This window comes from Lissotriton helveticus, chromosome 11 (genome assembly GCF_964261635.1).
Source record: "Lissotriton helveticus chromosome 11, aLisHel1.1, whole genome shotgun sequence".
Classification (NCBI taxonomy): domain Eukaryota; kingdom Metazoa; phylum Chordata; class Amphibia; order Caudata; family Salamandridae; genus Lissotriton; species Lissotriton helveticus.
Window position 1 is genome coordinate 1,009,561,560 of NC_136072.1, and position 72,089 is coordinate 1,009,633,648.

The following is a 72,089-nucleotide window of genomic DNA, read 5'->3' on the forward strand; positions in this document are numbered from 1 at the left end:
GTCCATTGCCGCCACCTCCGAACCAACACCCCCCTCTAACAACCTCTGCACCTGGAACCCAATCACCACTGAAGACACCATCCACCTGATGAACTCCATCCACTCAGGATCACCAACCGACCCATGTCCCCACCACATCTTCAACAAAGCTGACTCCATCATCGCACCCCATCTCCGAGACGTCATCAACTGCTCCCTCAACTCCGCTATCTTCCCGGAAAGCTGTAAGCATGCCGAACTCAGCGTCCTTCTGAAGAAACCCACAGCAGACCCCACTGAACTTAAGAACTACCGCCCCATATCGCTCCTCCCATTCCCAGCCAAAGTTATTGAGAAAGCCGTCAACATCCAACTCGCCGCCTTCCTCGAAGCCAACAAATCCTTCGACCCCTCACAGTCCGGCTTACGAGCCAAACACAGCACCGAAACCGCCCTCATCGCAGCAACAGACGACATTCGAACTCTACTGGACAATGGAGAAACAGCTGCCCTCATCCTACTTGACCTCTCCGCAGCCTTCGACACAGTCTGTCATAGCACCCTCATACAACGCCTCAGCAACGTCGGAATACAAGGAAAAGCATTGGACTGGATCATCTCGTTCCTCGCCGGAAGAACCCAGAGAGTCCACCTCCCCCCTTTTAGATCAGAGGCCACTGAAGTCATCTGCGGCGTTCCACAAGGATCCTCACTCAGCCCCACCCTCTTCAACGTATACATGAGTCCCCTAGCATCCATCGCGCGCCAACACAACCTCAACATTATCTCCTACGCAGACGACACCCAGCTGATCCTCTCCCTCACCAAAGACCCAAAGACCGCCAAAACCAACCTACACGAAGGGATGAAAGAAGTAGCCGAGTGGATGAAGAACAGCCGTCTAAAACTGAACTCGGACAAAACGGAAGTCCTCATCTTAGGATCATCCCCCTCCACCTGGGACGACTCATGGTGGCCACCAGCACTAGGAACCGCACCCATACCTACGGACCACGCACAGAACCTGGGCTTCATCCTGGACTCCTCCCTCTCGATGACCAAACAAGTCAACGCCGTCTCATCCTCATGCTTCAACATTCTACGCATGCTCAAACAAATCTTCCGATGGATCCCCACCGAAACAAGAAAGACGGTCACCCACGCACTGGTCTACGGAAACACCCTCTACGCCGGAACCACAGCCAAACTTCAGAAAAAACTCCAACGCATCCAAAACGCTTCAGCTAGACTCATACTGGACTTCCCCCGTCAAGCTCACATTTCCGGTCACCTGAAAGACCTCCACTGGCTTCCCGTCAACAAAAGAATAACGTTCCGTCTCCTCACCCACGCACACAAAGCCCTCTACGACATAGGACCCGATTGCCTCAACACGCGACTGTCCTTCTACACCCCCACTCGCCAACTACGATCATCCAATCAAGCCCTCGCCGCAATTCCAAGCATCCATAGATCCACCATGGGGGGAAGAACCTTCTCCTACTTAGCGGCCAAAACCTGGAATTCTCTCCCCACCTACCTCCGCCTTGTACAGAACCACCTCTCCTTCAGAAAGCAACTCAAAACTTGGATATTCGATAAGTAATATACCCCCCCTCCCCGAAGCGCCTTGAGACCCTCTGGGTGAGTAGTGCGCTATACAAATCTCTGAACTTGAACTTGAACTTGAACTACACACAAAGCTATAATAATGGCATGAGAGGCTAGTATTATTCATTGTCAATGTATACTGGCTTAATAAACACAGTTTTTGTGCTCATCTAAAAATTAAAAAGACAGCACCACCATGATGCCGAGTACCGGTAACCACCAGCACACATTAAGCAATGCTTGCGAATGGATGGAACACTCCATTGCAGGCTGGGCATGTCCTCCGAAGAATCATACATCACTGCTCCCACAAACTACAGATCTCCCCTATTCATCGGGCAACGTTTCCATTTCTTCTGGTCTCTCAACTGCTGGTGGGCATGTGCTACTTGCATCAGATGATCAGATCCACAACAGGACTGGTGTTACAACCATTCAAATATACACACATTTGTACCTTGAGTTTCAGGGGCTATGTTTTGCTTCATTCATGAATGTTCCCTGATTCTAAACAAAATGAGGGCAGCAGCCTACATATAAATCTATGTCTAATTGATTTCAATGCTATTTTATTTCTCCACTAAGCTTGTACTTCTAAAGGTGATAGTTACTGTTCTGAGGTTCTTGATCCTGACCTCACTGTCTGCCTGTTGCCAGACCCCTGGATTACTACTACTTCTGCTGTAAAACCTGTTAAGCTAAATGCCACTCTAATATCTAGGGCTGGCCCTTCTCGGAGCAAAACGTTCATATCACTGCTTCTCCCTCCATGCCTTTCAATGGATCGCCCAACTGAGAATAAATTCTGAGTATTCTCTGCTGATCTTGTGGGATTATTTCTTCTGCATCATGCCCAGAAACAGATTGCCCTGTGGATATTGACCTCTGGGTGTTTTTAGATCTGCTTCTGGGTTTTCCCTTCTCAGATTACTCAGAACTTTGAAATCTAGCTTTATTTTATGGATTATCTTCTCTGCTCATAAAAAGCTTGACTCTGGACTTCCTCTAATACACACACTAGATTTTAGCAGGCAGCTTGTTCCATTCTTAACATACTAATATCTTGCTAATGGTATTCATACATTTATATAATGATTGGAGTCACCCGCTATCTTTCCTTGAGCTGCAGTGCCGTTCTGGTCTTTGACATTGTCCTCCACTCCCATTGCCTTTGTAGTTCTGCATCCTCTTCTCTGGTTTTGTCGGTGGGATCTCCTTCAGTGGAAACCTATAGTTTCCTCCACGTTTGTGGAGCCCAGGGGCATTTTTCCACATAAGTAGGTTGTTAGAAATGGGGGTCCCAGGTTGGCAGAGGTAGGTACCTTTGTCCAAGTGGGGACCCTTCTTCCTAGTTAGAGTAAGGGGTATACACTTGTAAAATTACCCCTGTTCACCCCCTTGGTAGCTTGGGACGAGCAGACAGGTTTATCTCAGAGGCAGTGTGTAAAGAAATTGTGCATGCTTCCAGTAACATAGTGAAAACACTATGAATGAACACCACACCAGTTTAGAAAATTAAGTACAACTTTATCTAAACCAACAAGACCAGAAACAACAAAAATCCAACATACAATATTATTAAAAACAAGTTACTGTGCAAAACAACCTTTAAATTGCAGGAATAACGTGAAAACACAGTTCCTCCGACTCTGTAGCTCCTTTTGAGGCTACAGCAATACTGAACATGACAAAGTCTTAAAATTCCAGCCAACCACGTTGTTACGGGTTTGCTAAAGCGTCGACAGTCTAAGAGACAGTACCTTTCTTGTTGTGGCCAACGTGCTGATGCAAGTCGGTCGGGGCAACCGTTGCGGTTGCCATGCGAGATGGAAGCGTTACAGCATGCGGTGTCCTCACGGATTGGTGCAGGCAGCGGCTTGTTAATGGAGTCAGTGAGACCAAGGCAGCTTTGCAGGGTGAGACGGTGCTTGATGCTGTGCTGGCAGGTCACGGTGCAGCGACAGAGCCGGCTGATGTTTGAGTCAGGCAGCGACAGAGTTGGTGACATCTTGTAATGAATTGGGTTCTGGCACAATTTGGAACTAATACTACTCACCAAGCAATAACATATCATTTCCCAAGCCACTACATACCACAGCCCTCCTCAGGACTCATAAATACACCACACATAGACATATAAAATACCAACCTGAGAAAGGAATAATACAAATAACCACACACATACAACTTCATTGTTAGATCTCCTGAGGCGGAAGCCGGGAGCGCGTTCTAATAACTTTTTAAAATTTGAGAGTCACTTATTGTGTGTTGTATTACTTAGCCCTCTTCCCCTCCTGGCACTTTATTCTGGGCACTAGTCTGATCCTGGTCAGGTCGCGCAGCGGATTTCAGCGCTGCCGCGGTAAAATCACTTCTAACTATTGCCGCCATTCCGGCGTTTATTGAGGCCACGCCCCCTTCCTGAGGCCACGCCCACCGCCGAGCACATACATAAGACGCTCAGTACAAGCGCCGGTTGATTCATTGTTAGATCTCCTGAGGCGGAACCCGGGAGCGCGTTCTAATAACTTTTTAAAATTTGAGAGTCACTTATTGTGTGTTGTATTACTTACCCCTCTTCCCCTCCTGGCACTTTATTCTGGGCACTAGTCTGATCCTGGTCAGGCCGCGCAGCGGATTTCAGCGCTGCCGCGGTAGAATCACTTCTAACTATTGCCGCCATTCCGGCGTTTCTTGAGGCCACGCCCCCTTCCTGAGGCCAAGTCCACCGCCGAGCACATACATAAGACGCTGAGTACAAGCGCCGGTTGATTCATTGTTAGATCTCCTGAGGCGGAAGCCGGGAGCGCGTTCTAATAACTTTTTAAAATTTGAGAGTCACTTATTGTGTGTTGTATTACTTACCCCTCTTCCCCTCCTGGCACTTTATTCTGGGCACTAGTCTGATCCTGGTCAGGCCGCGCAGCGGATTTCAGCGCTGCCGCGGTAGAATCACTTCTAACTATTGCCGCCATTCCGGCGTTTATTGTGGCCACGCGCCCTTCCTGAGGCCACGCCCACCGCCGAGCACATACATAAGACGCTGAGTACAAGCGCCAGTTGATTCATTGTTAGATCCCCTGAGGCGGAAGCCGGGGGCGCGTTCTAATAACTTTTTAAAATTTGAGAGTCACTTATTGTGTGTTGTATTACTTACCCCTCTTCCCCTCCTGGCACTTTATTCTGGGCACTAGTCTGATCCTGGTCAGGCCGCGCAGCGGATTTCAGCGCTGCCGCGGTAGAATCACTTCTAACTATTGTAGCCTTTTTCCTCCGCTCTTCTCCCAGGCCACGCCCCCCACCTCCCTCGTCCGTACCTATAAATCATGTGCTTTTTCCGGAAGCGCAGCGGGAGCGCATAAGGCAAGCCCATCTGCGCCCGTCCGCGCCAAGGTAGCGCCGTGCGCCAGCTACACTGCCTGTTTCGGTCTATCCGATCCTGAACAGCTACCTTCTGGACCCCCTTACTCAAGAGAGACGCTTCTTCTTATTGGTAAGCACTTTGCGGATAGAGGAACATTTACTTTGTCACACACGGCACTTCCACGAGCCGACTTTCTGAGTAATGATCTTTTAAAATGTGGGCTTCTGAATGTGAGGTACCTACCTAGGCACAGCACAGAGATCCAGCTCCTGATTGAAACTCATGAATTAGATATCATTTTCATGACGGAAACATGGACTCGTTCTGACTGTGCGGTGGATCCCGGATTTGCTTGTCCTCCTGGGTTTAAATTTCTTCACACTCCTAGACCGAGTGGAAGAGGCGGGGGGGTAGGTGTCATTTTCAGAGCGGCCTGCAGTATTAAGGTTTTTGTTTTAGACAACACTGCGGGCATAGAGCTTCTCGGATTATCAATTAATGCCCACTCTGGTACTACGGTTACTGGGGTAGTGTGCTATCGCCCGCCAGGGGCGTTCAGCCTTCAACAGCAACAAGCTTTTCTGACTACCCTCACCGACAGTGCCTTCTCTCATCACAAGTTGATTATCCTTGGGGACTTTAATCTCTGGCGCAACGGCGCCCTTGACTCAGGTCTCGGCAACTTATTTCAAACTTGTGAAAGTCTCGGCCTTCACCAGCTGGTGACTGGGGCAACCCACAAAGCTGGACACCTCTTAGATCTGTTATTTGCCGCTCCTTATTTGGTGATTATGAGGGAAACCTTACCTATGGAGTGGAGAGACCACTCACTGGTTAAATTTTTTATACACATGAACGGTGGTCTCCACAAGGTCCCTGCAAGGACTAGGGATTTTAAGTGCAGAGATTGGAGGGCTCTCGCACGTCTGCACTCCCTTGGTAGGGTTTTCCACACTGATCAGCTTTTCCATGAGGAAAAGCAAATAGAAGATAATTATATCTCTCTCTGCAGTGGCATCACAACTATCCTTGAGGCACATGTTCCGCAAAAAATACGTAGCTATAAAGGTAAGGACTCTGCCCCCTGGTTTAATGACAATCTAAGAAACCTAAAACTGGGATGTAAACAAGCGGAGAGAAGATGGAGACGGGACTACAACGAAACCTCTAAGGAGGTGTGGAAAAACAAGGTCATGATTTATAAGAATCAGATTAACAAAACTAAGGCAGAACACTACTCTTCTGTGATCTGCAATTCCACCAACAATTCTAGGAGCATTTTCAACATACTTAATAGTGTTACTAATCCTGAGTGCTCCAGAAATTCTATCGTCCCGTCCCAAGATCTGTGCGACAATCTTGCTGTATTTTTTAAAGATAAAATTGACCTTATCCTTAAAGACTTGAATACGCCAGATGGTGTCCCGTCCTCTGATACAAGATCTGGGCTTCCCGCGGCATGGGCGATTGGCCCAGTCATGGCCACTAAAGATGTGCTACGTGAGTTCCCACCCCTTACCTACGAGGCCTTCACGAAGCTAGCCAGAGGGATCTCATCTGGGTCTCCTTTGGATCCTGTACCACCTAAAATCTGGAAGGAATTCGAGGAAGAATTATTCCCCTCACTCTACCTTATATGTAACCAGTCTCTTATGACTGGTCCTGTCCCAGCTCAATGGAAACGGGCGTTAGTCTCTCCTTTGCTAAAAAAGCCCTCCCTGGACCCAGATTGCTCAAAAATTATAGGCCCATTTCCCTGTTACCCTTCCCGGCCAAGATCGTCAAGCGTTTGGTTAGTAACACTCTTTCTAACCATCTGGAATGTCATCAACTACTGGATGGGGATCAATTCGGTTTCCGGCTTGCCCATGGAACCGAAACAGCTCTAATCACCGCTATGGACGAGCTTCAAAGGCGGGCAGACAGAAGGCAGGCAGCGTTTTTGATCCTGCTTGATATGTCTGCCGCCTTTGATACAGTGAACCATGAGATTTCGCTGAGGCGGCTGTTTGAGGCAGGAGTGAGAGGAACAGCGCTCCAGTGGTTCCAATCATTCCTGCAGGATAGGCAGCAGGCAGTGTCTTGGCCACCTTTTCAGTCAGCCTTTTCTCTAATATCACACGGGGTTCCCCAGGGCTCGGCAATTAGCCCGATTCTTTTTAATCTGTATCTCAGACCTCTGACCTCTCTCATTAAAAGCTTTAACATCAGAATTGTCAACTATGCTGACGACACGCAGATGATCCTCTCCCTAGAAGGGGAGGAATCAACATCTGTGGAGGTGCTCCACAACTGCCTGCGTGCCACGTCTCGGTGGCTAAAGGACAACTCCCTCCAGTTTAATGCAGGGAAGACGGAGGTGCTCTTTAGCGCCGGAACCAAGATTTCCCGGCCATTCCCTAACAACTTTTGGCCCCCGGAAACTGGGTCCATAGTACGGCCGGTGGAATCAGTCCGCAATCTTGGGGTCATGATGGACCAAAGGCTCAGTATGGACACGCACGTTGCAAAAGACGTCTGCCTGCTGCTTTGCCATCCTTCGATCTCTGAGGAAAGTCCTGCCTCTCCTACCTATCCATGCCCGTGCCCAAGTGGTAAGGTGTACCATCCTCAGCAGGTTGGACTATTGTAATGCCCTTCTGCTCGGTTCCCCTGGGTTCCTGTTGGACAGGCTCCAAAGGGTCCAATCCGCGGCGGCCAAGTTGGCCTTAGGGCTCCCGAGAAGATCTCACGGGCCGTCTGCTCTGGGCAAACTTCACTGGCTGCCGGTTAGACAGAGGATACAATTCAAGGCCCTCTGCATAGTCTTTAGGGCTCTCCATGGATCTGGCCCAGCCCCCTTGCAATCGAAGTTTGCCTGGTATTCACCAACCAGACGACTTCGATCCTCAGATGCTAAGCTGGTAGTTGTACCCAGATTCAGGAAAGTCCGAGCTGGAGGCAGATCCTTTGAGGTGGCTGCTGCTAAACTTTGGAATACTCTCCCGGTGGAGATTAGACACATCACTGAACTCCTCCCTTTTAGAAAAATGATTAAAACCTGGCTATTTCCCAAGGTAACGGCCTGAAAGCTCGCACTCCCTGTTGTTCATTTCCGCCTCCTCAGACCTTATCAGCGTCAGGATGCCTGCAACGGTGACAGTAGCGCTTTATAAGTTTGTTAAATAATAAATAATAATAAATAAAAGTACTGAAAATCCAGAGCCATAGTCTGGGGGATATATACAACAATGCAACAAGCGAGCAAATCAACACCTTCCGGTGACAGCAACGTGCACTTAGCACGAAAACAACGCAATCCTGCGAGCAAATCAACCTTGTCGGGCGATGTCTCTCTCTCTAGACACCTTCCCCACACCCTGGTGTGGGGTCAACCTTGTCGGGCGAGAATCTCTTCTTGGGATTCCCTACTGCACCCTGGTGCAGTTATTCAACCTTGTTGATTACATTTTATATCTCCCGGCCTGGTGATGTTACAACCTCCCTCTTCAACAATTACCTGCAAGAAGGGCAACTTACCATCCTTCTATGCGACAGCACTTGGTACAAGAAAGGTTCTAACCTCCCATTCCAAAGAATATAGACAAATTATGATCTGGGGTCTTTTATTTACACAATGATAGAATGACAAGGAAAGAAATAACTAAATATTATCACAATCACCTAAAACATTCACACACATAAAAGCTGAAAAGTAAAGATGGTTAGACATAAACAGTTATAATAAAAACATTCTTAGAAGACCTCACCATGGGCCAGATGTAGGTAGCCAAATACCGGTCGGTAACGGCCGAATTCGGCCGTTACCGACCGGTATTTGGCTTTTGAGATGTAGGTGGGTCAGAATTTACAGAATCGGTATATTTACCGATTCGGTAAATTTACCACTTCGGTATTTTACCGAATCGGTAAATATACCGATTCTGTAAATCCATATGTAGGTGTGACTCTTCAGAGTCCCAAAGGCCCTACAAATTCGGTATTTTAACACCCAATCCAATTGGGTGTTAAAATACCGAATTCAGGTGTGCATGCACATGTGTGCATGCACACCTAGCCATGTGACAGACAGACATGCCCTTAGGGCATGTCTGTGTGCCACATGGCGCACATGCCTATTTTTGGGGTGCCAGAGGGTGTCAACGTGACACCCCCTGCACCCTTGCTAAAATCGGTATTTACCGATTCTATAATTACAGAATCGGTATTGCCCATTGATTCCTATGGGCTTCACAGCCCATAGGAATCATTAGGAAATACCGATTCGGTATTTCCAGATTCGGTAAATACCGAATCTTAACGATTCGGTATTTCCACATCTGGAAATACCTACATCTCCCCCCTTCATATTTACCACTTCTTAAATACCGAATCGGTAAAATTCGGTATTTAAGAAGTGGTAAATCAATCCTACCTACATCTGGCCCCATGTTTCTATACATCTGGCTTTCAAGGGGGCCCATCTCTCCGGTTCGATCAGGATTCTCTGTTATCACCAGACCATCAACACCAACAGATCAACATCTCTAGCATCTGATGTTACCCATAATAATAATAATAATAAAACAGCTTATAAAGCGCCTGGTAACACCTTCATGGCGTGTCCCCGCGCTAGTGAGGAAAAAAGTAACCAACAATAACAGAGACTGCCCACCCTTCCGTGAACCCTACATCCTATACAGATGAGGTTTTAACAATGCTCTAAATTTGACTTCAGCGCCTTCTAGTCTCATCTCCAAAGGGAGATTGTTCCAGCTCCGTGCCGCAATGACACTAAAAGAGCGCCCCCCCATTCTTGCTTTCTTCACTCGAGGAACCACCAGCAAGCCCGTTCCTCCCGAGCGAAGAGCTCTCGAGGGTTCATATTTATGCACCAAGTTTTGCAGGTAAGAAGGAGCCCTATTCCATACAATGCGATGGCAGATCAGGAGGCATTTATAAAGCACTCTCTTCCTGACCGGCAGCCAGTGCAGAGTATCCAGGGCCAGACTGGAGGCTGCTCTCCTAGGCCGCCGCAGAACTAACCGTGCGGCAGAATTTTGCAGAACTTGCAGCCGCCCCAAACTTTTCTCGGTGGCCCCCAGGAATAGAGCATTCCCGTAATCCATCCGGGAGGTCACCAGGGCCTGAGTCATGGTCCGTCTGGCTGGCAAGGGCAGGAGGTCAAGCGTTTTATTTAAGGTCTTCAAGACTCCAAAACACTTCCCAACTAACCGGCGGATATGCCCTTCATAAGAAAGGGTAGGATTAACCCATACCCCCAAGTTATTAGCCTCCTCACAGGGTAACGGTGTTAAAAAGGTAAGGGCCGAATCCGACCAAGAACGCTTCAGCATTTACCCGGCATTAGCCGCCTCTCATACCATTCGAGATTACCAAACAAAGAGGCAGGCGCTGGAGACAGTAGGCAGGAAACAGGAGTTTATTCCGACGGAGCAGAACACGTCAAATCAGACAACAGGGTATCTTCTCGAGGTGCTCTAACCGCATCTCTGAGGCCTGGCCTCTTATACACAGGTTTATGGCTTTATTACATACACTGCACCCGTAATGTTTCTTTGAAGGACAGAAAAGACATCCTAGGAATCCCCGGTCCAGGCCTGTTCCCACACACATCTACAGTAGAGTTCCCACCCCGATCTCAGCATGTGGTGGTTATCGCGCAGCTGGGTATTCCGCTGGGAACGGGGATGTGTGTGATCAGTCGGATCTTCGGGGTGCGAAAGCGTTGATTAATCCCCGCTCCTTTGATGGGGTGAGTTCCTACTGTAGGGGGCAATAAACTACATCTGCGGGGCCTGGCGATGGCCTGGGAACAGCTTGGACAATCGGGCAGGGAGGAAGAGGATATCAAAGGCTTGTTCCCATGAAGGGATGAAAGGGTTATAGGGTTTCGGCTCGAAATATTGCGCTGAGGCAGGATCGCGCTTATGGTTCGTTTATGGTTCAAGGAGGAGAGATCGGGGGTTGCCGGAGCGCGGGGGGATGCTTGGGGAGACAAGAGAGTGAGGGGGAGAGACGCGCAGGCTATTGGCAATGGGCAGAGAGGCCATGACAATCAAAATGGCTGCTGCTTACGCGCACGTATGGATCTAAAAAGGACAAGATGGGGGGGCGTGGCTACGAGCCGACAGCGATGGCTGCGTAGTGAGAGAGCTCTCACACCGAGGCAGCTCCTTTGCCATTGATCCGACACAAAATCCGCCTCCAGTGTGCCACAGGCGAAAGATTCGGCGTGAGGCACTTTAGCGACGCCGGCCGGCGCTTCCCCGGTCAAAATTGGACTTCGATTACCGGTGTGACGGGGGTGCTTCGGTGACGGCCCTGCCGAGTGAGAAGAGCACCGGCCTGCCGTGGCGCTGCCCGCCGCCCGGAAGTGGCCGCGAGACGGGAGGCTATACCGGAAGGAGGTGCTGGAAGTGCCGATCCTTTACAGGAGTGTCTGCAGCTCCCACATCAGTGCTGTGCCATTGCGAACGAGGGTTCCATGACGGAGTAGCCCTCCAGCACGTTCGGACTGCCCTGGGGCGTGGAGGCTCCACATGCACGCTGTGACCGGCTCGGCGGCAGGTACGAGGCCAGGACGGGAGAGCGAGAGCGAAGTGCGCCATTGCCTGTGTGAGCGGTGGGGCTGATAATCGGCGATAACTGAGCGCTTGACCGCCCTTACATAACAGACTGCCGGGCGGCGGACAGTGCGTCCTGTGAAGGAGGGTGCGATAACCTGGCAGTGCGGGGGAGAGTGAGGTGCCCCTGACCCCCAGGGCTGAGAGTGGCGGTAGTTCCTGGCGCTGAGCCGGAGTCCCGGACTTTTGGGCGCGAAAGCTGCACCCCCCTGGCCCGCGACGCACGACTTGGTGAATCTTTGAGGCCTCCGCGCCTGCAGTTGCCTGGCTCTGATTCTGGCCACGAAAGGAAGGAGGCTGTGGGGACGTCAGCCGCCTGGAGCGACACAGGAGCCTGAGTTGCGAGGTCCTTCAAGGGCCCTCGCGCGCCGGAGGAATCTGACCGCTGCCCCCTGCCCAACAGCACTATCGCGCAGCATACCCGGAGGAGTGGGAGCGCCTTCACATTCAGCGCCATTTTCAGTCACGAGGCTTCTCTACAACGGCCCCCCTCGTGCTCACGACCTGTAGTCATGGCTAACAGGGGTCACAGGAGCGCAGCTGCACAGGCGAAGCTGGAAAAATATGCCTTTGAAAAAAGTGCCGCACCTCTCTCCGAGAGTCGTCCCTCGGGGGGCAAGAGTCCGGTAGGTGAGGGGACCAAGAAAGTGACTTTAGAGGACCTGATGAGGATGCTTACGAGCGTGCAGGCGACAGTGGGAGCAATCTCGACTGATGTTGGGCTGCTGAGGGCGGATTTCCACAAAATGACGGAGCGGGTGGCCCAGGTGGAGGTGGTCACTAAATCGCTGGTGGAGGACACCTCTGAACTACAGTTGGCCACTGAACGGTTGGAGGCGATTGCCAAAAAGCTACAAGACCGCCTGGACGATCAAGAAGGGAGGTCGCGACGGAACAACGTCCGCATCCTGGGCATTCCGGAATCCGAAGGCAAACGCTCGATGGATTTATATGTGGAGGAGCTCATCACGACAAAGCTGCAGCCGAAGGGTCTCTCCCGATTCTTCTCAGTCGAAAGGGCGCATAGAGTCCCGGGGGGGACGCCGAAGCCTGGGGCGGCGCCGCGGCCGGTGCTGGCTAGACTCTTTAACTTCAGGGATCGGGATGCCATACTCCAGTCGGCCAGGAATTCCGCCCCAATCAAAGTGCTGAACTCCACTATAGCGTTCTTCCCTGATTACACGGCTGAGGTGGCCCGAAGACGTAAGACTTTTATCGACGTCAAGAAAAGCCTGCGGGACAAGGACATACCATACTCGATGTTATTTCCGGCACGACTGAGGGTCGTGGACAATCACAGGGCATGGTTCTTCGACACACCAGAAGCGGCGAGGGAATGGCTGGACGGATGGAGGCGAGTGGAGGCACCCAGGCGAGATGGCAGATTTCAACGCGACAGAGGCCCCCCGCAACAATCGGGCCAGGAACCATCTCAGGGCCATAGCCAAGACCTGTTTGCAGAGCCGGGTCTGGAGGAGAGAGAGTATTCCGAGGAGTGAGGACCGACGATCGTTTGTCACGCATTGCCTGTGGACACTTGGGCCCTGTGCAGGGCCGGGAGGCTGAGGTAGCTCGGAGCTGCCGTCGGGTTGGAGAGCTTCACACCCCCGACAAGCAAGTACTATGGGTTGTGATGGGACAAAGCGCTCTGCTAAGTTGGGGGAGGCGGGCGGTTTCAGACCCGTACAGCAGGGAGGCAGGGAGGGGGGTGGGGGGGTTTGGATGGTTGTTTTAGCTCTAGGTTGTTTGTTTACCTGTTGTATTGTTTGGCACAGCACAAGCTACACGGCACCGAATGCGGGCGACTTGTTCATAGGTGACGTTGTTTCCTTAGATTCATTCCTCCTGGACTCATATCACACCTTGATCGATGGCGACGCTCTCACAGGCTACACCTGAGTTCCCCATGACACGCCCCTCCCGCTCTCTAACACTGACGGCACTCACATGGAATGTCCGAGGATTGGGTGACAGAGTAAAACGAGGCCTAGTGCTACAATATTTGAAACGCTGTAAACCGGCGGTAGTTATGCTGCAGGAGACCCATTTAGTGGGCACGGCCTCTAGAGCGATGGACAGGTGGGGGTACAAATTCGTCGCTCATGCGGACTTTACGTCCGGTTCTAGGGGGACTGGAATCCTTATAAGAAAAAATTTCCCATTGATATGCACACACACTAGGGTGGACACTCAGGGCCGCTTCGCAGCGGTAACAGTACAGTGGGAAGGCCAGCTCTTTAATTTCGTGTCTGTGTACATCCCGCCTAACCTACACACTGAGGCTCACACTGCACTGGCCTCCTTTCTCCTGGCATTACCGACGGCGACGCTGGTTTTAGGGGGAGATTTCAATGACGTGATGGACCATGCCCTTGATAGACACCCACAGGCTGCGACGGTACGGGGAGGCGGGCGACTCTCCGGTCTGGTAGACGCCTTAGGACTGACGGACTGCTGGCGATACAAACACCCCCACGACAGACACTACACATACTACTCAGCTACCCATAACTGCCTCTCGCGAATTGACCATGTGTTCATGTCCGGTGAAGGGCTTTGCGGAGTCGAAGAGGTGACCATCTGCCCCAGAGGTGTCTCCGACCACTCCCCTCTCCTGCTCACGTACACGAATCGCCGCGCGCACAGGTGCCGTACGTTTCCGATCCATGCGAGCTATCTGCACCATGCCCCTTTGAAAAAATCGCTCACCGCGACTGCCGAGCACTATTTTCAGGAGAATGTGGGTTCAGTGGCCTCCCAGAGTACTCTATGGGAAGCGTTTAAAACGGTGCTGCGGGGGCAGGCGATCACATCGGTAGCAACCCACAGGAGGACGCAACAGCAAGAACTCAGCGCACTGGAGGAGGCCCTTACAGAGGCCATCTCTAGACAGGAATCCAATCCATCACTGGGGGCCGCCCAGGCGGTTCGGCTGTGCCGCATAGAATGGATGGCGTACCAGAGGGAATCGGTTAGGACATCACTCCAGGCCACCCGCCATAGAGTGTATGAACTGGGCGATAAAGCAGGAAAGATGCTGGCCTGGCTCGATAAAAAGGAAAGGGCGGGCAGGGTTATTGCTCAACTGACGCTGCCTGACGGACGGGCGACCTCTGACCCCGAGGTCATTGTTGGCCTGCTGGCGGACCATTACGAGGCTATCTACGCCCCTCAGGCAGGGTTCTCGACGGAGGAGGCATATGACTACATCGCGGATCTGACGATCCCCTGTCTCTCGCCAGAGGCGGCACTCTTGTTAGAGGCCGAGGTTACCGTGCAGGAGGTACGGGACGCGACCGAGGCGTTGGCGTCTGGGAAGGCCCTGGGACCCAACGGCATCCCGGTGGAATTGTACAAACAAACGTCCCAGACGACAGCCCCCCATCTTCTTGACATGCTCACGGACAGCCTAGAAATGGGCATGCTGCCGAGTGACCAGCGCCTGGCCGCCATCATCCCGATCCACAAACCTGGTAAAACGGCAGAGGAATGCACTTCCTACCGCCCCATCTCCCTGCTCAACGCGGAGCCGAAGATCCTAGCCAAGTTACTGGCGTTGCGGTTGACCCCCCATCTTGTCACTCTAATACACCCAGACCAATCCGGCTTCATGCAGACTCGCAATACCTCACATAATTTGCGGCGTTTGCAGGCGGTTTTGGCTCGCAGGGAAAGTATACGGGAACCTGCGGTACTGCTCTCACTGGACGCCACTATGGCGTTCGACACGGTGGAGTGGCCTTACCTCTTCGCAGTGCTCCGACGCATGGGCTTTGGGCCCCGCTTTTGTGCGTGGGTCCGACTGTTGTACACTGGCCCCCTGGCGCAGGTGGTGGCGAATGGCCATATCTCTAGGACCTTCCCGCTTGGCCGTGGAACGAGACAGGGTTGCCCATTGTCTCCTCTACTGTTCACATTAATCCTCGAGCCGTTGGCAATTTGGGTTAGATGGGAACCATCAATTAAGGGTATCCGGTGGTCGCCAACGTGGGAAGATCGGATATCGCTGTACGCCGATGATGTCCTGCTCTACCTCACGGCCCCGCGGAAGTCGGTCCCGGAGCTGCTCAATGTCTGCGAGAAGTTCGGGAGGGTATCTGGCTATAGAATTAACTGGTCGAAGTCAGTTCTTTTCGTTCTTGTTGGCCACCCCCCCCCCCTTCCGAGGGGCTGTCCGTTGGCATACACTGCTGCCCCCTTTAAATATCTGGGGATTTACGTTACTCCTAGTCCGGACGTATTCCATGCTTTGAACCTGAGACCCCCACTGGAGCGGTTTGTTCGTGATGTCAAGGTATGGCGCTCCCTTCCACTCACTCTTCTGGGCAAAGCTGCCCTGTTTAAAATGATGGCTCTGCCTCGTTTTTTGTACCTCCTGGAGAATACGCCGTTTCCGGTGCCCCCGGCCTACTTTAAGGCCATCTCGGCGGCAATTTCTAATCTGCTCTGGGACGGGAAACCGGCCCGCATTGCGCAGAACAAGCTGGTGCGGGACTGGTACGATGGGGGGATAGCACTCCCTAGTATTGAACTGTATTACTGGGCTGCCCACCTTAAACAGATCAACTTCTGGTTGCATGCCCCACACACGGACCCCGCCTACATGGCGGATAGGCAGAATGTCGAACCCAGAGGTCTGCTGAGAAACCTGTATGGTCGCTCCGTCCCGTCTGAGCTACAGGGCCCGACACGCCATACGATCCAACTCTGGTATAAGGCACACAGACACCTGCACTGCGCACACACTGTTACACTGATGACTCCCCTATGGGACTCACATAGGTTGGGTTACATGGGCAATACCAAAGGGTTTAAGGCATGGGACGACATTGGAATTTCAGTGGTGGGGGACCTCTGGAAAAATCACAGAATCGTTGATTTTGGGTTTTTACAGTCCAAATATGGTATGGGAGAGTCCGAACGGTACAGATTCATGCAGATACGCCACGCGCTAGGGGCAGCCATTCCAGCAGGTGCGACTTTGCAGGAGTCTACCCCCCTTGAGGACCGTCTGCTGACTGAACACATGCCACAAAAAGCCACCTCATACACATACCGGAAGCTGGTTAACAATCTCCCTGACATGTTGTCCAAGTTGCGCTCCAGTTGGGTGGCGGACATAGGTGACCTTGACGACTCGGAGTGGCAGGAAGCTCTCTCGTCCCCGTGCGAGTCGGCGATTCCCTCCAGGCTTAAGCTGGTGCAACTGAAAGTCCTGCACCGTACATACTATACCAGGACGGTTCTGTATACAATAGGAAAGGCTGATCGGGAGTACTGCCTCCGTGGCTGCGGAGAAAGGGGGACGTTCTACCACACCATCTGGGACTGCGGGAGGCTGGCAGGGTATTGGACAGCGGTGCTCCGCACTATCTCCCAGACTATGACTGTTTCCCTGCGGCCAGACCCGCGCTGCTGCCTGCTAAACGTATGGGAGGCCACGGACTTGACCCATCGACAGCGGGACTGGGTGGTGTTGGGCCTGATGGTTGCGAAGCGCAATGTGGCTAAACTGTGGGGGTCGCCTGTAGTGCCCCGACTGAGAGATTGGTGCAATGATATGGATGACGCAATGGTGGCGGAGAAGGCGGTGTTTGTCCGGAGGGGTTGCCCCAAGAAATGGGGTCAGATCTGGGGGGCATGGAACGTATACAGAGGAAACATCTGTGAACCACCGGGAGAGGAGTTGGATGAGGGGTTGTCAGATTAAGATTTAGCATGTGGCTGGGAAAAGTGTGCTGCTGAGATCTGCAGCCTTGGTGGATGCCTGACTAGAGCAGGGGAGGGTGGAGCCGGGAGAGGCCATGAACTACGTCACTACTGTTATGATGATCTGATGATGGATACAAGTCTGTTTGCCCGCTGGGAACGCTCTGTGGTTTTATTCGACGACTGTGCTCTTGTTGTTTGGTGCTGTTTGGTTCCAAGGTTAAAAAGCAGACCTTTATGTCTACCGACAAAATTGGCGAAGTAATGATGCGCGCTAGATATGATTGCCGCCGGGCCTCAGGGATGCCGGCTAAACGGCTGTGTAAACTTCCACATTCAAACTTGGTTGCTGAATTGATCGAGACCGGCCCCAGAGGTTGTAGGCATTCACCAATGTCTTGAATTAAGTGTGCAATAAAGGTCTTAAAAAAAAAAAAAAAAAAAAAAAAAAAAAAAGGACAAGATGGCGCCGATAATGTTTACGCCACAATTCAGATTTTAACAGTCCTCCCTTTTCAACATATCTAGCCAGCTTGTCAATTTATGTCTATCCCCATTATATTACGTATTTCGATATCATACAAGGCTTTCATACGTTCAGCTTCGAAGTTCGGAGTCTTTGGGCAAATACAGTTAGCAAACAGTGAGCACAGAGGCGGCAAGCATTGAATACCCAGGCAGAGTCCACCTATTACGACGATTGGTATCAGTACGACCATAAACAACCTCCATCCCCAGTCCTTTACAGCACTCCAGAACCAACTCCCCAGTGACCATCCGTCTTGTTCCTGATGAACTTCTGAGGAGAGTCTGTGGAGGTGTTCAATGGCTTTGTAGACTGAGGGCGAGTTGTCTGGTATGTAGGTACAACAGCTGGACCCGATGATACGGCATGCTCCTCCACGGTCCGCCAGAACCACATCTAGAACAAGGCAGTTTTAAAGAGCCACCAGACGGACCGCCTGAAGCTCGGCTGTATTGTTTGTGAGGATACCAGCTGTAATGTTCATCGTTGTTTCAACTGCCTGGTACAAATGCCGAATGGCACGACTGTTCGCCATCGGACCCCAAAGTGGAACAAGTCCCTTTATTGCATCCAAGAATTGTGCTCCAGTGGAGTCGGCCTGCTGAATGTCCTTTGCTCGTTTTTGTCGGTGATGGTTTGCCGGAGCCACATAGGTCGGAGGAAGGATGAAGGCAATGTAGCAGGTACCTCCCCAGCCCTTCGGGAGCCAGGTGTAGGCTTTTGTACCACAGACGAAGTACATGTTTGGAGAGGTGACAAAAGAGGATGGGTCGGTTGAGTCCAGAGTTCTGGTGATGCGGCAAGCGCTGTGGCCCACCAGTTGTGTCCCATGGCCTGTGATGCATACAAGGCCCGAGACATTGACGACAGATAGGGTCACAGTCAGGGTGGCAGCCGTTGGTTTCCGGAGGTAGGAGAAGGTGGGTCTGGCTGGATTGTTGAATACTTGCATCTCCACCCTTTCTTTGGCGGGGATGTCCATGTGAACAGAAGCATTGGAGGATAGAGGGCAGAAGGGAGCAGCAGTTCTTCCGGTTTTGTTCAGCCAGACCCCATGATAAAAGTGCGACATAGTTCTGCTGGAAGTGGCATTGTCTCTGTAGCTCTCTTGCAAGAGGATCAGCCAAGCAAGGCAGGAACCATGAACAGAGAAAGGTGAAGGGATGAAGGGGATGGAATGTCCGGTGGCATGTGGTATCAACCCACAGATCCAGCAATTCGTGGCATTGGCAGCAAGGTTGTGTTGGTGCAGCAACTGTACGAAGGAGTTGTTCCAGAACTCCTTACGCCTTTCTTGGATTTGAGGCGAAAGAGAGACCAGGTAGTGTTCTTTCATGGTGGTAGGCTGTGCAGTCGTTAGGAATGTCTTATGAGCCGGTGAGTTCTCTTCCACGATCCAGAAGGTAGTCATGAGGAGGAGGCAAAAGAGAAGAGCGATAAGAAGAGCAATAGTCTTTGAGCTGTGCAACCTGTCAGTTTTCGGGTTTCTGTAGTGGGTCTTCGGATGTCCGGTTGCTTCCATCATCTTCGTATCGGGCGCTTCCATCATCTTCAAGGTGCTCGGTAGTGGGCAGAACCACAGACTTCGTTGGGCTTCTCTTCTGGCAGCCTTAGTAGTGTTAGGCCACCAGTCTGAGAATTGTAACTTAGTCAGTGGCCTGCTTAGCCGAAGCTCCCTTCTTTCGTCGCAGGTTATACCCTTCTCTGGATGGCACAGTGGGATCAGGGAATTTCGCCAATTCGAGTGTCTCTGTCTCAGGGTAGCAGCTCAGGGAAGGTCGGTCTTTGTTCAGGAGCTCTTCTTGGGTGGTCACGTCTTCGGTCGACGTCAGGGTCGGAGAGATTTTCTTGCAATGATGTGCATGCAGCCAATTTCGCTTCCCCTCCACTCGAAGAGCTATTCGGGTGGTGATCAAGACTTGCCAGGGGCCCGTCCAGCGGGGTTCCAGACTCTTCTCCCGCTGGAAGTTCCGAATTAGGACGAAATCTCCAGGCTGGATGGTATGTCCGGGGCCCCTGGAAGCATCGGGGATGGCCTGCAGCACCTGATGATGAATAACAGACATCGTTTTAGTTAGGTTATACAGATAGTCAGACATTAGGACGTCCGGGACGTCGTGAATAGATGTCGGTTTGGGTGCAGACCAGATACTAATGGGCCGGCCGAAAACAACCTCGTAAGGGGTCAAGTGGTGTTTGGTGGGGGTGGAACGCATTGACAGCAATGCCAGGGGAAGAGCGTCTGGCCATTTTAGTCCTGTGGTAGCCACTATTTTCGCCAGTTTTAGTTTTAATGTGGCATTGTGCCGCTCGACCAGACCAGCAGATTGGGGGTGAAAAACTGCGTGGAATTTCTGTCGTACCCCCAGTCCTTTCAGAATAAGCTGGATAACCTCGGCTACGAAATGGGGGCCATTGTCACTCCATAAAATACGGCAAAGGCCGTAGCGAGGGAAGAACTCTTTCAGTAGTACTTTTGCAGTGGCAATGGCGGTGTTGTCACTCGTTGGGTATGCTTCCACCCATTTGCTAAAAGCGCATACAACAACAAGTACATACTTCAGTCCTTGACATCTCTCTAACTGAATATAGTCCATCTGTAGGACTTCAAATGGGTGGTTGGGGACCCCAAACCCTCCCCGGGGTACGGCAGTTCCTTTCCCGGGGTTGTGTTGCAGACAGATTAGACATTGTTGGACCAGACGTTTGGCTGAGTCTGTAATTTTGTCGTTATGCCAAACTCTGGAGACAAGTTCAGCCATAGAGGCTGCTCCTATGTGTGCAGGGGAGTGAGCCATGGTCAGTATAGGGATCAAGTATGAATTGGGTAGCAGCCATTTGTTCGTGTCTTTTGTCCGCCAGCAGCCTTCATCGTCCTTCAGTCCCACCCGTGCCCATTCAGTCAATTCGTGTGGTGCACTGGCTATCTGGATGTCCCTGATGGTCTCCCTAACGTCCTTCCATTTTTCTGTTTGTGACCTGGTCACGTATATGCGTGTTGTCATCCTATTCTCTACTGTCGTCCGGGCGGTGATGTCCGCCAGTGCATTCCCCTGTCCGACGATATCCGTCACCCTTTTGTGTGCCTGACATTTGATCACAGCAATTCGTTTGGGAAGGAGAACTGCTTCAATCAGAGCGGAGACTAGATCTCCATGTAGGATGGGGGTGCCGTGTGAGGTCAGTAATCCCCTTTCCTTCCACAGGAGCCCAAAATGATGCACCACCCCGAAGGCATACTGGCTGTCCGTGTAAATGTTTGCTGTCGTCCCTGCTGCTAGGATACAAGCTCGTGTGAGGGCAATCAGTTCTGCTGCCTGTGCAGATTTCTGGGTGATGCGGGCGGTCTCAACTACAGTTCGGGCTGTGGTGACTGCATACGCAGCTGAGGTGGTGCCATCGGTGAGTTTGATGCAAGAGCCATCCACCCATAGCTCTCCGTCAGGATCTGGGAAAGCTGTGTCTCGAAGGTCCACTCTACTTCTAGTCTGTTCGTCCGTGAGGGTCACACAGTCATGTATAGGGGGCACATCGGGATCATTCTCAGGCAGAGGCAACAAGGTGGCTGGGTTCAGTGTGGTGCATCGTTTCAACGTGATGTGAGGTGCGAGCAGTGTCAGTTCGTACCCAGTCAATCGTGCGCTGGTCAGGTGTTGTGTCTTAGTCTGGTTCAGGAGGGTGTCAACAGCATGGGGCACCAGCACAGTGAGGGAATTCGAGAGTACAATCCCCTCACTTTGTCGGATAGAGACAGCAGTTGCAGCTTCTGCTCGAAGGCAGGCAGGCAAAGCTCTCGCTACAGGGTCGAGAGTGGCAGAGAAATAGGCACATGGTCGTTGTTTGGGGCCGATGGTTTGGGTCAGGACAGACAAAGCGCATCCCTCCCTTTCGTGGGTGTAGAGAGAGAAGGGTTTTGTATAATCAGGGGTTCCTAGGACTGGTGCTGAACAAAGGGCGTCTCGTAGTTCCTTGAAGGAGGATTGGCATTCAGGGGTCCAAGGGAGCGGGAAGGGGACATCTTTAGCCAGTAGGGAAAGTAGTGGCTTCACAATGAGGCTGAAATTTGGCAACCATTGTCGACAGAAGGAGGTGAGGCCTACCAAAGAGCGTACCTGCTTCGGGGTTCTAGGGATAGGGGTCTCTAGAATAGCCTGAATTCGATCGGGTGTGAGTTTTCTCCCATCTTTGGACAAGAGGTGGCCTAGGTAAGTGACTTGAGGTTGGCAGAATTGCAACTTCTTCTTGGAGACCTTGTGGCCGTTTTCCGCGAGGAAGTGCAGGAGTTGGATGGTGGCTGTGACTGCAAGTGGAGTGGTGTTGGCCGCCAAAAGGATATCATCGACGTACGGTATCAACACCACTCCATCCGGTAACTGGACTGCATCCAGCTGTCTCTTGAGGGCCTGGCTGTAGATGTTTGGACTTTCAGTGTAGCCCTGGGGTGCTCTACAAAATCTATATGAGCGGGATTTTAAAGTGAAGCCAAAAAGGTAGCGGCTGTCTGAGTGGATGGGGATGGAGAAAAATGCGTTCTTGAGATTGATTACCGTGAAGGTGGTGGCAGTGGAAGGAATCAGGGTCAGAATGGTGGTGATGTCTGAGACTACAGGGTACTGAGGTACGACTACTTTGTTGACTTCTCGTAGGTCGATGATGAAGCGGTACGCTTTTTCATCTCCCTCACCCTGCTTCTTCACAATGGGTAGGATAGGGCTGTTGCAAACATTGCTAACTACTTCTTCTACCACTCCTGCGTCTACCAGGGACTGGATGATTTTTACCAATGCCTTCTCGCCTTCGGGCGATATCCGATACTGTGGGAGTTTTGGGAGCACTGCGTCCTGTCGAGCAGTTATGTGTACAGGGTCTATCATCATGCGTCCTACGTCCGAGTCAGTCTTTGCCCATAGGTACAGAGGTAGGGTGTCGAGTAAGGACAAGTCAGCGTCAGTGATGGAAAACATGCGTTGCGTGTGACAAGATCTGAGCAGCGTTGGGTTGTCGTACAGAATGACTCGAACTCCGTCTTGTGAACACCTAATAGTAGCTCGAAAATGTTTCAACAAGTCAAGTCCCATAATGGCGTCGGGGGTGGTGGAGGAGAGCAAAAATGTCGTGTCAGTGGTGTTATTGTCCAAGTTAAAAGAGATCGGTGTGGACAAGGGATTAGTGGAGGGCGTTCCATCAAAACCTATTGATGTCACATGTGAGCCAGACAAGGGTGCCCTGGGAATCAATCGTTTAGACAACGCACTACGTGTTGCACCAGTATCTACCAGAAATGGAGACTTCGTACCTAGGACCTTAGCAGTGACATAAGGACCTTGCTGGTCAACATAGAGCTCGACTGGATCCCTTCCTTGCCCTTGGCAGTCCTATGCAAAGTCGTGGGCATTGTCGTAGTCAGACTGTTGGCACTGATTCTGTCGGGGACGGTCAAACGTGTTCGGTCTGCCAGGTCTGTCATTGTTGGTGTCGTTTGTGTGCTCTCGTCCCTGTCCTCTATTTCTCGGCCCGCCCGCTACGACTCTCGTGTCTTTATTTCTGAGTGCTTCTTGCAGAGCTGGACATTGAGACTTCCAATGGCCAAATCCTTTGCAAAACGCACACTGGTTCTCATAGAGGTCTGTTCGTGGAGCGCCGGGTGCGGGTGTGCGGTCTCTAGGGGGTGGATTTCTAGGAGCATTCGACTGGTAGTTCCCTCTATACTGTTCCCTTCCTATAGTCACCCCTTGCAACTGAGCAATCATCACCCTCTCTTTTAAGTCCTTTTTCTTTTTCTCAGTCGCTTGATCGTTCTCGTTCTTTTGTCGCTCATAGTATTGAGCCATCTGAAGGATAGCTGCGGGCTTGGAGGCCGCCCAACTACTCTCGCTAGTCTGTAGTTTCTGCGAGACTTCTGGTGTCAGGCCTTTCACATAGTTATGGACAAACAAGTGATGTCCGGTTGCAGTGGTCATGTCCTGGCCGCTCCAATCGGAGAACACCGTTTCAAACCGGGAGAAGTATTCTGATACGTCTTCCTGGGGTTTCTGGCGACAGGCCGTTACTATCGACCAGTCCACCTTCCTTTCTGGGACTAGGGTTTTTAATTTCTGCACGATCTTATCAGGTAGGTCTAGAATGGCTTTCAAAGGTTTCTGTCCCGGCTCTCGCTGTTTGTCTACATCACCGAGTTGTATCCAGGTATGTCCGAACAGCTCAAGGTGGTCGACTTTCCGGATTTGCTTCCACACATCAGCTGGCAGACATAACCCGAAAAACAAATCGATATCCGCTAGGGTCATAATCGTCTAACCCAAAGCGTTGGCTAATTCTGTATAGAAAGGAGTGGGGTTCTTTCGCAGATCGGGCAAGGACTTTCGGAAAGTCAGGATGTCTTGCCGATCCCATGGTTGGTAAACCCAGTTGTAAACTACCCTCCCTCTCGCATCTTGGTGGTTAATATCGTCGTGTGTTCCCTGTCCTCGTGGGGGGACCCAATAGGGAGCGGCCTCCTTTATGGGCATCATAGTGTCAATTTTTTCTACTCTGGCTTCAGTCGCTGCAGGAGTCGTGGTGTTAGTCTCTGGTTTCAGTTCCGTGAGGTGGCGGAAAACTTCAAGCGTACGCGTGAAGAGGTTCGTCACATCACACTCGTCCCCATCTCCGATATCAACTTTCCTATACAGAGTCGTTAGGTTTTCAGGGCCTTTTCCTTGGTATCGGTCCTCGTAGGCATTAAGGGTGTGGTAACAAAGGCGTACGACAAAGTGTCGTCTGTGGCTATTGGCATATGTATTGTACATATCCGTTATATAATCCTCACTTTCCTTTCGCACCACCAGTCCTTTACAATCTTATCGATCCCAGTTCGTTCATCCTTACTTAATCTATGCGATCTCGCAGGGTCTTTCCTCCCCGCCTCGGGATCATCTGAAGTCGCTGCTCGCGCTGCGCTGAGTGCGAGGGGTTCGGTCGGCGCAGAGGCCATGAGGACCGAGGCTCCAGCACTACTCTCGCCTGTCGTTGGGGGTTGCGGGTGCTGCGCTAAGGATTGGGAAGGGGCATATGGAGGTGGCATGTAGATGATCGGGGGACCTAGTAGTAAATCATCGTTCGTTCGCTGTTTCGAAGGTAGCTCGGGGTAAAGTGGAGAGGGTGTCCTGACGGGGCACTGGCCCGACGATTCGGAATCTTGTTTTAGCTTGCTTTCCTCTCTTTCTTTTATTTCTTCCTTCAATTTGTTAGCGGCTAGGTGAGCTGCTTTGTGTAGTTCCTTTTCTAACCTGACCTCATTTCTCTTTTTCCGCTGTTCTGTTTCTTTGCGCCACATGCCGAAGCTATCGAGCATAGTGGGTGTTGTCTTATTGTTATAAAGGGCTGTTCCCAGTGCGTTTATTTTATCGTTATCAAAGGATCCTATCAGTGGCCACTGATTTTCCCGATCCTTTCTCGTGTATTTATGCCACAGCTTACTATAAGCCACGGGGACTAGTCCATATTTAGTAAACATGTCCTTATTAGGGGTGCCCTCCAGTGGAGCCGGATGGTTCACCTCTAATAAGCGGTCCGGGCTGAACCAACTACCAACAAACGGGGCGAAGATAGGCATGACGGGTTACAAAGGGGACAAAAGTCTGCACTACCTATCCTTCACTATCCGCAAAGACTAAACAGAGTATTGCGACCCTGTGCTTATTTGTGAATAGAGAATGACCCAAAGAGAACCAATTCCGAACGATCAATGTTCGGATAAACAATCAATCAAATGAGGGATAAAAATAGGCACAACGGATTACAATGGGGGCAAAAGCCTGCGTTACCTATCCTTCACTATCTGCAAAGACTAAACAGAGTATTGCGACTCTGTGCTTGTTTGCAAATAGAGAATGATCCAAAGAAAACCAATTCCAAACGATCAATGTTCGGATAAACAATCAATCAAATGAGGGATAAAAATAGGCATGACGGATTACAATGGGGGCAAAAGCCTGCGTTACCTATCCTTCACTATCTGCAAAGACTAAACAGAGTATTGCGACTCTGTGCTTGTTTGCAAATAGAGAATGATCCAAAGAGAACCAATTCCAAAACAGTAAATGCTTGGATAACAATCAATCAAATGGAGAGGGAAGCAGGCACGACGGATTACAATGGGGGCAAAGGCCTGCGTTACCTACCCTTCACTATCTGCAAAGAGAGAATACTCCTATTCTTCCCTGTTTGCAGACAGGGAATCTCTCAGAAGCAATCAAATGAGTAGTACTAGTATTTTCAAACAATCAAACAATCAATTCGCAATTCGTCGTGTTACACGACCTTACCCGGACCGCATGGACGTTTTCTCGTCTTCCGCTTCCAGCGCCCGATCGTCCTCTATTCTCCGTAATTGCTGTGGCACTCCTGATGGGTCCCAGTCAGGACCGTAGATCACTCGAGAGAGGTCTGCTCAGAACCGGTGAAGTTCGGATGATCGGCTGCCAGACGAGGGTCTATCGGGCAGGAGCTCTTCCCGATCGTTGCAGTTGTTCACGCTGTCGTCGGGACCTCTCCCACTGGATCCACGCGTCGCTGATGGGCCCCACGTTTGGGACGCCAATTGTTAAAAAGGTAAGGGCCAAATTCGACCAAGAACCCTTCAGTATTTGCCCGGCGTTAGCCGCCTCTCATACCATTCGAGATTACCAAACAAAGAGGCAGGCGCTGGAGACAGAAGGCAGGAAACAGGAGTTTATTCCGACGGAGCAGAACACGTCAAATCAGACAACAGGGTATCTTCTCGAGGTGCTCTAACCGCATCTCTGAGGCTGGCCTCTTATACACAGGTTTATGGCTTTATTACATACACTGCACCCGTAATGTTTCTTTGAAGGACAGAAAAGACATCCTAGGAATCCCCGGTCCAGGCCCGTTCTCACACACATCTACAGTAGAGTTCCCACCCCGATCTCAGCATGTGGTGGTTATCGCGCAGCTGGGCATTCCGCTGGGAACGGGGATGTGTGTGATCAGTCGGATCTTCGGGGTGCGAAAGCGCTGATTAATCCCCGCTCCTTTGATGGGGTGAGTTCCTACTGTAGGGGGCAATAAACTACATCTGCTGGGCCTGGCGATGGCCTGGGAACAGCTTGGACAATCGGGCAGGGAGGAAGAGGATATCAAAGGCTTGTTCCCGTGAAGGGATGAAAGGGTTATAGGGTTTGGGCTCGGGATATTGCGCTGAGGCAGGATCGCGCTTATGGTTCGTTTATGGTTCAAGGAGGAGAGATCGGGGGTTGCCGGAGCGCGGGGGGGATGCTTGGGGAGACAAGAGAGTGAGGGGGAGAGACGCGCAGGCTATTGGCAATGGGCAGAGAGGCCATGACAATCAAAATGGCTGCTGCTTACGCGCACGTATGGATCTAAAAAGGACAAGATGGCGCCGATAATGTTTACGCCACAATCCAGATTTTAACACCGGGGTGGGACCCAAACATGGCGGCCACCAATCGGCTGACCAACTGCTGGTCTCCCCGCCCACCACCATCACCTCCATTTTAGAGCCATTCAATTTTAGGCAATGGGAGTCCATCCAATTCACCAGAGCCTGCATGCAGGCCTTAAAATTGGACGCTGTCATTGCGGGGTCTTGAGATAGGGATAACAGCAGTTGGGTGTCGTCTGCGTAGGATACCAACACCACTCCATATGCCTGGACGACCCGGGCCAGGGGGGCCATATACAAATTAAATAGAGTGGGGCTCAGGGCAGAGCCCTGAGGCACCCCCTGGTCAAGTGCCAGCTCAGTAGAGCGGGCAAATCCCTGCTGGACCTGGAAGTAGCGGCCCGTGAGGAAGGAGTTTAGCCAACCCCAAGCAGACCCGGTGACACCACCATCGCTAAGACACTGTAGCAAGATAGAGTGCGCTACAGTGTCAAAAGCGGCAGTAAGATCTAGCATCACCAGAGCCATGGTGTGCCCCGCATCTGCTCCCTGTCTCAACGTTTCAGTAGCTCTCAGAAGGGCCGTCTCAGTCGAAAACCCCGACCGGAAGCCCGACTGAGAGGGATGTAAAATCTCAGCCTTCTCCAGGTGCTCCACCAGCTGACGGTTTACAACCTTCTCAGCCACTTTGGCCAGATAAGGGAGAAGAGATATAGGTCTTAGATTTTCAAGAACCTCCATACCCACATTAGGCTTTTTCCTAATGGGCAGGACTATAGCCTTCTTCCAGTCTGCTGGGAGCTGTTGGGAGGTAAAGGAGACCTGAAGTACATATCTGAACAGGGGTTCAAGTACATCCAAGCCCTCAGCAAGCACCCTAGGGGGCACGGGGTCCCGCGGGGAGCCTGATTTTACACTACGACAGATGCTGCTCAGTTCTTCAGATGGAGGAATGCAAAAGTGCTCCAACCTCTCCGCCGAACCTCTCCATCCCAGTGATTCCATGAACTGAAGGCTACTAACCGGCTGTTTGGAAAAAGAGGCATAAATACTCTTTACTTTGTCAGCAAAGAATTCAGCCACTCGATTACATTCCCCCATAGGATCGGTAGACTGGGAATTCACGCCAGGTACCAGGGATATTTCTTTAAAAATTTTAAACAGCTCCTTCGAGGAGTTCTCCACCTCCTCTATCCGAATGTGATAGTAGGCAGCTTTGGCCCCTCGCACTTGCTTTTGATATTTCCTCATAGCTAATTTGTAGCAGACCTTACTCCCAGAACAGGATGTCAACCTCCAACTGCGCTCCAGCCGTTTACATTCCGATTTTACCAGCTGTAAATCTGGTGTGAACCATGGAGCAGTCCTAGCTCTTCTACCACAAATCTTGGAACTGCTCAGTGGAGCCGTGGAGTTCACGGCGTCTAGGATGCGCTCATCAAGCTTAGAGTTCCATGGCCTTTCCATCTGAACAAACTGGCTTCCAACTGGCTACTGGCCCCTCCAACTATAACAAGCAACTGGCTGAATGGCTCCTGACAAATGGCAAATAGCAAATGGCATCCTGCCCTCTAACTCTCTTGCTAATATAGAATGCAGGTTTTCCAGAGAAGCTTCTAGCAAGCGTCCAGCCTCCCACCAGATTCCTGCACCACCCCCTGTGCTAAAGACGCACCCCAGCCGGCCGAACTGTTGTTGCGTCTCCAGCACAGGAAAAGCACATTCCTCCGTTAAGAACCGGTCCTCTCTGGTTCATAGCTAGCGAACAACACATTGAAACCAAAACACAGCCCTTCACCTACAAGCTGCCCAGAGAGATCATGTCAGAAAAGAACATGGCATTTCTCAAGCATAGGCCTCTAGGCCCGAAAAAGAGCAAAGATTATAGAAAGAAGGCATAAGATCATGCCAAAGCCAATAGGCAAACCCCTGCTACTAAGAACTTCAGGCCTACACATCCCTATATTATGTGATTATGTGAATTGCAAAGCATGTCAAAGGCAATAGTCAGTGCTGTCTAAGTGTCTACAATATGCTGAGAGGATGGTGGGCAATGGTCATAATCAGACCCAATCATTATCTACCCAAAATACCGTCACTACACATCTGTGCAGCGTGTAGCGAAGCGATGCAGAGTGCCGTGTCCACAGGACATGGTACAAGCAGCGGCTCATTGACGGAGTCGATGAGACCAGGGTTGCGTTGCGAAATGAGGCTGTGCCTTCAGGACACAGAATCCTGTGGCAGACTCGGTGACAGAGTTGGTTGCCCTTTTGTACTGAAGCGACTTAAACCAGCGGTTCCAGAGACAGTGCCCAGAAGGAAGGTGAGGTCTTTGCTGTTCCTGAGACCTCTAGAACAGGGGCAAGCTCCACTTCAAGCCCTTGGAGATACTTTCTCAAGCAGGATGCACACACAGTTCCTCTCCTTGGCAGAAATAGCCACTGCAGGGCAACCCCAGACAACACACAGCAAAGGGGCAGTACTCCTCCTCAAGTTTCTCTAGCTGTTCTCCTTGGCAGAGGTTCCTCTTGAAGTCCAAAAGTGATCTAAAGTTCTGGGGTCTGGGCCCCAATATTTATACAGCAAAATCCTTTGTTCTCTGGTGGCAGAGAAGCCCAATATTTATACAGCAAAATTATTTGTTCTCTGGTGGCAGAGAAGCCCTGTGCTCAGTCAAAACCAGTTCTGTCCTCTCTGGTGCAGCTTCCTGGCAGGAGGTGGAGACAGCATTGTGGAAGACAGGCCAGGCCCATTCCGGTGAAAGGAAATCTCCTCCCCCTACTCTAAATGCAGCCCAGGTCTATTCAGCCCATCCCTGACTTATTCAGACTCTCTGGAGCCACTGCACCTCCCCAGCCCCTGTCACTCCAAAGCCAGAGTCAATGCACATCCTAGCAGAGGCACACTGGATGGCTAAGTAAGAAAATACCTACTTTCTAAAAGTGGTATTTTCAAATACAAAATGTAAGAATCACCCTCACTAATATGCATTTTAACATTCTGTGTTCAGGTATACTGAACTTTATTTTCCTACCTTGTTCCCAGGGGTAGTTGGGTTTATAAGATGTTATAAGCAAACTCCCCATTCTATCCTGGGGGAACAGGTAGGCTTGCAATAGTGAAAAACGAAATTGACAGTATTTCACTACCAGGACATGCAACACACACCAGGGCATGTCCTACCTTTCAAATGCACTGCACCCTGCCCATAGGAGTACTTTGGGCCTACCGTACATATATGAAAAGGGAAGGTTAGGGCCTGGCAAGTGGGTGCACTTGCCAAGTCGACATGGCAGTACCAGACTGCACACATGCTCTGCAATGGCAGCCCTGAATTACATTAACAGGCTGCTTATGTGGATGGCACAATTGGTACTGCAGGCCCACTAGAAGAATTTGATTTACAGGCCCTGGGCGCACACAGTGAACTGTACTAGGGACTGACTAGTAAATCAAATATGCCAATCATGGACTCACCAATCCATAACAACAATTGACAAAGGGAGCACTTGTACGTTGGCACTGAACAGCAGTAGGAGAGTGCCCAAAGCATCCAGACAAGCAAAACGAAGTCCAACACACAGCAAATAACAGGAGGCAAAAGGCAAAAATACAGGGGAAACCCACGCCAATGATGCCAGGTCTAACGCAGGCTCTAGAGAACGCTGAGGTAATTGCATTTACTTAATTATACTGCTCCTGAAAGAAGCTTATGTTTCTTCCCATGTCAATCTTACTTGTGAAATATAGTCATTAAGGACTCAGATTTTCCAGTTCCAATTGACCCCGAATGCAGTACGCAGGGCTCTCAGCCCGATACTTATTACTTCTATACTATTTGCTCATAAAATTCCTTTATCTAAAAGTGTTCCGTTGCATTTTGCCCAACTCTTCCTCGCCCAAAGCAAAAGCAACTGTTTTCTAAACATTTGGGGACAGATTTACAAGCCCCTTGCGCCACTTTTGTCACTTTTAACATGAGAAAAGTGACACAAAAGTGGTGCAAGGGGCTTGTAAATCTTCCCCTTGGAGTTTCCAGATGCCCCATTCAAAAGCTACTTTTGAACTGTCTTCCTTAAGGAGAGAGAGTAAAGGGAAGGGTTAAAAGAAACACTACTTTGATGATGTTACCTTAAAATAAGTGTAATTTCTTTGATGCTCAGCCCACAAGTTTAGAGATAATAAATTTAGGGCGAGGTTGGAGGGGACCTGTCAACTTATATAACTCATTTTCATCAACTGGCTACCACAACTCATTGGCGAGAAGCTGAGACGGTCTACGTTGTTTAAGTTGGATGAACAAAAGAATAAAGGACGCTTTGTAAATAGTGTCCTCTACGTAGCAGACAGGGCGTTAAGTGGGGTGGGTCCTGCCAGGTCTGAGCACAGGGAGTAATTAGTAAAAAGGGTGACTGAAACTGGTCACTTTTCAGCATGAAGCGTGAAGAAGAAACTCAGAGACAAGGGACTGAAGTTTGCAATGATGTTCCAGGCACGCTTGCGAGTGGAAATCGAGGGGAAGGCCTGGTTTTTCGACAACCCGGAGGTGGCATCGGACTGGATAGAATGCAGACCCTCGGACGGGACGGGGGGGCGGGATCGGGACGGAGGAGGTGGACTGCAGGAGCAGGAATGAAGGAGGCCGCAAGACCCATCAGACTATTGTGAACTGTCAGGTAGTGGGGTTAGACCCACAGCTAGTTTCTTTGCTGGAATTCATTGACTATATGATGGCTGTGGATTGTCCCAGGTTTGGGGGGTATATTCTCTGGGAGGCTGGGGGGAACGGGGCATGGGCCTTCCTCCTCATTACTACATTTAGTTCGTAGATTTAGAGTGTGGGGCAACAGGCACACTGCTATTTGGGGATGGGCGAAAGCCATGAGCAGAGGTGCAGGGAGGGGGGAGGGGTTTGGGGTTGATGGGGCTCTCAGGCCTCGAGATTTTGTTGTTTGAGGGAATGTTTGCAATGTGTTTTGTTTTTATTACATCAGGAGACAATGCTGCAACTGTAACGCTTCCATACCAGTTTAATGTCGAATGCTCGACAGGAATCGGGGATAAACGTGCTTAGTTGGAACGTAAACAGCCTGGGGGACAAAATAAAGAAGGGGTTAGTCAACCAGTTCGTTAGACGACACTCCCCGGATGTTGTGTTTCTACAGGAGACATGGCCCTACACAAAGGGGGTTACAAGTTGGTAGCACACGCTGGGTTCACCACAGGGTTGAGGGGAGTCGGCATATTGGTGAAAAACTCCTTTCCCCTGATCATTCAGGCTATGTGGTCTGATCAGCGGGGTAGATTGGCATATCAGGGCAGTGGAAGGAGAGAGCGGTCACCTTTGTCTCCATCTATGTCCCGCCCGGCCTTCAGTCAGACACATTTCACGGCTTGGGCTCTCTTTTCCTAACTTTGCCTTTGAGCCTCCTTGTGTTGGGAGGTGACTTCAATGCGGTAGTGGACGGTGAAGTTGACCGGCATCCAGCTCGAGCACTGAGACCAGTGCAGCAGTGGATCTCTGACTTCTTGGACACAACGGGGTTAGTGGATGGCTGGAGGATGTGCGATCCGGGCGAGGTGCAGTATACGCATGTGTCCGCCGCACATCATAGCCTGTCTAGGATACATTATGTTCTGGTACCGGCCGCTCAGGCACAAGCTATTCAGGATGCGCGGCATTTGGGGAGGGGCATCTCAGACCACTCTCCGGGTTGGCTCCGGTTGGAGATTGACCAGTTCAATGCAGGCAAGATCGCCCCAATTAATCCATGGCACCTGAGGGATCCCACCACAAAGATATAGTTAAGGCCACGTACAGGTACTTCCAAGAGAATAAGGATACGGTAGACTCGGCGCAGACCCTGTGGGAGGCATATAAAACTGTCATTCGGGGTGAGGCCTTATCCCTGATCGTAAAGAAAAAGAAGGAACAGCAGGCTGAAATGGAGAAGGCGGAGGAGGAAGTGATGAAATTAGAAAGGGAGGTATCCCAGGCGGTGACTCCTGAGGGACTCCACCGGCTAAAACTGAGGCAGGATGAGTTTAGTGGCCTTGCTAGAGACAAGGCCAAGGTGCAGAACGGAGAGACACAAAGCAAGGTCTATGAGAACGGGGATAAAGCTGTAAAATTGATTGCGTGGCTCGAAAAGGGAGAGTGGGCGTCGCGGCTAGTGCCAGAATTACAGGGGGAGAACTCTAGTAAGATCACAGACCCGCAGGCCGTCGCGGATAGGCTAGCTGAATATTATCGTGGGGTATATACCTCGGTTTGGGTGTATATGGAGGCCGAAAATAGTGCGATGGTCAAAGACATTCAATTGGCCACGCTATCAGATGACAATCTGGAATATCTGGAATCCCCACTTACAGATGATGAGGTGGCGCAAGCCATCAGAGGAGTGCACTCAGGGAAGGCCTCGGGCCGAACGGCATTCCCATAGAACTTTATAAACTGAGAGCCAACAGAATTGCTCCATTTCTCAGTGGAGAAGTGTGGCTCACTGGTTAGAGGAGGCAGACCTGGAAGCAGAGGTCAGCCCGGGACCAGGGTTCAATTCCCGGCTCGGCGGGGTCTTGAGTCCTAAAAATGTCCGTGGACTCGACAATTCTCGCTCCGGTGCCTACTCGATTCATGGGTTCACACTCTGCGACTCTGGGCAATAGCTTGCTTAATCTCCACAACGGCCCCTCGCGGCGGGATGCCTGGCTTTCACCTTGCGGATACCCTGCTGGGGTTATCTCACAGGGGAATACCAGGACGGGTTCCCTAAGCAAGCGCTTAGAAACCGCTTGGTGATTTGCGCTATATAAATTCCTGTACATTTACATTTACATTTACATTTACATTCTCAGCTCCATATTTGAGGAAAGCAGGGATAAGGGGCAGCTTCCATATGATCAGCGAGTTGCTAATATTGTGGTCATCCATAAGGTGGGTAAGCCCAAGACGTGTTGATCGTCATACAGACCTATCTCGTTGCTGAACGTTTAGCCTAAGGTCCTGGCGAAGCTGCTGGCAACGAGGTTAGCCAAAGTCATTACCACCTTGATACACCCGGACCAATCCAGTTTTATGCCATGCCGAAATATGGCCCTCAATTTGTGCCGGCTACACGGGGTCCTGGGTAGGACCCAACGATTCAGGAGCCAGCGGTGATGGTGTCATTAGATGCCACCATGGAGTTAGATAGCGTTGAGTGGCCCTACCTTTTTTGCAGTATTGGGGAAGCTGGGTTTTGGTCCGGAATTCATGAACTGGGCGTGCCTTCTGTACTCTGCCCCTTTGGCCCGAGTGGTAGTAAATAACCGCAAGTCCCCTGACTTTCATCTCGGCAGGGGCACCAGACAGGGATGTCCCCTGTCCCCGCTCCTTTTTGCTCTGGCCTTGGAACCGTTGACGGCATGGGTCCGTTGGGACCGTTCGATACACGGCATGCGATGGACGATGGAGTGGGATCCCTGATGTGTTTTCTGGACGTGTTGGCCACCTTTGGGAGGTATTCAGGCTTCGCAATAAATTGGTCCAAATCAGTACTCTTCGTTCTCAGAGGTGACCCACTGGTTGTCCCGCATACTTGCCCAATACAAATCGAGCCGGTAGGGTTCAGATATCTTGGTATCTATATCACGCTTGACCCGAAGCTTCCATACACTAATAACCTGTGCCCCCCTCTGATTCAATTTAGGGGGGATGTGGTGCGCTGGATGGCGCTCCTACTCTCCCTTTTAAGCAGAGCGGTGCTTTTTAAGATGATGGCTCTACCCCGGTTCCTATACGCACTCCAGAAAGCGATGGATCCGGTTCCTGCGTCCTACTTCAGGGAAATAGAGGCCCTCCAAAGACAGCTTCTCTGGGACGGTACGCCCCGCACAGCATTCTCTAAACTTACCCTTTCCTGGTATGATGGGGGGATAGGATTGCTGGACCTATGAAAATACTACTGGGCTTCCCAGTTGGTAGCGGTAAATCACGCTATATATGGACCGCCCAGGGACCCTGGGTATGCTATGGACTGCTGGCAGCTACTAGGAGGCGACTACACTAGAACACTTTACGCTGGGACTCGTAGGTTTTTCGCTCGCGGGACCAACGGCTCATTCCGTCCAGGTGTGGCATGTGGCCAATAGACACCTCAAGTGGGAAGGGAGGCTCACACTTGCCACCCCGTTGTGGAGCTTGGAGAAGTTGGGAAGTTTATAGAAGTCTAAAGGCTTTGATAAATCGGACCTTATACGGATCACGCATATAAAAGATGTTTGGGGGAAGGCACAGTTCATACATTTAATTCCCTTAAGCAACAATACCAACTTCATGAGTATTTCGTTACCTTCAGATCCAACACGCACTGCTCACACACATTCCCAGGGGCACGACAATCCCGACACTTCCCCTCTCAAGGACCGGGTGTTGGACAGACACCTTCGTGAGAAAACCATCTCTTTAATATATAAGAAGCTTATAAATAACATGGAGGATCCGCTGGTACTTATAAGACTGCAGTGGAATGAGGATGGGTTGGAACTAGATGATGAGGACTGGCGAGAGGTGGTTTCCTCCCTGCGAGTGGTGGCGATTCAGATGAGGCTCAGATTGGTTCAACTAAAGATTTTACACAGGTCATATATCACGGGGCCATGTCTGGTCCGTATGGGCCGCTCGGAGGGTGGGGAATGCAGATGGGGCTGTGGGGAACTAGGGACGTTCACACATATATTGTGGCACTGTACTGTTGTGCAGGCGTATTGGGAGAAGATCCATGACACGCTGCGGGACGATCTGGGGGTAGAGATTCGGCCTGAGGCCTGCAGGTGTATTTTGAACGTCTGGGAACCCACGGATCTGAATGCATATAAAAAGCAATGGGCAAGGTAGGCGTTTATGATAGCTAAGCATAACATTGCCCAGTTGTGGGGAGTCAGCCAGCCGCCCCGGATCGAGAAGTGGGTGGAGTATTTAAACTGGTGCATGTTTAGGGAAAGGTCAGTCTATGTTGCTAGGGGGTGTCCTGAAAAGTGGGGTAAGGTCTGGGAGGCTTGGAATCACTACCGGGGAGATGTTTGTGCACCTCCGATACGTTTAGAAGAAGTGGATGTGAATGTGTCTCTAGATTCACTACTTGACTCACGTATATATTATTTTAAATGTATGGAATGTCATCATGAAATTTGTAAGAGCTGCTAATGTCACCTGACGTGTTTTCTTTGTTGGATTTTTTTTTGTTTAATAAAAATAAAAAATGGTGCATAGAATTAAAAGTAGAGAAATGCTGCCTAAGGAAGCAGAGAATCGGAGGGTGTGACTCAACGATAATGTATTATGCCAGAGAGGGCAGGCGATGCTCCTCCAAGATAGCCCCAGGCACCTTGTGACTGTGATTGCTGACCGTTTGCAGTCAAAAACACGCAGACATGCCAGGAAAATGCCATTCCCACCATTCAAGTGACAATAAAATCTCTTTCTGGTCTTTTCACATGGATGATTACCCCTCCATGGTTTTGATGCTAAACAAGATACCACTAGGCTATGTTTCCCACAGTCCTATGGTCTAGAAACACTGCGTGTATTAAACACATTCACATCCCATCGTCTATGAAACTCGTACAAAAGCAATGGCCTTTTTCTCTCTAGGAGGTAGCTATGTCACGTTCTTGAGTGTTCACACAACCTCCACTTTGTTTATATATTTTTGGCAGAATAAATAGTGTTTTGGTTGTTATAGTGCTTGGTGTCCTAAGCAGCCCAATTTAGTGCACTATAATGCACACTTATTTTTTTGTTACCTTTATTGATGTGAAGCAACGAAAGCTGTTTAGAAGAAACGTATTAAATAAACTCTAAACTTAAAACCGACTTTTTGCTACAGTGAGATCTGATTAAAACCATAGAAATTTCAAAGAGCTTCTCAAATCTTAATTTAATCAAGCATTTCTCCACACTGGGAATTCCTGATTGAACAACAGAGGAGGCCTTGTAACAAGCACACTAAGAACAGTGGTTGGACACTAGTGATTGTGTGACTAAACACGCCCAGCAGCAACTTGAAGGTCTAATAAACTGAATACAGACCTTGCTCGTTGCCCCTGAATATACGCGTTTTGTCCCCTTTTCCTCGTAGAAATGTCTAAAAAATGCACTGCCCTCTTATTTTCAATTTAGAGACCAATTATGGGAACATTCTCTTTTTGTAGGCGTAACGAAATATATATTTTTTAATTTAGAAATGAAAAGATTGTGGGGCATACCAAGAATAAGCGATAATTATCGCTAAGCTTAGTAAGAGGCAATCATTTTATCGCCGTGCTTCGCCTATTTTTATCGCTTAGAAACCTTGCAATTATCAAGGTTTATCTCCTAAGCGATAAAAATCGGCTGAAATGCATGAATATCGCTGTAAAGTCAGCGATATTCATACATTACCTAGCAAATGCTCTTAGCCATGTTATCCACCTACCATTGGATAACATGGCTAAGAACTGCTCTGGGCAGGCGTTAGCTTTTGGAGATAATCGCGCTTAGCGCGACTATTTCCAAAAGTAGGTAATAGGAGATAGCGATGTTAGCGACTGTTTCCAGTCGCTAACATCTTGGCACGCCCACTTTGCATGTCATTAGCGATAAATATCGCTGACATGCAAAGTGGGCCCCAAGATGATCGCTATCTCCTACTAGCTGTCGCTAACTGGTGTTTGAGCGACAGCTAGGTAATAGGGCGATAAAATTATCGCTGCTTTAGTGGGAAAAATTCCCGCTAAAGCGGCGATAAGGCCCTTGGTAATATGCCCCTGTGTTCTTTTTTCCATTTTCTTTTTCACACATAAGGACAATAACACCTACTGACACACTAAAATGACCCTATGGCACTTTGTAGGTTCTAAAGGCACCGAGCCAAGTGCATAGCAGCACATCAGACTGTCCTGGAAAGCCTTTACCCCCTGCCCAGTCGTTCATAATTGTTCAGATATGCATTCTCATTACCTGCAGGCGGGACAAGCACACACTCCACACTTTAGTTAGCAGCCGAACAGGCTTTCATCAAAACAAATAATCCACAGTACTGCAGCATGTATTAGAATCAAGATGAAATAAACAATGTGAATTGCTTTAATGCAATCATGCCTCCAGGTCTTTCACTGTATAAACAACTGGGCTGACTTTCTTCTTGATAGGATTACGGTCGCTCTTCTAAATTATTTCGTAATTTCTCCCCAAAATAAATGGAAACGTATAATGAATAATATCTAAATGTAGTTAAATATCCCTGAGGATTACTCTAGGTTTTGTGGGAAAAGAATGCAGCCCACGTTGCCAGTTATAAAAAAAGAAAAAGAAAATATTTATATTCCTTTATTTCTGTTTAATTTCTGTTTAATTTCTAAATTGGCATAAAATACAAAAAAATATGCAAAATCTTTTTGTTAGGAAAAACAGCTCCCCATTTTGTACATGGCAGTTATTAGTACAGCATGACCGACTCTAGCAATCTCCAAATGTCTTATTTTTTGGTGATCTGTGTCTGCCAAACATTACGAATTTTAGGGCATTTGGGGATAGATTTGTGACATCTGGAGCATGCATGGGAGTTCAAATAAAAAGATAAAACGTTTCAGCAGTTAATTCCTGGAACTATTCACGGAAATTAGTATGGGTTTCTGGAGGGGAAGCGGTTGTAAAAGACCGGTTACAAGACGCAAGAAATAAAATTAAACACATAAAATTAGCTCTTCAACTGGAAAATAATGCTTGCAATGAGTGCAGGGAGAACCTGGTCTGGCAGTTCAGGCTGGACTGTTCCTATTTCAGCAGGGTCAAGAGTGAGTTGCATTCTCCAAATTCGGCTTTGGCCCGCACTTTAGGGGATGGGTTGCTCAGTTATATAAGAATCCGATAGCCCTAGGCACGCTGACTACGCGCCCAGGTTTCGACATCTGGGATTTTATAGGCATCTCAAGAGTGGGAGACCTGTGGTCGAGGGGGGATGTGGTCCTGTTCTCCGATTTGCAGCAGGAATATGACCCGGCAACAAAGGAAACATTCCGATACCTGCAAATAAGAGGCCCTCCTTGCACTTATTTCATAACGAACTCCCAGAGGCATCCCCTTAGAAGACAGACTACTAACGGATCATATGGACTGTAGGGCGAGCTCCCTGACCTACCAAAAGCGAAGTCATAATTCCCGGATTCCCTCCTCCATCTCCGAGAGCAATGGCAAACAGATTTGGGAGACATAGCAGACGAGGACTGGCTAGAAGCTCCATCCTCTCCTAAAAAGGCGGCCATATCGGCGAGGTTGAGATCTGCTTCAACTCGGAATACTTCACAGATCTCATCTCTCCTGCAGTACCCTGGTTAAGACGGGCAGAGGCTTGGACCCAAACTGCCATAGGCAATGTCGGAGAGAGGGTACCTTCTATCACATATTATGGGAATGCCCTGCTGTGAGAGATTACATGGAGGTCATAATGCATTGCATGCAGGAAATGTTTGGGTGGAAATGTAGACCTTGCCTAAGTGGTGTCTCTTAAAAATATGGTAAACTACTGATCTGAACCCCAAGGAGCAATCCTGGGCAACCTTGGGGATGACTATAGCCAAATGCTACATTGCCCGTTTGTTGGGGAACACCCACCACACCAACCCCTTCGAGACTGGGAAAAAGGCATGGACTGGTGCATGGTGGCTAAAGAAGTTGTCTACGAAAGTAGAGGTTGTTGCAGTAAGTGGGAAAAGGTCTGGGGTAAATGGAATGTCTATTGAGGAAGTCCGTGTATGGCCCCCTCTATGAGGCCGAGGTGTGCTGTAGGCCTGCGACATGATATCATTGATGAACGTGTTGATCGGACTGGGTCAGGGGAGTCCTGCCTAATGGTGGTAATATGAATCTGTACGTTGTATACCCTATTGACATCCTTGGCTATCTTGGTGTATTTGCTGCCGAAAACCTTGTTGTATCATAAATAAAAAGAATTCAAAAAGAAAAAAGAATCCGATAGCTGTGGTCAGGGCAAATGGGATAACAGAAAGAGGGACCAGGCAGGCATACCCTCTCTCCCTGTTGTTATTTCCCCTCACACTGGAATCTTTGGCCTCTGTAATCAGACAACACCCAAACTTACATGGGTCCTGCATATCGCCAGAGGATACAAAAAGGGAAAAATTGGCCCACTCAGGTTACATCAATTGGGCCAAATCAGTGTTATATGTCCCAAAGAACCCAGTACCAGTATTGACCCTTGATAGTTGGCGAGGGTTTCCTATATTTGTGAATTTTTATGACTGCCCATAAGAAGCTATGTGCTAAACGAAATGTCCTATTACCTGGCAGACTTAGACAGGTGGAGGGGGCTTTCCCTCACATTGATGGGCCACGCTGTATTATTCAAAATGATCACCTTACCTAAATTACTATATTCACTTCAAAACACTTAGGGCCAGATGTACTACCATTTTGCATGCACAAAATCGGTCGCAAATTGATTTGCGCATGCTAAAATGGCTGCACGCTATGTATGATAGCAATCACAATGTGAAAAATAGAGCTGCGAGTGAATAGCGAGTCGTAAAAAAAGCGTACGCTATTAGCGTGTTCCAATTTGCGAGTCGCAAATACAGACTCGCAAAACCTAATGTACGGAGTACTCGCAAATTGCGACTATGTGCAAAACTGATCATTTGCGCATGCAATTTACCACTAACCTGAAGCAGGTGGTAGCCAGTCACAAACTGTAAAAATAGGCCCAGAATGCACCAAAACCTTTCCAAAATGGTGGGCCTGTATATGATAGTGAGGAGGATACGTATTCATGCAGCTCTACAGAGGAGGTAGAGACAGGAGAGGATCTTTAAAGTGAGGCTGACATTGTTTGCGAAGACTGAGGAAGAGATCTATGAATAGTAGAGGCTGAGTAGCACAGGCATCCTAGACCTCATTGACACCCTAAAGCCACTTTTGGAAAGCAGAACTCAGCGCAGCAATGCAATCCCAACACATTTGCTGGTGTTGTGCTGCCTCCACCTATTGGCCACTGGTAGCTATCAAGACATAAATGCAGTGGTTACAGGTGTTTCACACAGTGCACTTTTGCGTTTCTTTTGTAAATTCCTAGATGCCCTGCTACACTTCATGCATGAACACATCTATATGCCAAGGAATGATCAGGAACTTTAAAATACCAAATTGCAATTCTATAGAATTTCAAGATTCCCACAGGTCATAGGGTGGATAGATGGGACCCATGTGCCCATATGGCCACCATTACGCATAGAATACATATTCATAATCGGAATAGCATACATTCACTCAACATACAAGTTGTCTGTGATGCTAAAAACATAATCACAGACATTGTAGCCAAATTTCCAGACAGCACACACGACTCTTATATCTTCTAGCACAGTGGCATTTACCAGAAATTAGAAAGAGGTGATTTGGGTGAAGGATACCTACTAGGTATTGAACCCGCACACACATAGTGAGATGTTTTAGCACGTAAATGTCTGTCTCCATGTTGTCTCAAAATCGAACTTTTCTTTGCAAGTGACAGCGGGTATGCCCTGCATACATAGAGCCTCACACCGTTCCTGTCTCTCTCCAACGCACATGAAAGGTGATACAACAGGGCACAGAGACGCACAAGGTCAGTCATCGAGGGCATGTTTGACATACTAAAATCAAGATTCAGGTGTCTACACACAAGAGTGGTGGCGCATTGGAATACATCCCTGAGACAGCCTGTAAAATTGTCGCAAGCTGCGCAATACTCCACAACATTGCATGCATGTGGGGGCTGCCCATGGAGTTGTCAGATGCAGAGTTGTCAGATGAAGAGCCTGGACCCCAGCACAACAACCAAATGAGGGAAGTGCAGCAGCAGAGGGAGAAGGCGCAGGGACCACATAGCCAGAAATTACTTTTAAAGGTAAGTCATTATCATTCACAAATATGCCACAGAAATTACACAAGAGAGAGTCAAACTGTGTTTTTTAATAGGCCTTTAATTTAAGGTCATATTGACTGTGTATATTGGACAACCTGTCCTTCTCATATAACTGACACTACCCAAATTATAAATGCAAAGTGGTTACTTCACCACAAATAAAAGAGTAAAGCAAAAAAATAACAATTAAATTAACTTTTGCCCCTCTGTTCTGGCTATTTTGATCTTGCACTTTGGTTCATAGAGTGCCAACTGATACTTCTCCTCTGGGTTGGGGCATCAGCAATGGAAACACGGCTGTGGCTGGACACTTCACTTTCAGCAGTGTCTGTGCCTCCTCCTATAGCTACCAGGCTAGTTTGCAGAGATTCAACAGCAGCTGTGATCTGTTGTAGTCCCCTTGCTACATCGCCACTGTAGAAGCCCATTTCTACCTGCAGTGCTAAGGTGCGATTGTTGTGCAGGCTTGTTGCCTTCGCCAGACGTCCAATTGCCCTCTTCATGGAGTGCATGTCATGTGACCTGCTGCGCTCCATCCTACAGTTATGTGCACTGTCCTCCTTAAGCTCTGTGCACAGTTGCACAATAGCATCAGTCATTGCATCCATTTTGCGCTCCATACGTGCCTGATTCTCTAACAACTGATTTGTAAACCTGTCACACCCCCTGCTCAACTTAATGTTCATCATTCTCATTTGCTTGTGTTGCAGCTGATGAATTTTGAGCATGAATTCCTCCAGGCCAGCAGAAGGAGATGGAGTAACTGCCATGGTGTTGGCAGGAGCGTGCATACGGCTTCGGAGCAGACTTCGGGATCGCGGGCTCAAATGTGGGACACTTCCACTTGTGCCCAGAGTGCGACGTTTGGTTGTCTGCTGCTGTGTGGCTGTTCTTTCAAGCCCTTGGGCGCTACCCAAGGTAAAAGAAGTACTGGGATCATACAGCCCTTTGTCCGTCTGCCCATGCTCCTGCTCAGAGTCAGTCACTTCCTCAATTGGTTCTAATCCCAAAGATGAATCTATGTTGAAAAAGCAGAAATAAAGGAAATGTTTTGAGTCACTATCTCTTTGGTTGTACTTTGTTCACAGCTCATCTCAGTCCCTGACAACAATGTTTGTGTCGCATACTACATTTCCCATGATGCACTAACTGAGTTTTTCATCATGCAGACGGAGCATGTGCATGCAGTTTTGCCTGTGTGTGGTGCATGCATGTGGTGTGCTGGCTTACATTGTTTTTCAATTCTCACTTACCTGTGGGTGGTGGAGGTTGGGATGTGTCCAGACTTCCAATTCCCACGGCGGAGTCCGGCTCTATGTTGGCTTCCAACATTGCCTCTGCTGTGGAGGCTTCCGGGAGGCTTGGTGGGCCACCTCATGTTTCTTGCGCAGCCGCAAGACGTTCAGCCACCCTCTCCTTTGCCCTGGACCTGATGTCATACCACCTCTTTTTGAGGTCATCTATTGACCTGTCCGCAACAATGAGGGCATTCACACGCTGCTGCATGTCACGCCATTTTTTGCGCTTGTCCGACTCTGGCACAGTATGTGAAGTGCGACCGAAAAGCTGCTCGTGGTAGTTGCAGCACTCATTGATAATGATGTTGTCTTCTTTATCTGAAAATGTCAGTTTACACAGCCTCTTCTTCCCTTCTTTATCAGAAGTCTGGCTGGCCATCTTGCTGTGCTGTTCTCTCTGTGTAGCAGTGTTCAGTTGAGCTGCTGCACCTTGCCATGTGCTTATAATTATGATCACGAATCTTCATAGACACCACTTCCTGCATTGGGGTCCTTCAGATCAACCAGGAAGTATTTTTTTCAATTTATATTGAAACTCGCTTTTTGCGCATGCAAAATGCATGTTTTCAATCGCGTACTCTATTTGTGCATGCAAAATTCATGCTTTCAATTGCATACGCTATTTACGAGAGTTTAGGGTATCGCGTTGCAAGTCAATTGCGAGTCGCTATTTGTGTGGACGTAGGTGTAGTCGCAATTTAGCGCAAATTGCGATTCGCAACATATTTTGGTCGTACATCTGGCCCTCACTGCCCTCTAACTCCATCATTGTTCACTAAAGTCAACTGGGGGCTGCGGATGCTACTGTGGAATGGTGGCCACCCTGAGTGTCACTTCGAACCCTACTACAGTCCCAATATGGCAGAGGCCTGGCACTCCCCAATGTTGAGAGCTACTACTGGGTTTCTCATTGATTCGCGCTCAATGGTTGGCTATCCTCCCCACAGGACAGCCCAACATTTCCCCTGAAATGGAAGGGGCTGGAGAAACGTACGCACCTACACTATTTATTCAGGGGGTATGGCACCCATGCTTTAGTGCCCATAACACAGGTGTCCCTAAAAGTGTGGCATAAGGCCACTAGAACAATGGATTAGGTGCACAAGGTAACCGTGAGACACCTCTCTGGAAGGGTTTATGGCTGAAGGAGATTTCTGGGTTGCATGGTTTTACGGCCTGGGACACAATTAGCATCTCCAAAATTAGAGATATACTTGAGATGGGCACACTCATGTTGTTCCCACCGATGCAAAAGGGTTACCAACTGCAACAAACCCACTTTTTTAAATACATGCAACTACGTCATGCAAGGCAGTCAGTGCGACTGAATAATTAGGGTATCCCCAAATATGTCCCTCTTTAAGGGGGTATCCTAATGGAGGCACTTGATAGGGGAGCCATATCACAACACACAGGACCATAAACATAAATATGCCGGACACACTGGTACATTTGCAGGAGAAATGAGCATGGACTCTGTTTTTTGGAAGACATTGACTGGGTGGCAGTATTGAGGCATCCAAGGGAAGTGGTTATCAAAGCATGTCTATGACCTATCCAGTTCAAAATACTACACACGGCCTACTACGACCACCAAAAATGACATACAATGGGTAAGGCCTCCACATCTACATGCCCGCAATGCAGAGGTGAAATTGGTCCCTGTAGCGAGTCGTTGGTCTCTCATGAGTTGCAACAAAAAAAGGACCCCGTGGTACCAAGAGTCAAGCAGTCAACATTCAAGTGGCTGACACCGTACCCACCTCAAGGCTTTTAAGTCCCAGCTGGGAAGATAAGGTTTTGTGTGAACCAGAAGTGAGGAAGGAAAGGGGTGGTATTGCGGTGGGAGGTGGTTAGAGAAGTTTTGACAAGTTTCTGAAAGAACAATTCTCTTCCGCTTTTAGCATTTTTGGTTTGCCTGGGTTTAATCACACAACAAGCGTCACTTTTCTCTGTTAAACAACCGTCTTCTATCGTGTCACTGAGCACTGAACCTGAGGTGTGGTATCAGGGTACTCTTAGGGGACCTCTAGAACACTATAGATAACTGGCTATGTCCTTTTATTTTCAAGGGTGTCACCACCAAACGCGTCTGAAGAAAGAGAGGAGCCACATCCAAAGAAGTAGAGAAGAAGGAAATCTAATGTCGCTAGACCCTATTCGAAGATATTACACTTACATAAAATAAAGAGTCCTATCTTTAAAGAACCAGTAGTCGAGTCTAATCCATCATCCATACTATTTGGGGCTGCCCTCATAAAGACATACTGTAACGAGATCCCTAGTGAGCTTTCATGCATACTGGAGGACCAACTCCCAATGGACCCCAAATACATTGTACTAGGGATCCCTAATGATGTATATCTCCCCAGAGCCAAACTCATATTTAGCACATTAGACCTGGTGGTGGCCAAAAGAGATAATGTGAGGTACTGGGGTGTAGTGGATCCTCCTCCTATCAAGAATGGCATTGTGGGATGGATCTCCACCTGGCCGCGGAAAAGTTAACATACCATAGTAGGAGATGCCCGCATAAGTTTCATAAGATTTGGGAATGGTGGAGAACGTACTAAGAAATAGACAACATAGGTAGTGGCGCTGCCCCATCAGCAGTGCCTGTAGGGAATGGGACCCCAGTGGATGGGGATTGAATGGGCTAGTTCCTTACAATTGCCTTTACAATGTGTCCCCATTTTGGCTCTGACTGTAATGGTGTTGAGTGGAATAGTTGATGGGATACATGATTGCTCTTGTATATCGCTGATCCATAATAGAATTGAAGGCTGCATGCTATGTGGAATTGTTGAATGCTATTTTTTGTTGTTTGATGCATAAAACCAATAAAAATACTTTAAGACTTTTTTTTGTAAAGAGTGATTTGTATTCGGGCAGTTCAGGCTGGACTGTTCCTATTACAGCAGGGTCAAGAGTCATTTGAATATTGCTGGGTCCAAACTGAGATGGCATGGTGTGCAAAATAATGATGGACTGGGATGCAGCCCTGAGTGATTACCAGTGGCTGAGATTAATTCAAGCATTCCAACCATCATTTTTTTTATACTTCATTGCAATGAGCACAGGGTTTGCCAATCTCACAGGGGGCCTTCCACAAGGTACCGTTATTGCCTACTTAAATATTTAATCCATGTGTTACACAGTGCAAACTTCATCACAGTGCTGTTCAATCAGAGGTGAGGTCTGCAATGGCATCGCTTGCATACAAGCTTGGTACAGCAAGCAAGTGCAGCGAAGAAGCTGCAGGACAAGCTGAACAGTATACAGCATAAAAGTGCAGCAAAGACATAGGTGCATTTATCTGTTCTTGCCAATAAGAACAAGCACTAGCAAAATGCAAATATGTGAGGTTTATGAATGCACTGCCAAGCCAGTCCTAAAAATCCATGTACGGTAATGACTGAGTCCTCCCATTTGTGCTGCTGCCAGAAAAAACACTATGGATTATCTAGATATCTAAGACACTTTAATAGCATTGCAATGGTATGTGTGTCCCTGAAAGTTCAAGTTCAGGCAGCTTAATAAATAAACAAACTGATCACAGCGGTGTAGAGGACAAGCACTTTTTTGAGAAAGCACACAACTTCTGCCCCATGAAAACATGTACAGCTGGCTCCCAACATGTAGGTGGAGCCAATGTCTCTCTCCTGGGCCCTTATTATACATTGTGCCCCAGGGCGAAACAGGCATGTGCGCCCGCTTTGAGCAGCCGTGGGGCACAATGGTGTAACAGAAAGGGCTGCAGACGTTGTGCGTCCCCTTTTGTAATACACATAGCACTGGCACACGTATTGTACCAGCATTATCATGAGAGGGCGTTCCCTCATTTGCATGGGGACGTGGCCCACTGCAAATAAGGGAAACTATTTGCCTCTGGCCCCCATGCCATATTACCGACTTAGGTGCAGAGGCAAACATGTCTTTAACAGGTGCACTGAAAGTGTGCCACAAAAAGGTGGCACACTTCCAGTGCATCCCTAAAGTGAGCCTTCTAGGGGGGAAAAGGATGGTCCCATGAACCCCACAGACATTCTGCACCCATCTGCAAGGGGATCTCTAATTCCCTTTAAAAGTGCAGGCGGGTTGGCATCTGTATAGTGAAGAATGGAGCAGCTTTTAAGCAGCTGCTCCGTATTTCACTTGAATTCACTGCCATGGGGGCAGTGCGAGTTTATGGCTGCCCTGCGGTTAGAGCATTCATTCTAATACAACACGCTTTCCTTGTTTGCACCCGGCGCATCTTTTTAAAGTTGCGGCATGGCGCAAACAAGGAAAGTGCACCATATCCGTAATACGGCCCCTGGTGGTTCTCACATAATGGTGTAACAACAGCTGCACTGTCAAGCCAGACCATAAAAAAGGAGGTCTGAGTGTAAAGCTCTTAGAGTTAAAAGAAAAAATACACATTGACAACAGTAGCATAATTAAGCCATATCTAGTTGTAATGAACTAAAGCTCCATTCTGTTTTAAATGAGCAAACACCACCATGACAGAATAAAGAACATGCGTGTAGTATTTCTAGCAAGTAGTGTAATCAAAAGCAGCAAAATCAGCCATTAGAGGCACTAGGCAACAAGACAAGTATACTATGCAGGGGGCATTATAGAATGTACAGCCAGAAAAGTCAAGTGTGAGGAAAGTGAATTGAAGTAAGCAGAGGAAGGATAGGGCAGGTGATGGAAAGTGCAATCAAGATGATCCTGGCATGCTTAACTCACAAATTGTAAGAAAGATATTTTTCTTTTCACCCCAAAAATAAATAATGAAATAAAAGGGAGCTGAAGCACAGAAAGCTTAATTGAAATGGTGTGTAGAACTAGTAAGACTAATCAACAAGATTTGGATACTTCATAAGGTGTTGATTCTTAAGGATGGTTTTTTCAAAATGAAACCGAGAATTTTTTACATAAAGAGGGTAAAAATTCTATATTCTGGGAGCAGTCACAGAATATGATATGCCAATTCTGGTAATAAAAATGGGAGTATAGAAAGTTCTTTTGCCTTTGCAGCAGAAGGGATGAGAGCCTCCAGAGAGAGGCAGTTTCTGGGAGAGATATCTGGGAGTGTAGAGGTTTAAGGTTTTGTACATGGGACAAGCTCTTATGAAGCAGCTCACCTCTTTCGAAAGAAAATTAGGATAGGCAAGAACAAAGGTAAAATGGCCATGTTTTTAATGTTGGTGAGAAACTGGGCAACTGCATGAAGAGTAGTGCAGGTGGGGCTAGAATATTTTTCCAAAGGGCAATGCAGTTAGAAGAGCTGTAGTCTACTAGAGAGACAACCATAGCCTCAACTTCCAGTTTCAGATCCTGAGGGGATTAAATGTGTTTTAAAATCTTGAGTTTTAGAAAATGAAATCTGGCAGATTTAGCAGTAGCATAAATGTGTTCATTCAAGTTTAGATTGTTGTCAAGAAAGACATCAAGGGATTTAGCAATAGTATCCAGTGTAGGAGTGATGCCTGAAATCCTTAAGATTTCAACTCAGAATTGTTTGGTTGCAGGGTTGGATTTCTGGGTAAGGAGACAATATGTTGCCTTTAAGGCTTTGCATTTTATGTGTATTTGTACCTTCCACTTATGGTTGCAGTTCAAGGAACATTGTATCTCGGCAATAGATTCAGGGGAGTCCAATTTAAGAGAGAGTTGAGTATAATTGGCATATTGGTGAAACAAAATGCCAAGATCCCTGAAAAACTCATCCAATGTTTCAACATAGAGGTTGAAATGGATGTGTCCTGTGTATGTGCCCTGAGGGCACAGCAAGATATGGGTATGGGTTTGGAAGTCAATGACTGTTTTTCACATGTTTGAAGCAATCTCAGACGTACGAATGCAGGAGAATTTGATTATATACAGTGCCAAATGCTTCAGTTAAACCGAGTAAGGTGTTGAAATAAGATCAGCAGCCCCCCCAGCAACATTAAAAAAACAGTCCCCCGTGATCATTAAATCTATGACCCCAGAAGAGCTTACCATATTTTATTAAGGACTTCTGACTGGAGCTCTATGCAATTCAGCTGGAGTGCAGAGGCCCCTTGTGGTCAGTTTATGGATACGGTATGTAGCCTGACAAATGTTAAAAAAAGACTCAAAGACGTGTTTATTTTTTCAAATAGAGCTTTATTAAATGTTTTAATGAAAATCACTTTTATTAAACATTGAACTGTGTGAAAAAAATGACATACAGGAATTGTAATTATTGGTTATTTTTTGACAATTTCAATCCACGTGCTTTATATATGTTGATATTCTGACCCCTTTATAAAGCCAATAGGCCCTCTTTTTACATTTTATATATTTGACAATGTCAGTAGCTCTGACTTACTTAAAAGTGACACCCCTTATAATTAGCCCTGTGTTTCCGCCGGAGTTAGGGTGCCAGGCCGTGCACACAACCTGCCTCCTGCCCTACACATTGTTTCTGCACAGTCGGAGGGGTTGGGCACCAGCAGGGTTGCGTGAAGGGCCCAGCCTGTGGCCAACCTTACGCTACACATGGCTGAAGGCCGTACATGGCATGAGGTTGCCTGCCCATGAGGGGTTGGATGCTTGGGCTGACTACAGGCTAGGGCATGCGGCCAACCCCATGCAGTGCATGGCCGGCAGTTGTGCGCGTAGCGTGGGGTTGGCGCTACGTATGGCAATAAAATATTACTTTATTGTTAAAATAAACAAGAAATTCACTGAAAAAGACAAAGATTACATTTATGTTATACTTAGGTATGGTAATATTATCTTAGTTTGCATTTTTTTTAAACTTAGAAATTCACTGTCAAAAACAAAGGTTAAAGGGACGTTATTGTGAGGTGAAAATGTCAGTTAAAACATACCATTTTAAATTTTAACAAAACCACCGAAATCCACCAGTTATACTAATCTCAAAAACTTTGACTCGAGCCCTAAAGTAACTATAACTTATGCCCTCACCACGCACTGCTAAATACCTCGCATATAACATCACTCATGACATGTTTTGTGACATCATCGATAACATCACTGCAGCATATGAAATTACATCATTGATGACAACACTGTGTCAGTGCCCCAGTTTTGATGTCTTTGTGGCAGTATTTCATCATTAGTGTTTCTGGTGTCAGTGTCCTTGTGTGAGTGCACACCCTGTCAGCATCCACATGCCATTACATTAGTGTCTTGTAACCCCATTCAGTGTCCCTGTGTCAGTGCTCTGCCACGGTGATAGTGTTAGCATTCCGTTATGCTCTTTTCTCCTTGTGAACTGCCCCGGGCCAGTGTTCCAGCATTAGTTTTATGTCCTTGGGCAGTATCCCTATGTCAGTGTAGGTGCCCTGTTTCTGTGCCCCTGTGTCAGTATTGTAGTGTCATGGTGATGTGCCAGTGTCAACATCCTAGTGACAAGGTGTATTTGCCGGTGGTGCTTTGTCTGTGTCCCACTGTGCTAGTGACAATGTCTCTTGGTCACAGTATCAAAGTCCTCATGTCAGTGTGGTCTCCCACACTGCTCCAGTTCAGGAAGGACCTCACGACTTGGCTCTTCGGATGACCCCAGCACTCAATGGAGCCGCCCCTCCTCTCCCAGCACCTTGAGACCCTCACGGGTGAGTAGTTGCGCTTTACCAACCCCTGATTGATAGTTTGGTATGCCAGTGTCAGTATCCCTGTGGCATTGTTGGTGCCCTGGTGCCAGTTTTCATGTATCTGAGTGGACCTCCCTGTGTCGGGCCTGCAGGATGCTATTGTTTGCCTCTAAACAACTACTTATTCCATCCTAAATTCACTTTGAAGCCCACAGGAGAAGGAAGAGCTGTGGGGGCAGCAGGTAAAGCTGGCTGAGAGGACTGTTGATCTAAAAAATGGATAAAGGGTAATGCTTGTTTTGTAAGTGTTAAAAAGGGCGAAAAGGTCAGCTCGATTACCCCTTTTCAAGGTTTGCCCGGCGATAGCCGCCTCTCATACCATTCAATATTACCAAACAAAGAGGCAGGCGCTGGAGACTGGAAGGCAAGAAACACGAGTTTATTCTGACGGAGCAGAACACGTCAAATCAGACAACAGGGTATCTTCTCGAGGTGCTCTAACCGCAACTCTGAGGCCTGGCCTTTTATACACAAGTTTATGGCTTTATTACATTTATGACATCCGTGGTATTGCTCTGAAGTACGAGAAAGGCATCTTTGGAATCCCCGGTTCAGGCCCGTTCCCACACACATCTACAGTAGAGTTCCCACCCCGATCTCTGCATGTGGTTGTTACCGCGCAGCTGGACATTCCGCTGGGAACGGGAAAGTGGGCGATCGGTCGGATCTAGAGGTGTGAAGGCATTGATTAATCCCCGCTCCTTTGATGTGTGGTGAGGTCCTACTGTAGGGGGCAATAAAACTGCATCTGTTGGGCTAGGTGATGGCCTGGGATCAGGCCGGACAATCGGGCCGGGGGGAGGAGGTTATCAAAGGGCCCGCTCGTGTGAGAGAGATGAAAGGAGTGTGAGGGTTCCGCACGGGATGTGGCTCTGAGGCAGGGTCGCGCTGGAGGTGCGTTTATGGCCCAGGCAGGAGAGATCAGGGGCTATCAGAGCGCGGGGGTGCTTGCGAGGCCGGAGAGGGAGGGGGAGAGACGCGCTGGCTATCAGCAGTGGGCAAGGAAGCCATGGCATTCAAAATGGCTGCCACTTACGTGCATGAAGGGGCCTAAAAGGGACAGGATGGCGTGGCCACTGTTTCATGATTTTCACTTTACTTTCAACAGTGGCTGTGGTGAACATAAATAAACGCCGCTTATGTATACCTAATTTAGTCATTTTCCACATAAGGATAACTAGAAAAAATTGTGAAACAATGTTTTTGTCAGAGAGATAGAGAGAGTGAGTGAGAAATAGAAAGGGAAAGAGAAATTGTAAGAGGGAGAGAGAGAGAGAGAGAGAGAGAGAGAGAGAGAGAGAGAGAGAGAGACCAATTTCAGAAAATGAAAGTTGACAAGTAAACATTAATTTCAATAATGCATACAGTATCCTGACTCATGCTGCATTATGATTAACCCCCACCTCATGCTAGTTTTTTTAGCTGGCCATGCAGGATCACTTTAATTGATCTTTTGAAAATTAAAGAAATGATTTACATTTTGTTTCACAATGTAGTGTAGGTCTTTAATTTTAGTTTGCCTGCTGAATATATTTAGAGGTGAAGATAATCTTAACATAAGCTAAACTTTTGTTTTGTAAAGAGTCTTTTAATCTGTCAAATCTGCCTTCTGCTAATTACATTTGGGGGCGGCGAAGCAACCATCAGTGGCGTCACTAGGGGGGTGCGGGGGGTGCGGACCGCACCGGGTGACACCATCAGTGGGGGGTGACACCAATATGTGAGCACAGCTCTCAGTGCTGCCTCGCCTCTGCAGACTGCTTTACTTTATATTTATAAAGGAGGAACGGAACAAAAGATCACATTAAAAAAATATATTCTTCCTAGTTTAAATATGAAATGGACCTGTGAGGAACATAGAATTAAATGCGCCGAACGTTATAGAAAGAAGCAATTTTTACATAGACATTTGACTGAGGAAATTGAGTAACTGAATGCCGAGCCAGCAATGCATTTGTCTTACCAAGGACAGACAGGCAGTTTTTAAATTGGCCCACATTTATTGACAGAGATTGTTTTTTTTGTTTTGCTTTTCCGTAAATTCGTTTTGGGACATGTTTGCATCGATTGGCTACGGCGCACTCTCCTTTCAGATGTCAGTACTTTATAATTTAAACATTGAGGGAACAGGTAAATAAAAAAAATCTAGCGTTTTTGAGGAGTTAAAGGCTTCTAAGAAGTGCTGCGGTTTCTTAGCATTTTTGCAATCATGATATTGACGTGTGCGAACGGAATGATTTCCTGGGTTCATGACGTGCTTGAGCCCATCACCTGACAATTAGGCACTCAGGGCAGAGGCCTCACACCTTATGCTTCACCAACCTTGTCTTGACCCAGCCCAGCTCAGTCCCACAAGACCGTCTCCGCTCTGCCCGTCTTGAGCTCCTGAATAGAAGCCTGAACTTAGGCTGCAAAGCTCTCTGCTCCAGGAAGGCCACCAGCGAGGACTGCCCCACTTTATGCAATTATTTCAGTGGCAGCCTCGGCCAGCATGGGGGTGGGGGGTGGGGGGGCTAACTATTAGGAAACTGATCGAGGTGCACCAAAATGGTTCTTAAAAAAAGTATGGTGCAAGTATGCGAGCCGATTTTTGGAAGGGCCTGGGACAACAACTTCCAGGGGCCTCCAGCAGGGGCAGCTCATGTTACCAACAAAGTAAGAGGAGACCAGTCAGGCTCAGCATCCGGTACCAACAGTGGCGTAGCTAAGGGGGGGGCAGTGGGGCCGGGGGCCGTTATTACTGCACTGTGCAAGCGCACCTGCTGCTTAAACAAATACTGCAGTTAGTGCACGCCACTCACGCACCACCACCTACTAGCAGTGGTGATGATGGTGCTATGCGCAGCAGCGGCGCACCCAGTTTGTGGGTCTCAGGGCCGTCAATCTTCTAGCACTACCAATGACGGCCCTGGGACAGCCCCCGCGCTGTTCTCTTTCGACGCGCGTCACCACCACGCTCTGAGTGGAGGGAGACACAGACAGTCTCGGGAGGGTAGGGGAGTCACGAGTCAGTGCTGGCCGGGCGATATGCAGACCCCCTACGGTAGGGGCCCAGGCCAGCACCACCACAGTGGAGTCTAAGGTAAGATGTCATACTCACACTGAGTGTGACTGTGAGAAACAAATATACACGTCACTGGGGCTGTGTGCTGATCTGAGTCAGGCGCTCTGCCAAGGCCCCCCCAGGGCTCGACTTAACCCAGCATCACGGAGGCTAGGGCTGCCCCATTGCCACTGTATTCCTCGTGAGAGGGGGGGTAGTGTGAGGGTGTCACCCCCTAAGTTCCAGAATGTGTCCTTTAATCAGCACTTATAAAAATATTTGAGGTACACACTACACAGTCAGATTACTCATTACCCAAAGCAGCGCTGATGTATGCGCTCCCGTGACCCCACCCCCATGTACTCACTTTCAACATGTATGTTCTTGTTTATCCAAGATGGAGCCGTGTCCTTGAACAAGGTTTACACGGAGGTAAAGCTCCTCGCCCCTCTCTTCAGACCCACTCAGCGCTATTTCTTTTGGAGAATCATTTTATGCGGCATCATCGGTTGATCTTGGGTTGGGTCTTTTCCGATGATCTCTTCCGGTGGCGATGAATCCCTTCCTGTCTGGTCTGATCTAAGGTTGAGTGCTGTGTGTGGGGGGCACAGGTGGTCTGTGGTTTATTAAAGCCTGCCAGGTCTGTGTGCAGCCTCGTGCATGGGCGAGGAGAGAGCTGTAAGCCCCTCCCCCTCCACCGAGGACACGCTTCTACAGGTGCGTTCAATGTTCACACCTGGGGGGGGCAGCCAGGGGGGCCATGTGATCACCTGGGCACCTGCTCTTCCGCCCCCTCGAACGCTGGGCGCCCACCCAGGGGCGTAGAAACAGAGGACGGACTAATGGCAGGATTTAATAAACCAAATAATGATTATAGGACACTTTCACTGCGACTCAGCACACACCAGATACTTCCTTTGTGTGTCTTTCACATTGTGTTTAAAAGTCGCAGTTCAAGTGCTGACTGGGGGAAAAATCATGAAATGCTGTTAATAACATCTTCCCACCTACTGATATGGTGAAACTTTTATTTCAGCATGTTGTTTCCAACAATCAATGTTGTATCCAATCTGAGTGATCTATACAATGCGTGTCCGTCTGCAACATGTCCATCTGTCGTTACTCATCTGTCCACACAATAACCTGTGCATCTTCCCTATTTTCAGCCCCCCGTCCCTGTCAGTTGTCGACAGACAGTGTGTGTATTCTCTGTTGGTCTGTGGATGTCAATGGGTGAGGTGGGGTGTGTAGGGGTCTGTGGTACAGGCCAGGCGGACTGGAGGTCGGAGGATGTTCGGCGGACAGGGGCAAAGGGAGATGGAGAGAGGCAGAGAGAAGAGGAGAGAGAGTGACAGAGAGGTGGGGAGAGAGAGGGGGGGAGAAAGAGGGGGGAGCGGGAGACAGACAGACAGAGAATGAGAGAGAGAGGCAGATGGAAGAGGAGAGAGAGAGGAGTGAGAGACAGAGACTGAGAGAGACAGAGAGGAGAGAGAGAGAGAGAGAGACAGACAGGAAAAAAGCAATACACGTGAAAAACATGGGGGCACATTATCAACAAATATGCCCTTGAGAATTCCAATAGAAGCCCATGTTAACACCAGAACCCGGGCTTCTATGGAAATTCTCAAATGCATATTATCAAGCCCATTATCACTGCTTTAGCGGCAGTTTCCTGCCGCTAAAGCGGCAATAATGTTATTGCCTTTCTTGAAAATATGCCCCCAGGTTTGATGGCAGTACGGGATATCCTGGTGCAGGGTATGGGGGTCTTCTGAGTAAGGAATGTCCTGGTTTGGGGCATGGTTGGGATCTTCAGAGATGTCCTGGTATAGAGTATGGAGCCTTCAGATTAGGGGATGTTCTGGTATGGAGTCTTCTGGTAGGTCCCTGAAGGATGCTTGAAGCCGTTTTATTTATTTATTTTATTTAGTGCATTTTTATAAAGGGCGGACATTACCCGAAGGTGTCAGGGCGCTGTACAATAGAGCTAGTTACATTACAAGAGAAAAGTGGTACAAAATAGAACATTACAATTTACAAAGAAAAACAGGGGACTAAAAACGAAGGGCACACAAACACAAAATCCAACACAGCACGCAGGGGTGAGGAATGTACAGGCAAAAAAAACAATTTACAATGACGAGTGACCTTCCAAGAGGGGCCTGAGAATGAAAGCTGTGCCAGTAGTCAGTCCTAGTTTCTGCCCTCTCACTACAACGCCTCAGGTGTTGCATCTCGACCCCTCGGTGTGAAGCTGGAGCAGGGCTGACAAGAGGCCCGAGGCAGGTGGGACCTCAGAAGTGGAGATGCAACACCCGAAGCTTCAGGCCCTCTTTGGAACAGAGAGTAAGGGACAGTAAGGGAATAAATGGGACTGGCCGTCGTAGTGAGAAGAGAAAGCAGAACCCGGGAGAGGGAACAGCTGAAGGAGGCAGGAGGAAACTTTGGGTGAACTAGAGACAGAGACCCGAGACTGCTGGTAGTACTGAAGAGTGGACACGTGACACCAGAAACCATTGGGCCCTGTGAGCAGAAACCAGAGGTCACAGCCAACTGTGCCCACAGGCCCCGGGGCAAACAACTGCACACTGCCACGGGGGGTGCCGAGCTAAGACTGGGACAGGGTGGTACCCGGGACAGGGAGAAGATCCTCGGGCCAAGAGAAGCAGCAAAGGGAACTCAGGGTCGAAGGAAGGGAATGCCAACAGAGACAGCTCATGGACAGAGGAAGAAAGGGGCTAAAAGGTGCCAACTGATGCCACCCAGCAAGGTCCTGACAGCCGGAACAAGGCACGCATGCAAAGTACAAGGCAACATAAAAGGAGGGGAACAAAGGAATACAGTGAGGCGAGGCTGTTCCTGACAAAGCAAACTGTCATAGAAGGCAGTCACTGCAAACAGGACAAGATGCTACAAACGCAGTGACAGGGATGCATGCTGAGCATCACAGGAGCGTAGCACTGGTCCCAAACCCCTGCTCGCATGGGCAGTGACGTCACGGTGGTCCCCTGGCCCGAGGACAAGACCCTGACTATGAACCTTACCTCACGCTAATGATGGGACGCCATTTGCAGCATCATTTGAACAGGTTTTTTCCGGTCTGTGAGAGAGGGCGCCAGTGAATGCGTCTTTCTTTCTGTCTCCGTCCCACCGTAGAGACAGTGTACATGTATTGAGTTTCTTTTTTGTTCGTCTTACTAAAACTCTGACTGAAAGTTACTTTTCTGGACCCTATTCCAAAGGCTCCCCTACTAAGATAGGGCAATAGCAGGAGTTACCAGCTCCAATGGAAATACCCGACCCGCGGTATCTCTGTGGGCCCGGCGGGTCTCGTGCACATCCAGCAGCCCCTGAAAACACAGTGGGACCAGGTGGAGTGGAGGAGGTCCATGCGGTAAGTCATGAGGGGGTGACACCATGAGTTACCCGCTCCGGGTGACACCAACCCTAGTGACGCCACTGGCAACCATTAATATGCCGATGCCTGCCCCCCACCTCCCAACGATGGCCCTAAATAACTCCTCCCTCCAGCTAGTATTGGTATCTGCTCTTCACACCTATTAGAGGCAGAGCACTGTGCCATTACAACAGAGGTGCAACGTAAGTAAATCAGCGTTCTCCTATTGAAACAGGAACACACCTGATTCGTATATGGTTAATATTTGTGTGTTAAAGCACAGTCAGCAAATAATGATGTACTGGAATGTAGCTAAAGGTAATTACCAATGGCTAATATTAATCAAAACATTTCACACATCTTTTTTACACATCACAGAAATGTACACATATACATTTCATAATGTTCCACAAAGTGGAAGTGCTTGCCGTCCACACTTGACCACAATTTCGACAACCACCCAATTTGCCTCCACCACAAAGGCATTGCCATGTCTGGCCCTCTCTGCACCTGGAGCTCACAAATAACCTGGGTGAGCAACACTTGTTTGTCCCTCATTGAGCCATAAAGGCTGTAATTCACTTCTTCATTAATCCTGCATGCATAGCACCACCATGTAGCATGAGTCTGCCGAGATGAAAACTCCTGTGCCTGCTCCCTGCCTTGGTACATGCCCAAAATGCCACCAGAACCCAGTCTTCCTGACAGATGTGCACAGAGCGCCCAAGGCCTCTTTGTGTCTTTTTCCAATGTCACTGGAGACTGCACTGAACTTTTCCATCTTTTCATTCCCTGGGACAGCCTGTCCATGAATGTGAAATAGATTGTCTCCTAGGGGACCGTATTAATTGGAGTGCCCTTTTCGAGGAAAATAATCAGATTCGAAAGAATTAAAATAAAATAAACTGGGTGAGTCAAATTCATGGTCTGCCTGGGACGCCAGTTACTGTCCACTTGTCTAGGACAGCCCTTGATCACTCCATATTCTGAGTGACCTTCAGTGTTTTCATAAAATATGTTTAGCTGGGCTTTTCAAGGTGCAAAGTAGATGAGGGCAAATGTTTCTTTTAAATACAAATGCAAATTATGTGAAGCTTTGTATGTATGAAATGTAGAATTGTGTTGTCAAGCTAATAATATATTTAGTGAAATAGGTCTGGGCACCCTGCAGTGGTGTAAACCACAAGTACTAGAAGAACAACAAATGATGCATAGATACAGTGGAAGGAAAAAGAGCCTGGAATATGGTACAGGCCTTTTAGGAAGAACTAAACAAGAGAGGAAGAGGAAGCTTAAATCAAAGGAATAGTGTTGCTAAGATTAAACATGATGTATTCTGCACGATGAATGTTTAAGAAGAGTGAGCAGATCATAGCACATACCAAGGAAAGTGTCCCCTTGCACTATTCACTGGGTAATTGGTGGGAAACTGTAATTCTAAAAATGAGAACAAAAAACGAAATGCAATACTGTATGAATTAATGGGTTTCCGGGGGGGTTGTGTCCTTGTCCCTGTTCTTTTTACCCTTTAGATTAGTATTTGGATACATTCTTAAGGCTGAGGGGCAGGAGCATGCCCTTTCAGGGTTCACACCCTATTCTCGTACTCCTCTATGCCAATGATACAGTTTTAATGACCAGAACAGGGAAGGGCTACAGAGGCTTCTGGATGCTTTTCAAATTTTATGAGGCTTCTAGAACTAAAAATAAATCTGGCAAAATGATATGTAATGATCTGTGGCCCCCAGTTGGCCATACCGTTTGATTGTAAGTTTAAGAGGGATCATCTTTGAATAGTGTGCTCACAACAATTTGCAAGATCAATTGAGGATGTGCTTAGGCTTTCCAACAAACTGGACTCAAAGCCTCTCAAAGAAATGCTCAAGATTTATGATGCTGAATGTATACAAACTGTGACACAAGGGGCAGATATATTGGACTTTGTAGATCTTAAGGAAATCCAAATTATAGCGAACATGTTCTTAAGAAAGGTATCAGCTATCCCAAAATGTACCCCTGCTCACATATGCCATTTAGAAGACTATACTATGTTCCACCCATTGACTCTTTGGTATTCTTAATGGATAAAGCCTGAAAGAGAGTTTAATCAGTCTATCATAAACGACTTCCTGGCCTAAGAGACAGGACAGAAGATTCCTTGGTTAAAATTTGTAAATACCTGGATGGAGCAATTAGCGATGCTGGAGTTATTCCAGAACACTAAAGGTATTAACTCAATGTCTCACAATTTGCTAAAAACTATTGGCTATCAAAAATGTTCAGAGGAAAGGAATTTAATTGAACTATCTGGTGCAATCAAGATGATCCTGGCATGTTTAACTCACAAACATACCACAAGAAATTTGCTCTTTTTAGGCCACTTACCAAGTCAGCTATTGCGGCATATTTATTATCTGTGAGTTATATCAGTCACGGTGTTTTTTTTCCCATGATGTACTTTAAATATTGTTCACTAATTGTTTACATTTCTGAAGAAAGGGCTATGAAATCACATGAGTGGGCTAAATTAGTAGTGTTAGATCTGGGGGTCTCTAGTTGGCAATGGTTATCACCTTAGTCCAAATAGGGACCCTTACTTCTAAGTCAGGACAAGGGGATTACTCTCTTTAATAACCCCTGCTCACCCCCTTGGTAGCTTGGCACGAGCAGACAAGCTTATCTCAGTGGCAGTGTGTTAAGCATTTGTGAATATACACAGTAATACAGTGATAACACTACAGATGGACACAACACAGGTTTTATAAAAATAGGTATTCTTTATATAGACTTAAACATAAGACCACAAACGACAAAAATCCACAATACTATACTAAAGGTTACTTAAAAGATGATGAAAGTCTCTTAATTCAAGTTGATGGTAAATGCAACAAAGTTCTCAACAAAGTTCTGGGATGCAGCACGCAAAGTAAACAAAAGGCTCGCAGAAGGGGAGATGCGTCGGTTCCGTGACCCGGGGGAACGGTTTCGTCCTTCCTCAATGCTTGCGCAGGGTAGGGAACTTGTCGTGAGCCTTACCGGTGCGGAGGTGATGCGTAGATTCTCGACCTGTTGCGGTGCGCAAGATGGAGCCTTGAGGTGATGCCGATGCCGATGCGATGATCCAGTTGCGATGCGAGAAGATAGCGCCCTTGATGCGGCGATGCGATGACGATGCGATGGCGCCCTGGCAGCCTTGCGACGACTCTGTACTTTGGAGCCGCGACAGGCCCTGAGATACGCTTCTCCGGTGATGCGATGACAGCTCTCTCGATGCATCGCGCTTCTCCGGCGAGGCGACAGCAGGCAGCTTCGATGAACACACGCTTCCAGGGAGATGCGACGACCTCTCGCTTCTCCGGCGTTGCGATAATTTTAGCTGCGGCGGAGACACGCTTCTTCTCGATGCGTCGCGCTTCCAGCTCCCAGCGGCACGCAAGTGACTGGAGTCAGAATTCCCAGCAAGGAAATTCAGGAGGGAGCTGGAGGTGAAGTCTTTTGGCCCTGAGACTTCAGCAGGAGGCAAGCACAGTTCAAGCCCTTGGAGAATATTCTGTAGATGAAAGTCCTTACAAAGTTCCTTCTCCTTTCCCTTGGCAATGAAGCAACCACTACAGGCCAACCCAGCAAACAGCACACTGGCAGAGGGGCAGTCCAAACTCCTGCAGCTTCCTTGGTTCTTCTCCTTGGCAGAAAGGTTTCTTGTTCCAGAAGTGATCTAAAATCTGTAGGACTGGGTCCCAATATTTATACCAAAAAATCCTTTGTTCTCTGAAGGCAGAGAGGACTCTGCCTAGTTTAAAACAGTTCCTGAGCACTGTGTTTACATGACTCTTCTCTTCCTTTCACTGTGCAGGGCAGAAACATCAGACGCCCCACAGGAGGTGGAGCCAGCACAGGGGAGGGAAGATGCAGCTCTGGAGTACTCTGTTGACAAGATTCCCCTTCTCCTTTTACTGTGCAGGGCAGAGACATCAGACAAGCCACAGGGGGTGGAGCCAGCATTGTGGAGGGAAGGCCCAGCCCTATTCAGGTCCCAGGTGCACTCTCCCCCTCCTATCTGGATGTAAATCTCCCGAATCACCACTGGGCTGTCCCAGACTGTCTCCTGGAATTTCCCCAGCCCTGTCACACACAAACCCAGACAAGGAATACACAAGTCAGCAGAGGCGGGCTCAAATGGTTAGGCAAGCAAATACCTACTTTCTAAAAGTGGTATTAGCAAACACAGAATATTAAAATAAACTTTACTAAAAGATGTTTTTTATTATTCTGAGTTCAGGCATACTAAACTCGAATTTCTATCATGTTCCCTGAGTCAGTTAGGATAGTAGGGATGTAACAATCTTCCCTGCCCATTCTAGTCTATGAGAACAGGTAGCCTTCAATAGTGAAAAAACGAAAATGGCTGTCATTCACTACTAGAACATGCTACACACATCAGAGCATGTCCTACCTTATACTTACAATGCACCCTGCCCTTAGGCCTACCATAGGGGTGTCTAATATGAAGCAAAGGGAAGGTTTAGGGACTGGCAAGTGGGTGCACTTGGCCAAGTCGACATGGTAGTCACAGACTACACACAGGCCTTGCAATGGCAGGCCTGAGACACACTTTACAAGCTGCTTCTGTGGGTGGCACAACCAGTGCTGCAAGCCCACCAGCAGCATTTGCTCTACAAGCCCTGGGCACACCTGGTGCACTGTACTAGGGGCTGACAGTAGATCAAATAAGCCAATCATGGAATCCAATCAGTATATCAATTTAACATAGGGAGCACTTGCACTGTGGCAGTGATTAGCAGTGGCACATGGCCCAAAACATACAACCAACAAAAATATGTCAAAACAGAGGAGGCAATCCGTCAAAAATGGAAGGGAGAGTCACGCCAATGATGTCAGGTCTAACACGTGTCCCCTCCAGCTGAAATGTGGGGAGAAATACCCTTCCCCTTGGGAGTTCTCTTCACTAAGGCGGAAAATTCTGGACAGACCATCAGCGTTGGCATGTTCTGTACCAGGGCGGTGTTCCACCGTAAAGTCCATACCCTGTAGGGAGATGGACCACCTCAACAACTTTGGGTTCTCACCCCTCATCTGCATCAGCCATCTGAGGGGCCTGTGGACGGTCTGAACCCGGAAGTGAGACCCAAACAAGTATGGTCTCAACTTCTTCAGCGCCCAAACCACAGCAAATGCCTCACGCTCAATTGCACTCCACCTCTGTTCCCGTGGAAGTAACCTCCTACTGATGAAGGCTACAGGTTGGTCAAAGCCCTCTTCAGTAATCTGTGATAGAACAGCCCACACACCATGCTCTGAAGCGTCTGTCTGTACAATGAATTATTTTGAGAAGTTGGGTGCCTGAAGCACGGGTGCTGTGCACATAGCAGTCTTCAGGGCATCAAAAGCTTTCTGACAGGTGTCAGTCCAGTTCACTTTCTTGGGCTGCTTCCTGGAAGTCAGCTCAGTCAAAGGTGCAACAATGTTGCCATACCCTTTGACAAACCTCCTGTAGTACCCCGTGAGTCCTAAAAAGGCTCTCACCTGTGTCTGAGTCTTTGGGGGTTCCCATGCCAGGATGGTATCAATCTTAGGTTGTAGGGGCGCCACCTGGCCGCTTACTACCTGGTGACCCAAGTACACAACGGAGCCCTGCCCCATCTGACGCTTACTTGCCTTGATCGTGAGGCCTGCCTTGCGCAGTGCCATCAACACTTCCCAGAGGTGCTGCAAGTGTTCCTCCCAACTAGCGCTGAACACTGCAATGTCATCCAGGTAGGCGGTACTGAAATCTTCCAGTCCAGCCAACACCTGGTTGACCAACCTCTGAAAGGTGGCAGGGGCATTCTTCATCCCAAAGGGCATAACCCAAAATTGGTAGTGCCCATCTGGTGTGGAGAATGCTGACCTCTCCTTAGCCCCATCGGTCAAGGTGATCTGCCAGTACCCAGACATTAAATCAAACGTGCTGAGGTACCGTGTAGCTCCTAGCCGATCAATGAGCTCATCAACTCTGGGGATGGGGTGTGCGTCAGTCCTGGTGACTGAATTGAGCCCTCTGTAGTCCACACAGAACCGGAGTTCAGGTGTGGCACCCGGCGAGGCAGCCTTTGGGACCAAGACCACTGGGCTGGCCCAAGGACTGTTGGAGGACTCAATGACCCCTAAAGCACACATCTTGGAGATTTCCTCCTTAATGTAAGCCCTAACCTTGTCAGTCACTCTGTAAGCCTTGTGCTTCACAGGAGGACTGTCACCAGTGTCCACATCATGGACGCACCAACCTGTGACACCAGGAACCAAGGAAAATAGATAAGAGAATTGCCCCAACAGTTGGCGAGAATCTTGCTGCTGATCAGGGGTCAGTGTGGCAGAGAGGCTGACACCATCCACTGACCCATCTTGCTCTGTTGCAGACAGGAGGTCAGGAAGAGGCTCGGTCTCCTCCTCCATTCCATCATCCGTTGCTAGAAGCATGCCCACTTCGGACCTTTCTAAATGGGGCTTCAGGCGGTTAACATGAAGGACCCTCAAAGGGTTCCTTGGAGACCGCAAGTTCACCAGATAGGTGACATCACTCTTGCGCTCCACCACCTCATATGGACCAGTCCACCTGTCTTGGAGCGCACAAGGCTCCACAGGGGCCATGACCCAAACTTTCTGTCCAGGCTGAAGCTCAATCAGAATGTCATTCTGATCGTACCACCGCTTCATCTCTTCCTGGCTGGCTTCCAGATTCGCCTGAGCGAGATCCCTGAAACGCCTGGTTTGGTTTCTGAAGGCCAGCATGTAGCTATCTACATCCTGGGGAGGTTTCCTGGGAGATTGCTCCTTCCTTTACCAAACTCAAAGGTCCTCTTACCGGGTGCCCATACAAAAGCTCAAAGGGGCTGAACCCTAGAGACTTCTGCGGCACCTCTCGGTAGGCAAACAGAAGGCATGGCAAGAGAACGTCCCACTTACGCCTCATTGGTTCTTCAAGACCCATGATCATGCCCTTAAGGGTCCGGTTAAATCTCTCAACCAGCCCATTACCTTGCGGGTGGTAAGGAGTGGTGAACTTGTAGGTAACACCACACTCCTTCCACAGGGACTTCATATAATTGGAAATTAAGTTTGTACCTCGGTCAGATACAACCTCTCTTGGGAACCCCACACGGGAGAAAATCCCCATCAGTGCACGTCCCTCCACGGGGGCCGTCACTGTCCTGAGTGGAATGGCTTCCGGGTACCGGGTAGCATGGTCCACCAAGACCAGGAAAAACCTGTTGCCCATGGCTGTCTTGGGATCCAGTGGTCCCACAATGTCAATGCCCAACCGTTCAAAGGGGGTACTGACTACAGGAAAAGGTTGGAGAGGGGCCTTGTGCCTCCTTCCACTTTTCCCACTTGCCTGGCACATTTGACAAGTCCTACAATGAGTATCTTAACTCTTTCTCATCTGGGGCCTATAAAAGTGACCCCATAAAAGGTTGGAGAGGGGCCTTGTGCCTCCTTCCACTTTTCCCACTTGCCTGGCAAGTTTGACAAGTCCTACAATGGGTATCTGAACTCTTTCTCATCTGGGGCCAATAAAAGTGGGAGACAAGCCTTTCAAAGGTCTTGTTCTGCCCCAGATGACCAACTAATGGAACATCATGAGCCAAACCCAGTTGGAAGGCTCTGAAGCGCTGGGGTACCACCAGCACACGGGCTGACCCAGGCTCAGCAACCTTAGGCTCGCTATATAGGAGACCATTCTCCCAGTAGATCCAATGTGATCCAGACTGATCACCTGCTGCCTGGTTTGTGGCCTGTTGCCTCAAACCCACAAGAGAATGGCACTTCTTTTGCTCTTTACAAAATTCCTCCCTGGAGGGACCCCCTTCTTGCTGCCAATGGGTCAGCTCAGGTAGGTTCCCCAGTTCAGAAACTTGCTCACCAGTGGGATCCAGGGCATCCCCCTCAGGGTCTGCCTCCTCCTGGACCGTGGGAACAATAGGGGCTGGTTTCCCATGCCCCTGACCTCTTCTCTTTAAGGCAGATCCCTGGGCCATACTTTCAGGCTCCAAGGTCTCTTGAACACTCTTAGCTGCCATAGACCAAGTGGTAACACATGCCCACTCAGGCAGACCCAACATCTCCAAATGCGCCTTCCTCTCCACCTTAGCCCAAGGGGAGCTTTCTAAATCATTGCCTAACAGACAATCAACAGGCATGGACGGCCTCACAGCTACTTGAAGAGTACAACTCAAAGGAAACTTGAGCCACCTTGCAATGGCTCTCTGTGTTGTCAGCGCCAACAACTGGGAAGAATGCATGAGGGACTACCTGCTCCTCAGAGACCAAGGGACACTTGACAGCTGTCACACTTGCTCCTGTGTCTCTGAGAGCCTTCCCTCTATGGCCATTGATGGTCACCCACTGCCTGTATTTCTTAGTGTTATCAGGCAGCTGAGTTTTAAGGACCATCTCAAAATCTCCTAATGAGACAAGGGACATTTCTGCGAGACCCCACCCACCTTGGGCACCCATCTCCTTCCCCACCCAGGGCTACACTGGCCATCTGACGGGGTGGTGCATGGGCGGCACATACTGTCCTTTCTGAGGACACTGGGGATCATACCAATGGTGTCCCACCTGCTTACACTGAAAGCAGGTAACAGGCCCCCTATGAACAGGTTTAACTGTTGGGGGTCCTGACTTCTTTTCAGGGGGAGGCTGGGAACCCTTACCCTGGTTCCCTTGGGAATTACTTCGGGGACCTTTTTGGAACTCCCTCTGTTTACCCTTGTCCCCCCCACTCTTCTGCTGGGGACCCTGTCCATCCTTTGGGGGAGTCTCCCACAAGACCCTTGTGGACCCTGGTACTGACCCAGTGGTCCGCCTCCTCAGCAAGCTTTCTAGGATTAGTCAACTTGCTATCAACAAGGTGCTGGCGTAGCTCTGGAAAACAATTAGTAGATAAGTGCTCCCTGGCAATCAAATCATAGAGAGCTGAAAAATTATCAACATTGCTACCCCTCACCCAACCATCCATGGCTCTGCAAAAGAAAGACACATATTCTACCCAAGTGGTTCCCTCCAGTTTCTTACAATTCCTGAACCTCTGTCTATAGAGCTCTGTAGTTAACCCATACCTTGTCATCAGTGCTTCCTTCATGTGGTTATAAGACATCCTATGCTCCTTGGGTAGGTCTAACAAAGTGTCCCTACCTTCAGTGACACAGCGGCCCCACAACCCCGCTCCCAAATCCTTCTCAGGGACCCGGTGGGCCAACATTGCTATCTCATAGGCTGCAAACCACTGACCAATATCTTCACCTTTGTGAAAATCTTTGATGACATCCTTGGGAATATGTACCCTGCCTTCTGAAGACACAGATGGTGCGCTGCCACCAGAGGAATTGATCTCTAAGCCCTTGGCCTTGATCTCTAACTCCCTCAACATTCTCTCATGCTCCATTCTCATTCTCTCTCTTTCCAAAGACAACCTGTTATTCTCTGCTTCCCTCTGACCCTCCATCTTAAGCTTAGCCAACTCCAGCTTCAGTGCTCTATTTCTCTCCCTGTCTTCCAGTTGTCTGGGGACAGGTCTTTGGAAGAGATGCTGCTGCCAGGCGGGGCCGGCACCTCTCCCCTGGCTGGTAATTCTAGCCCATCAATTTGCCCATCTGCATCCCCAACAGGCTCCACAACAAGATCAGGGACATTTCTGGCTTCTACCTAGGCCCTCAGCGCCTTTTGGTAGTCTTCCTTTTTAGAAATGCCTGGCGTAGCAACTTTCAATTTCCTGCAGAGATACTTGAGCTGTTTCACAGTGTAGGTTTCCAACCTCTCTTCCTCAAAATCAAGATCCATAGATGCAACAGATGCTGGTTTACTCATGTTAGTAAGAATTGGGAGTCTTTAGAAAAAATAACAGTTCCAAGGAAAAAGGATTCTACCAAAAAAAAGTATGTGGTCACGTTTGGTCTGCACTCACTAGTAGTGTACACCAATTACTGTACATGAAACACAAATGCAAAGCCCAAATCCTCACCGCTGACCAACAATGTTAGATCTGGGGGTCTGTAGTTGGCAATGGTTATCACCTTTGTCCAAATAGGGACCCTTACTTCTAAGTCAGGACAAGGGGATTACTCTCTTTAATAACCCCTGCTCACCCCCTTGGTAGCTTGGCACGAGCAGACAGGCTTATCTCAGAGGCAGTCTGTTAAGCATTTGTGAATATACACAGTAATACAGTGATAACACTACAGATGGACACAACACAGGTTTTATAAAAATAGGTATTTATATAGACTTAAACACAAGACCACAAACGACAAAAATCCACAATACTATACTAAAGGTTACTTAAAAGATGATGAAAGTCTCTTAATTCAAGTTGATGGTAAATGCGACAAAGTTCTCAACGAAGTTCTGGGATGCGGCACGCAAAGTAAACAAAAGGCTCGCAGAAAGGGAGATGCGTCGGTTCCGTGACCAGGGGGAACGGTTGCGTCCTTCCTCAATGCTTGCGTAGAGTAGGGGACTCGTCGTGAGCCTTTGGAGCCGCGACAGGCCCTGCGATGCGCTTCTCCAGTGATGCGATGACAGCTCTCTCGATGCGTCGCGCTTCCCCGGCGATGCGACAGCAGGCAGCTTCGATGAACACACGCTTCCAGGGAGATGCGACAAACTCTCGCTTCTCCGGCGTTGCGATGATTTCAGCTGCGGCGGCGACACGCTTCTCCTCGATGCGTCGCGCTTCCAGCTCCCAGCGGCACGCAAGTGACTGAAGTCAGAATTCCCAGCAAGGAAATTCAGGAGGGAGCTGGAGGTGAAGTCTTTTGGCCCTGAGACTTCAGCAGGAGGCAAGCACAGTTCAAGCCCTTGGAGAATATTCGGTAGATGAAAGTCCTTACAAAGTTCCTTCTCCTTTCCCTTGGCAATGAAGCAACCACTGCAGGCCAACCCAGCAAACAGCACACTGGCAGAGGGGCAGTCCAAACTCCTGCAGCTTCGTTGGTTCTTCTCCTTGGCAGAAAGGTTTCTTGTTCCAGAAGTGATCTAAAGTCTGTGGGACTGGGTCCCAATAGTTATACCAAAACCAAAAAATCCTTTGTTCTCTGAAGGCAGAGAGGCCTCTGCCTAGTTTAAACCAGTTCCTGAGCACTGTGTTTACATGACTCTTCTCTTCCTTTCACTGTGCAGGGCAGAAACATCAGACGCCCCACAGGAGGTGGAGCCAGCACAGGGGAGGGAAGATGCAGCTCTGGAGTACTCTGTTGACAAGATTCCCCTTCTCCTTTCACTGTGCAGGGCAGGGACATCAGATAAGCCACAGGGGGTGGAGCCAGCATTGTGGAGGGAAGGCCCAGCCCTATTCAGGTCTCAGGTGCACTCTCCCCCTCCCATCTGGATGTAAATCTCCCTAATCACCACTGGGCTGTCCCAGACTGTCTCCTGGAATTTCCCCAGCCCTGTCACACACAAACCCAGACAAGGAATACACAAGTCAGCAAAGGCGGGCTCAAATGGTTAGGCAAGCAAATACCTACTTTCTAAAAGTGGTATTAGCAAACACAGAATATTAAAATAAACTTTACTAAAAGATGTATTTTATTATTCTGAGTTCAGGCATACTAAACTCGAATTTCTATCATGTTCGCTGAGTCAGTTAGGATTGTAGGGATGTAACAATCTTCCCTGCCCATTCTAGTCTATGAGAACAGGTAGCCTTCAATAGTGAAAAACGAAAATGGCTGTCATTCACTACTAGAACATGCTACACACATCAGAGCATGTCCTACCTTATACTTACAATGCACCCTGCCCTTAGGCCTACCATAGGGGTGTCTAATATGAAGCAAAGGGAAGGTTTAGGGACTGGCAAGTGGGTGCACTTGGCCAAGTCGACATGGTAGTCACAGACTACACACAGGCCTTGCAATGGCGGGTCTGAGACACACTTTACAAGCTGCTTCTGTGGGTGGCACAACCAGTGCTGCAAGCCCACCAGCAGCATTTGCTCTACAAGCCCTGGGCACACCTGGTGCACTGTACTAGGGGCTGACAGTAGATCAAATAAGCCAATCATGGAATCCAATCAGTATATCAATTTAACATAGGGAGCACATGCACTGTGGCACTGATTAGCAGTGGCACAGGGCCCAAAACATACAACCAGCAAAAATATGTCAAAACAGAGGAGGCAATCCATCAAAAATGGAAGGGAGACTCACGCCAATGATGTCAGGTCTAACACGTAGCCTTTAGGGTTACACATATAATCTTTCACCTTGATTTTAATCCTGAGAGAAGTGATTTCAAAAACATGCCTTAGCTACCTCCAGTGACTTGCCCCCATTCGTCCAAAAGTGTGATTCAGGATAGTCAATTTGAGATCCATAGGGGATGTTGGGAGAGATTTGGCTCATAAAACTGAAACAGATTGCACAGGTACCTGGGATAAGGTTCTGTAGACCATGCTCAAAACTGTCAATTGAAAATTGACATTGTGTTGTGACCTAGCCAAACTGTCTTCTTGCTTGTGCAATGTGGTTGAGATTGCACAGACCACCTAGTGGTCTGTGCAATCTCAACCACATTGAACCTAGTGTGAGGTACCCAGACATATAGAATCACAAACATCAGAGCACTGTGGTTTGTACCAAATTACAGCATGATCTGAATTTACTAGAAAACACATTTTTGCATCAGTGGGGTCTGTTGGGGACAAAGGTATGTTGCCTTCGAAGAGTAAAGAAAAAATCACTACTCAAGAATAAATATCTTTAAATGTTTCTTCTGTTTATGTGGCAGGATCTGCCTCCAAGGGCTTTGGAACAGGTGTTTAAATCTCTGACTCCAGGACTAGAACAATCTTCTACACCATGATTTCAGGACTGTCTGCCACCACAGTCTAGTCTGCCATCATGTGAATAGAGAGCAGTGTGCCAGTATAATCCTGTCTGCCTCCCTGTGATTTGAATCTACCCCAGAAGATGATTATCAAGAGCGGTGAATAATAGAGATGGATGATGATCCAGAGAGTGTAACGAATTCCTTTTGCTTCTCCTGAGATCAGCTGAGTACCACCCTGAGGAGTTTTACTAAGTGTATTCTTGCCCTTTGTAGAGGAGCAATGTTAGCAGTTTGGTTGGATAGAATGAAGTTGTGGTATACTAGTTCTGAGTTGCTAGTTTTCTAAGCTGGTAAGTGAGATTAAAACAGATGTTGGAGCTTACCAACATCCGGGTGATGGCTGTTCTGTGTCCCTGCATGTGTTTGAGGAGTTACCTTTTTTTGATATTTGTTGAAAGCTAGGTCTAGAAGGAAGGGGATCTGGTGGTCGTTAGATCAGTCTTGTAGCTATGAGATGGTACAATGATGTTAGTGAAGGAAGAGATCTAATGAGATCCTTTGATGGGTGTGGATTGTTGACTGCCTGGTTGGAGTCGCTATTTTTAAGGAATGTTTCTAGTATAGTTACTGTTAGGACTGAACTTTTTATCAATTGTAAGTTGAGGTCCTCCTAGCAGCAGAAGATCAGTGGATGACATTACAGGCGCTGGGTATATGGTATCCCTCTTTAAAAGGGACTTACAGTTAAATTAAATATGCCGATCAGGCATACGCCAGTTACACACATGTGTAGGGGAGAATCACATGCACTTTAGCACTGGCCAGCAACGGTAAAGTGCTCAGGATTCTAAGGCCAACAAAAAGATTCAACAAAAAAGAGGTGTTAAGCAGGAAAAATTTTCGGGGGAAGACTACCCTAAGGATGACAGGTCTAACAGGAATAATTTTAATATGTGGGTAATGTCAACATAACATAAGCATAGTGCATTGAGCAGTTAATAGGAGTTATTTGTTAGCATTGCTTAGTGTATGCAAATATGAGTATGAAAATAGTATCATGGGTGCAGTTACACTAGTTAAATATCGTGACTGTAACAAAAAGGTGGTATAGAGGAGCAGGTTAGAATTTTATTTAATTTGGTATAGTGATACCTCATCAAATAGATCACAATTTTGTATTTAACAAATGTTTTGTCTCAACTCAAATATGAGGAGTGCTTCCACTCTATTGTTTGGATTTGTTCTAATATTTGTATGGCCAGGTCTGGCACGTGCCCATAACTTTGGAAAATTTAGCTTCATGAGCGACGAAGGGTGTGTGAGGCAGAGCACCCTTTGTATCACATATGACATTATTCATTTTTATTCCTTACTGATAAGGGCAGATCATGTGCTTTTTCAACTACTGTCATGCTCATTTGTAGGGCGAGACCACTATACAGTGCACAGGTGGAAGGTATATTGTGGCTTACCAAGAACACAGAGGGGCTTGGGTCCTGTCTAAGGCTTAACATAGGTTGGCTTTTCTGTCATTTTAATTTGCCTGTTTCCTATTGGTGTCCCAGCATGTCAATCTTGTGCTTGTCCCCCACCACCCCCCTCCATGGAGCGTTGTCTCTTTACCATCTTTTTGAAGGGCTGGCATCTCTGCTTCCACTCTTTGCTTTTCAAGCATTACTTTTTTTGTGTTGACCGCTTCATTAGAGTGCATGTGTTTTTGAGA